This window comes from Lolium perenne, chromosome 2 (genome assembly GCF_019359855.2).
Source record: "Lolium perenne isolate Kyuss_39 chromosome 2, Kyuss_2.0, whole genome shotgun sequence".
In the NCBI taxonomy this organism is placed as follows: Eukaryota; Viridiplantae; Streptophyta; class Magnoliopsida; order Poales; family Poaceae; genus Lolium; species Lolium perenne.
Genome location: NC_067245.2, coordinates 93,884,457 through 93,956,545, shown reverse-complemented (window position 1 = coordinate 93,956,545; position 72,089 = coordinate 93,884,457). Strand labels below are relative to the sequence as shown.

Here is a 72,089-nt window from a genome sequence, read left to right as displayed (position 1 = left end):
CCTGGCTACCGCAGAAACACATCTAATATACGAGTTAGGGTTTCCACTTCTCTCTGCTTGCGCCGCCATCGTAGCCTACTCCATCCCGCGCGCCGACGTGCATCGGCGAACGGGAGAGCAGGTCTCTGGAACCGCTCGTCCTTGCGATCCTGTACGGGAGAGGGCGAATTAGGTTTTTGGGAAGCGCTCTGCGCGACTGCTCAAGCTCTTCATCACGGGTCGCCTTCCGTCCAAGTCGGGCAGTGCTGCCTACCGTCGTCTTCAACGCAGTCTACTTCGACCCGTCGTCCCCGTCGTCAACAACGTTGTCATCAACAACGTTACTGCCGCAACATCATCTGCTACACCTCCACCGCCACCTCCACCAGATCGGTACGTGCGATATATCTCGATCTGTTTAGCGATGGATGCTGTACCGTTTGCGCTGCTGCTACTCATGTTGATTAATGCATCTAGTATGTTTGAGTTTCACATGTTACTAGTTGCTGCCATCATGTTTTATATTCTGGAATTAATCATGAAAATTATGCCTAATTATCCAACAATCCAAAAACCTAATTGTAGGCAATTTCCTGATTTAACAATGGCTGGTTTTGCTGATGCACTGAGGCCGGATAAGTTTACCGGTGTGCACTTTAAGAGGTGGCAGTACAAGGCCATGCTCTGGCTTACTCATCTGAAAGTGTTCGAAGTTACTGATGGTTTACCTGAAGGAACTATATCTGACCAAGATCAGAACAAGTTCAAGGAAAACAATAATCTCTTCGTCGGATGCGTTCTAAGTATTCTTGCTGATCGTCTGTGTGATGTGTACATGCACATAACAGATGGTAAAGAGCTCTGGGATGCACTGAATGCTAAGTTCGGTGCAACCGATGCGAAGCGATGTTGTATATCATGGAGAGCTTCCATGACATCAGGATGGTTAACAACCGTTCTGTAGTCGAACAAGCTCATGAGATACAGTGCATTGCGAAAGAGCTTGAACTCCTTAAGTGTGCCTTACCTGACAAGTTTGTGGCTGGATGGATCATCGCTAAGTTGCCCCCTTCATGGAGGAACTTTGCCACAACTCTCAAACACAAGAGACAGGAGATATCAGTTGAAAATCTGATAGCATCTCTTGATGTTGAGGAGAAAGCTCGGGCTAAGGATAATACTGAGAAAGGAGAGGGTCAGTCTAGCGCCAACATGGTGCAGAAGAAACCCTACAGCAAGAACAAAGGGAATAACAAGCCCTCCTTCAATAAGCATATGAAGACTACAACCTTCAAGAAGAAGAAGATGATAAATAAAGCAGATCTGAGCTGCTTTACATGTGAAGAGACTGGCCACTTTTCTAAGGACTGTCCAGAGAGAGCAGACCGCAAGAAAAAGGCGAGGCAAGTCAACACGGTGACCGCTAGCAATGCTAATGGGTACGGTAATCTCTTTACTGTTCTTTTGGTATTTCAATCTCCATGTTGGTGGATTGATACAGGTGCTAATGTTCATGTGTGTGCTGACATATCCATGTTCACTTCTTACCAGGTCGCCCGGGATTCTTCCGTCTTGATGGGGAATGGGTCACATGCTTCTGTTCGTGGTGTTGGCACGGTAGATCTGAAGTTCACTTCGGGGAAGATCGTGCAGCTGAGGAACGTGCAGCATGTCCCTACTATGAACAAGAATCTCGTTAGCGGCTCCCTTCTATGCAGAGATGGGTTTAAGGTTGTTTTAGAGTCGAATAAAGTAGTTGTTTCCAAGTTTGGACAATTTATTGGTAAAGTCTATGAGTGCGGAGGCTTGTTCCGCTTTTCGCTTTCTGATTTCAGTAATAAGTCTGTGAACCATATATGTGGCAATGTTAGTGATGATACCAGTGTTTGGCATTCTCGTTTATGTCACATTAATTTTGGTTTAATGTCTCGGCTATCCAGTTTAAGTTTAATGCCGAATTTCACTATTGCCAAAGGTTCTAAGTGCCATAGTTGTGTGCAATCGAAGCAACCTCGGAAGCCTCACAAGGCGGCCGAGGAGAGAAACTTGGCACCTCTAGAACTCATACATTCTGATCTATGCGAGATGAATGGTGTGTTGACAAAAGGTGGAAAGAGATATTTCATGACATTGATTGATGATGCGACAAGATTTTGCTATGTTTATTTGTTGCGAACTAAAGATGAAGCTTTAGACTACTTTAAAATTTATAAGGCCGAAGTTGAAAATCAACTAGAGAGAAAGATCAAGCGTCTCAGGTCGGATCGTGGTGGCGAATATTTTCCTAAAATCTTTGATGAATTCTGAGAGGAACATGGCATTATTCATGAGAGGACGCCTCCCTATTCACCCCAATCAAACGGGGTTGCCGAGAGGAAAAACCGCACGCTGACTGACTTGGTGAATTCCATGTTAGCCACTGCTGGTTTATCAAAGGCATGGTGGGGGGAGGCTTTGTTGACTTCATGTCATGTCCTGAATAGAGTTCCTAACAAGAATAAAGATAAAAACCCTTACGAGGAGTGGGCTGGGAGAAAACCATCACTTTCGTATTTGCGCACATGGGGATGTTTGGCGAAAGTCAATATTCCAATTACTAAGAAGCGCAAACTTGGACCAAAGACAGTGGATTGTATCTTTCTAGGTTATGCTCCTCGGAGTGTAGGATATAGATTTTTAGTAGCTCAATCCGAGGTACCTGATATGCATGTTGATACTATTATGGAATCTCGTGATGCAACATTTTTTGAGAATATGTTTCCTATGAAAGATATGCATAGCATTGCTAGAATTTCTACTGAGATAATTCCTGAGTCCAGTACATCTAATGAGTATTTTGAACAATCACATGAGAATGTTACTGAAAAGGATGACAATGAAGCTCCTAAACGGAGCAAGAGACGAAGGATTGAAAAATCCTTTGGTGATGATTTCATTGTGTACCTTGTGGATGATACTCCCACGTCCATTGCAGAGGCATATGCATCTCCAGATGCAGATGACTGGAAAGAAGCTGTCCATAACGAGATGGACTCGATCCTTTCTAATGGAACTTGGGAGCTATCAGAACGACCCCATGGATGCAAGCCTGTGGGCTGCAAATGGGTGTTCAAGAAGAAGCTAAGACCTGATGGTACTATTGAAAAGTACAAGGTGAGGCTTGTAGCGAAAGGCTACACACAGAGAGAAGGCGAAGATTACTTCGACACCTATTCACCCGTCGCTAGACTTACCACCATTCGAGTACTACTATCCATGCCTGCCTCCTATGGTCTTATCGTTCATCAAATGGACGTAAAGACAGCTTTCCTTAATGGAGAGTTGGAAGAGGAAATCTATATGGATCAGCCTGATGGGTTTGTAGTAAAAGGTGAAGAAAGAAAGGTGTGCAAGTTGCTGAAATCTTTATATGGCCTGAAACAAGCACCTAAGCAATGGCATGAGAAGTTTGACAGAACTTTAACTTCTGTAGGCTTTGTTGTCAATGAGGCTGACAAGTGTGTTTACTATCGCTATGGTGGGGGCGAAGGTGTTATACTATGTTTGTATGTGGATGACATTCTGATCTTTGGTACAAACATGAGTGTAATACACGAGGTCAAGTCTTTCTTGTCAAAGAGTTTTGATATGAAAGATCTGGGAGAAGCTGATGTGATTCTGAACATCAAGCTGATTAAGAACGCAAGTGGGATTACTCTAACGCAATCCCATTATGTTGAGAAGATTTTGAGCCGGTTCGGCTATATTGATAGCAAGTCTTCTCCAACACCTTATGATCCCAGTGTGACACTACGCAAGAACCGGAGGATTGCCATAGATCAATTGAGATATTCTCAGATCGTTGGCTCACTCATGTACTTAGCGAGCGCGACTAGGCCCGACATCTCTTTTGCTGTTAGCAAGTTGAGTAGGTTCATGTCAAACCCGGGTACTGATCATTGGCATGCACTTGATAGGGTCATGCGCTACCTATGTGGTACAATGAGTTATGGGATTCACTATTCAGGGCACCCAGCTGTGCTTGAAGGATATAGTGATTCGAATTGGATCTCAGATGTAGCTGATCTGTATGCCACAAGTGGGTATGTATTTACCTTTGGAGGTGGCGCAGTATCATGGAGATCTTGCAAGCAAACCATATTGACGAGGTCAACTATGGAAGCAGAACTTACTGCTTTAGACACAACCACTATTGAATCAGAATGGTTTGCGTGAGCTCTTGATGGACTTGCCTGTGGTTGAAAAACCTGTTCCGGCAATCCTTTTGAATTGTGACAATCAAACTGTAATTGTCAAAGTGAACAATTCTAAGGATAACGCGAAGTCATCAAGACACGTCAAGAGACGTTTGAAGTCTGTCAGGAAATTGCGAAACTCCGGAGTAATAACTGTTACATATATTCAAACAGACAAAAACCTGGCAGATCCCTTTACAAAGGGACTATCACGTAATGTGATAGAAAGTGCATCGAGGGAGATGGGTTTGAGACCCGTTGATGTTACACCATATTGGTAACCCAAACTTTGTGATCGGAGATCCCGTGAATTAGGACCTGGGAAGAACAAACTTGTGGTTTAATTGAGGAGAGTATTATGTAACCCTCTCTATGTGAAGATGCACAACTCTCAATTGCTGTAAGGCAGGTTGGCAACAAGCCTTAATGTGTTTATGTTGGCTATATTAGCAAAGATGCTGTCCTACAGAGCATTCTTGAAATAACACACCTATATGAGTCTGATTGTTAAACGTCGCAATCTATGAGATTTGGGTGATCTCTAGTAAACTCATGAAGAGACCACGAAGTATGACGCATATGCTTCACCCGCGGGGTAGGCTACTGGCAGCCATGTACTGGTCATGACTTTGAGTGAAACCCTGTTCACGCAAAACTTGCAATTCAAGGCTTAGTCCATTGTTCAAGTGTGAATGGATGTAGCTTAAGGTTCTAGGCGGAAGTTCAACTTAATAGTCTCCGCTGAAACACTGGTATATAAACAAGCAGTGAGTATTGGTAAATCTCTAAATGGGGATTTGAGATCTGGTGGGGGATTGTTGAAATATTGGGCCCACTTTTAGTGGCCCAAATTAGATTTCAGTTTTTCCTATAAATCTCAAAGCCCACATAGTGGCAGCCTTGTGAGTTTGAGCCCAAGTTGGTGGCAGCTCACTAGGGAGTGGCAAGAGGTGGGAAGTTTAGTCCCACATGGAAAGTTGGGAGGAAGTTAGACCACCTTATAAGGTGGGTTGTTCCACCACTAGTAAGTGAGTGAGAATAGGAGTGCTACACGCGCGCGCTCCTCCTCCTCCTCGCTCGCTCGTCTCGACTCGACTCGTCACGACGCGCGCGCCGCGCTCGTGGTGAGTGGATTGAGCCTCGAGCCGAGACTTTCCTTACTTTTTGCAGCTCAGGAAAATGAACAGAGTCCTAGACGGACGCGTCGCAGTTAGTCGGTTCGGGTCGCTCCCGGATCGTGGGCTATCTGTAACCGATTCGAAACGTTCGTGCGACGTGGGTGTGGCCCACGTTGCCTAGGGTTTCCCGAGCCTATATAATCTCCTGCCTGGCTACCGCAGAAACACATCTAATATACGAGTTAGGGTTTCCACCTCTCTCTGCTTGCGCCGCCATCGTAGCCTACTCCATCCCGCGCGTCGACGTGCATCGGCGAATGGGAGAGCAGGTCTTCGGAACCGCTCGTCCTTGCGATCCTGTACGGGAGAGGGCGAATTAGGTTTTTGGGAAGCGCTCTGCGCGACTGCTCAAGCTCTTCATCATGGGTCGCCTTCCGTCCAAGTCGGGCGGTGCTGCCTACCGTCGTCTTCAACACAGTCTACTTCGACCCGTCGTCCCCGTCGTCAACAACGTTGTCATCAACAACGTTACTGCCGCGACATCATCTGCTACACCTCCACCGCCACCTCCACCAGATCGGTACGTACGACATATCTCGATCTGTTTAGCGATGGATGCTGTACCGTTTGCGCTGCTGCTACTCATGTTGATTAATGCATCTAGTATGTTTGAGTTTCACATGTTACTAGTTGCTGCCATCATGTTTTATATTCTGGAATTAATCATGGAAATTGTGCCTAATTATCCAACAGCAAGGAGAGGTTACCTGCGAGGTGAGCGACTTGACGGGTCCCTGCGCGCGAGGAGACGGCGGCCCTGTGCGAGGAGGCGGCTGTCGCCGCGGTGGCGGGGCCGAGGCGGCGAGGCGGTGGCGCGGCGGCGGCGCGACGGGGGGCAGGGCGAGTCGGCGGTGGCGGCGGCGCAAGGTGGAGGAGCGCAGCTAGGACGAGTTGGATGCGCGTGCGTGTGTGGATGCGAGCTGGCCAGGCGGATGCGCGTGTGGATAACGCTTCGGCGTCTTTGCCGAGCAAGGGATCTTTGCCGTGCGCCCTTGGCAGTTTGCCGTGCGGGCAGCTCTTTGCCGTGCGCTTCCGCACGGCAAAGATGCCTTCGCCGTCCACCCTTCCTTTGCCGTGCGCTTTACACCCTCTTTGCGGTGCACTTTATCTTTGCCGTGTGCTTTAGGTCCTCTTTGCCGTGCGACGTGCTTTGCCGTGCGTTTTCGTTTTTTTTGCACGGTAACGACTGCTTTGCCGTGCGCGAGCACACGGCAATAGATGGTCGCACGGCAGCGGCTGTTTTTCCTGTAGTGGTGAAACCCTGTTGGATAAGATCTGATATATGATACATTCTGTTTATGTGTTTTATCATTAACTGCGCGTGGAAATTTTGAGGAAGAACATGTATGTCTATCTTATCTGTTTTAGGATTAGTTATAAGTTGCTTTTGTGATACATTCCGCTTATGCTTGTCTAGATAAGATTAGATCTGATACAATCTATATATGTTTTTCACCATCAATTGTGCAGGCAACATTTTAGTAAGCTAGAACGTGTAGTACCAGCTCATATGTTTTAGGATTTGTTAGACAATTTTTTTTGCTGTGGTACATTCCATTTATACTACTGTTAGGATGTTCAAAAAAATCTGTGAAGCGTGGCAGAGAGAGGGAGAGGTGGGAGGTGTGACACCAGCTATGACCACGACGTACCACCAACTGTCATTTAATCCTAATGATGATAGATTGTTAAATAAGAGTTGTTTTAGCTTACTAGTTAAATGCCCGTGTGTTGCTACGGGTTGCAAAAAAAATTAAGTTGAATTTGCTTGTAATTTTTCTTTGTTCGCAAATGAAAGCAACTATGTAAGTCATGCATGTTTGTTGCCTTCCCTCTGACATATGCTCTTATGGTTTCTTTCCTCTTACCAGAGGGTGTCTTTGTCTAATATATCAAGCTTCCTTGATCGGCTGCCTCACCGTCCGCCTGCCTAGTCATTCTCACACCGCTAGTGCCACCTTGTAATTTTTTTTGATATGTGCTTGTGTTGAGAAAAAAGTAGAACTAATCTAATAGTTCTTGCACTTAAAAAAAATACTGGATTAGGTTTACAGTGAAAAACAAATGGCTTTGAATGGGTAAAAATTCGCAAGGTAGGGTAGAAATAAAACAATAGGATAATTCAAGAGTCGGAGTTTAGATATTTCTCATAGGCTATGCCTCTAATGTTACGCTAAACTAATTCAGAGATAAAATTAGACCTCATCTGGGTTAATTTCTGGATCAAAGAACATAGTACTGCAGTTTATGTTACTACAAAATAAAGTACAACAGGTGAAAGAGACAATTAAGAAAATAACAAATGAGTTGTGGCCCAGGAGAGTCCGCATCGATCCTTTATAGTAACCTGGAAAAGATGAACTTGGAATCGCTCTGAATGGTCCATATTACAATTATGACTGTTCAAAAAGCAAATAGCAGCAAAAACTCATGACTATTGCCAGAAAATTGTTCTCCACATATATGCTTCGCTAAATATCTCTACAATCTTGCAGATGAGAGAACGGTGGAGCTTCTAGGTACAAATGAACAATATGATAGATGAAAATCATTTTGCATCCTCTCACTCCAAGTTTGACTCCATATATATAATTGTAATCCTCAATTTCAGCATAATAAAGTTATCTGCTTGTCCATCCCAGATAATCTTGTTGCATCTTCCTACGTAGTTAGGAGATCCAACACAATAAGAGGATAGGAAGTATATTCATGTGTTCATCTTCTACAACCTTGACCTTTTCATGCTTCAGTCTTAAACATCTAGAGAAGCAACATATCACTTTGATAACAATAAAATCAGGGAGACCATTCAAAGAATTGATTGCTAAGCTGATTACAGATAAAGGGGCGTACCTATGCTTCTCAATTGTGAGCTTGAGTTTCTCTTTGACTGCTTGTTAACTTTCACTTTGATTTTCTTGAAAATCAATAAAGAGGAGTCCCTGATTTTCAGTCTTAAACATTACAAATAAAGGGGCGTACCTATGTTTCTCAATGTGAGCTTGAGCTTCTGCATCCAATTTAATAGATGCTCCAGTGCCATTTCTTTTCTCGCATGACTGCTTGGTCCAACCTCCACCTGGGACCTACTTAACTGCATCTATTAGTTCGTTAGTTGTAACTGTAATAAAAGTTACCAATAAAAAGGCACAAAATAGATTAACTTCCATGTATCTCCTTTGTAATCTCTACTACTTAAAAAAGACGACAAGGTTCCGTCGTCAATCGGTCCGTCGTCCACTTCGTCAACATCGGGTGTTTTCCGTTTTGTTATGGCCCATCGGCTTATCAACCCTCAGCCCACTCCCACTCCCACGAGGTCTGGACCGCCGCCACCCCTCGATCCCCATCTCCTCACCTCCCCCTCCGTCCCATCCCCATCTCCCTCGCCTCCCCCTCCATCCTCAACACCACCACAGCCCCTACCCAATGAAACGCACGCGGACCCTATTTCAAGGCCGGAATCGAGTTTCCCTTCTGGGTTTCTTTGGAATCCATCGCGCTGGTCCGGGCACGGGTGGTGTTCTCCGAGTATTGCCGAGGTCATCCTCGGTCTGTGCCCGATGGGCGGTGGGCGACAAGGACGCCGCCGCGGTCTCCTCTGGTTTGCACAGAGTCACCAGGAGGTGTGTTGCCGTGGCCTGGCGGCATCCCAACCTGGAGATGGTCTCCATCCATACCTTGGTCTGCATTCATGTTTATCCCCCTTTCCCCATTGTCTAGCTTGACTGGAGATTGTTACACGAGGTATGTGTTGGAAATTTGTGTTGGCTATAAGTTGAATCTGGATGTTGTTGTGAGGTTTCTTCCGTGCACATTTGATCAACTTTTGGAAACTGCCTCCAGTCCTGTGGACATGTCTTTGTTAAGTTTTCACGGTAAATAGTGACATATAGTAGTGTAGTGGAGATCTCCAATGTTAGCTGTACAAATGTAACATTATCTTGCGATTCTAAAATAGAGCAGTCGTTTTATGTGCTCTGATTGAATATAGATGAATTGGTAAAGGCTTGTCATGCAAATGCAAAAAGGGTATCTCCTGATGCTTAATCAGTTTCAGCAGTAAGTTATATTGACTTTGAATAATAGATAAACAGTCCTTGGTCAAGAATTTTGATAAAGCTAAAGCTGAACTTGAAGAAATAGTTCACTCCCGAGATCCCAAGGTGAACTTTTATCAATTAGCTTCAAACTTCATCTGGAGGTACTTACACTATGTAGTTGTTATTTTGCTACGTGGAACGATTAAAGACTGAATATCATGTCTCATTAGTGTTGCTTTGGGATGATTTTGTGTACTTATCGTGATTCCAGACTGAATATCAGTCTCATTAGTGATTTAATTATTACTTAGCTACGTGGAATGAGTACAGACTGAATAGAGTAAACCATGTAGAAGCTTCTCTGAAATTATATGTACCGGAATTAACAAATTTTATTAAAAAAAAATTGTACATTCTTCTGAGTGTATGCCCTTTAATACCAGATTTTTTTTGCAGAGCTAAAAGCAGCCAAAATAAATTTATCTTTTACATTATCATGGAATCTGTCTTGTTTTTAGTTTTTATGCACATGATACAACTTAATGAACTAAATTTTGCATGCCCTGTGTTTATCACTTTGCAAACCAGTTATTATTTTGAAGAACAAAAGTCGGCCGCTCGTTGTGAAAATATGGAATGATTAGGTCTTACGGGTAGCTACTGTTCGTGATCACATAATTTTATTTATGTATTTTTACTTCTTGTGAACTGCATGGTGCTTGTGAAAATATGGTTTAGGTTGTGGAGGGATGTCTGTATCATATTGGCGTAGCACATGCACATAAGTAAAGCCAAATAAGATAGATATATATCCAGGAAAACTCCTACCTCATAAGTAAAATCAAAAGCTGTTTTAGACAAGACAGAATATGTGGTGTTGATAGAATGCAGAGAGTACATATTCCAAATTCCTAGCAAGAACGTTCATGAAGACCTGTACTTCCAATAGAACATTTAGGTTGCATCTAAAGATTTTTTTTACTTCCTTTAACACTTATTCTAAAGCACTTCCTTGCATAAGATTGAACCTGAAACTTTTAATTATACTGATAATTCTACATAAGATTGAACGATGACAGTGAGAGTCCGTTACATATATGCATGGGGCACTCTTTGCTAAATTCGAAGCTCCAGCGGTATGTGTTTATGATGTACATTTGTATTTATATTGATATGCTGAACTCGTACGCACACAAGTTCAGAACATATGATGTATGCAGGCTCTTTTAAACTAATTTAGGCATACCACTATAAGTCTATAACTCATCTTATCATGTTTGTATATACACTCAATTACTATCTTAATTGATGCGGCCACAAAATGAAAATCCGGTTGATGGAAGAGAGTAGAAACCTCTTATCAAAGAAAAGGTTGGAAGTCCAATATCCTTATAATAGGATTACAAAGGAGATACATGGAAGTTAATCTATTTTGTGCCTTTTTATTGGTTACTTTTATTACAGTTACAACTAACGAACTAATAGATGCAGTTAAGTAGGTCCCAGGTGGAGGTTGGACCAAGCAGTCATGCGAGAAAAGAAATGGCACTGGAGCATCTATTAAATTGGATGCAGAAGCTCAAGCTCACATTGAGAAACATAGGTACGCCCCTTTATTTGTAATGTTTAAGACTGAAAATCAGGGACTCCCCTTTATTGATTTTCAAGAAAATCAAAGTGAAAGTTAACAAGCAGTCAAAGAGAAACTCAAGCTCACAATTGAGAAGCATAGGTACGCCCCTTTATCTGTAATCAGCTTAGCAATCAATTCTTTGAATGGTCTCCCTGATTTTATTGTTATCAAAGTGATATGTTGCTTCTCTAGATGTTTAAGACTGAAGCATGAAAAGGTCAAGGTTGTAGAAGATGAACACATGAATATACTTCCTATCCTCTTATTGTGTTGGATCTCCTAACTACGTAGGAAGATGCAACAAGATTATCTGGGATGGACAAGCAGATAACTTTATTATGCTGAAATTGAGGATTACAATTATATATATGGAGTCAAACTTGGAGTGAGAGGATGCAAAATGATTTTCATCTATCATATTGTTCATTTGTACCTAGAAGCTCCACCGTTCTCTCATCTGCAAGATTGTAGAGAATTTTAGCGAAGCATATATGTGGAGAACAATTTTCTGGCAATAGTCATGAGTTTTTGCTGCTATTTGCTTTTTGAACAGTCATAATTGTAATATGGACCATTCAGAGCGATTCCAAGTTCATCTTTTCCAGGTTACTATAAAGGATCGATGCGGACTCTCCTGGGCCACAACTCATTTGTTATTTTCTTAATTGTCTCTTTCACCTGTTGTACTTTATTTTGTAGTAACATAAACTGCAGTACTATGTTCTTTGATCCAGAAATTAACTTGATGAGGTCTAATTTTATCTCTGAATTAGTTTAGCGTAACATTAGAGGCATAGCCTATGAGAAATATCTAAACTCCGACTCTTGAATTATCCTATTGTTTTATTTCTACCCTACCTTGCGAATTTTTACCCATTCAAAGACATTTGTTTTTCACTGTAAACCTAATCCAGTATTTTTTTTAAGTGCAAGAACTATTAGATTAGTTCTACTTTTTTCTCAACACAAGCACATATCAAAAAAAAAATTACAAGGTGGCACTAGCGGTGTGAGAATGACTAGGCAGGCGGACGGCGAGGCAGCCGATCAAGGAAGCTTGATATATTAGACAAAGACACCCTCTGGTAAGAGGAAAGAAACCATAAGAGCATATGTCAGAGGGAAGGCAACAAACATGCATGACTTACATAGTTGCTTTCATTTGCGAACAAAGAAAAATTACAAGCAAATTCAACTTAATTTTTTTTGCAACCCGTAGCAACGCACGGGCATTTAACTAGTCCTATTATAAGGATATTGGACTTCCAACCTTTTCTTTGATAAGAGGTTTCTACTCTCTTCCATCAACCGGATTTTCATTTTGTGGCCGCATCAATTAAGATAGTAATTGAGTGTATATACAAACATGATAAGATGAGTTATAGACTTATAGTGGTATGCCTAAATTATTTTAAAAGAGCCTGCATACATCATATGTTCTGAACTTGTGTGCGTATGAGTTCAGCATATCAATATAAATACAAATGTACATCATAAACACATACCGCTGGAGCTTCGAATTTAGCAAAGAGTGCCCCATGCATATATGTAACGGACTCTCACTGTCATCGTTCAATCTTATGTAGAATTATCAGTATAATTAAAAGTTTCAGGTTCAATCTTATGCAAGGAAGTGCTTTAGAATAAGTGTTAAAGGAAGTAAAAAAATTCTTTAGATGCAACCTAAATGTTCTATTGGAAGTACAGGTCTTCATGAACGTTCTTGCTAGGAATTTGGAATATGTACTCTCTGCATTCTATCAACACCACATATTCTGTCTTGTCTAAAACAGCTTTTGATTTTACTTATGAGGTAGGAGTTTTCCTGGATATATATCTATCTTATTTGGCTTTACTTATGTGCATGTGCTACGCCAATATGATACAGACATCCCTCCACAACCTAAACCATATTTTCACAAGCACCATGCAGTTCACAAGAAGTAAAAATACATAAATAAAATTATGTGATCACGAACATGAAGGAGATATGCCCTAGAGGCAATAATAAAGTGGTTATTATTTATATCTTTATGTTTATGATAAAAGTTTATATATCATGCTAGAATTGTATTAACCGAAACATTAGTATATGTGTGATATGTAGACAAACAAGAAGTCCCTAGTATGCCTCTTAAACTAGCTTGTTGATTAATGGATGATTAGTTTCATAATCATGAACATTGGATGTTATTAATAACAAGGTTATGTCATTGTATGAATGATGTAATGGACACACCCAATTAAGCGTAGCATAAGATCTCGTCATTAAGTTATTTGCTATAAGCTTTCGATACATAGTTACCTAGTCCTTATGACCATGAGATCATGTAAATCACTTATACCGGAAAGGTACTTTGATTACACCAAACACCACTGCATAAATGGGTGGCTATAAAGGTGGGATTAAGTATCCGGAAAGTATGAGTTGAGGCATATGGATCAACAGTGGGATTTGTCCATCCCGATGACGGATAGATATACTCTGGGCCCTCTCGGTGGAATGTCGTCTAATGTCTTGCAAGCATATGAATGAGTTCATAAGAGACCACATACCACGGTACGAGTAAAGAGTACTTGTCAGGAGACGAGGTTGAACAAGGTATAGAGTGATACCGAAGATCAAACCTCGGACAAGTAAAATATCGCGAGACAAAGGGAATTGGTAATGTATGTGAATGGTTCATTCGATCACTAAAGTCATCGTTGAATATGTGGGAGCCATTATGGATCTCCAGATCCCGCTATTGGTTATTGGTCGGAGTGAGTACTCAAACCATGTCCGCATAGTTCACGAACCGTAGGGTGACACACTTAAAGTTGGATGTTGAAATGGTAGTACTTGAATATGGAATGGAGTTCGAATATTTGTTCGGAATCCCGGATGAGATCCCGGACATCACGAGGAGTTCCAGAATGGTCCGGAGAATAAGATTCATATATAGGATGTCATTTTATGTGAATTAAAATGTCGCGGAAGGTTCTATGGAAGGTTCTAGAAGGTTCTAGAAAAGTCCGGAAGAAACCACCAAGGAAGGTGGAGTCCACATGGGACTCCACCTCCATGGCCGGCCAGCCCTAGGTGGGGAGGAGTCCCAAGTGGACTCCCCCTTAGGGGGCCGGCCACCCCCCACATGGGAGGTGGAAATCCCACCTTTTGGTGGGAGTCCTAGTTGGGCTAGGTTTCCCCCTCTTATGGAAGGTTTTTGGTTCGGGTCTTATTCGAAGACTTGGACACCAACACTTGGGGATCCACCTATATAATGAGGGGCCAAGGGAGGGGGCCGGCCACCCCAAGACCACAAGCTGGCCGCCCCCTTGAGTGGCCGGCCACCCCCTCCCAAACCCTAGCCACCCCCCTCTCCTCCATATCTCCCGCGTAGCTTAGCAAAGCTCCGCCGGACTTCTTCACCGCCACCGACACCACGCCGTCATGCTGTCGGATTCAAGAGGAGCTACTACTTCCGCTGCCCGCTGGAACGGGGAGGTGGACGTCGTCTTCATCAACAACCGAACGTGTGACCGAGTACGGAGGTGCTGCCCGTTCGTGGCGTCGGAACCGATCGTGATCAAGATCTTCTACGCGCTTTTGCAAGCGGCAAGTGATCGTCTACCGCAGCAACAAGAGCCTCATCTTGTAGGCTTTGGAATCTCTTCAAGGGTGAGACTCGATACCCCCTCGTTGCTACCGTCTTCTAGATTGCATCTTGGCTTGGATTGCGTGTTCGCCGTAGGAATTTTTTTGTTTTCTATGCAACGTTATCCTACAGTGGTATCAGAGCCGTGTCTATGCATAGATGGTTGCACGAGTAGAACACAATGGTTTGTGGGCGTTGATGCTCTTGTTATCTTTAGTTTGAGTACTTTGCATCTTTATGGCATAGTGGGATGATGCGGCTCGGACTAACTTTACATGACCGCGTTCATGAGACTTGTTCCTCGTTCGACATGCAACTTGTATTGCATAAGAGGCTTTGCGGGTGTCTGTCTCTCCTACTATAGTAAAGATTCAATTTACTCTTCTATTGAAAACATTAGTATCAACGTTGTGGTTCATGTTCGTAGGTAGATTAGATCTCTCTCGAAAACCCTAAACCACGTAAAATATGCAAACCAAATTAGAGACGTCTAACTTGTTTTTGCAGGGTTTGGTGATGTGATATGGCCATAATGTGATGATGAATATGTATGAGATGATAATTATTGTATTGTGGCAACCGGCAGGAGCCTTATGGTTGTCTTTAAATTTCATGTTGAGTAGTATTTTAAAGTAGTTGTAATAGTTGCTACATGGAGGACAATCATGAAGACGGCGCCATTGACCTTGACGCAACGCCGACGATGATGGAGATCATGCCTGAAGATGATGGAGATCATGTCCGTGCTTTGGAGATGAAGATTAAAGGCGCAAAGACAAAAGGGCCATATCATATCACATATGAACTGCATGTGATGTTAATCCTTTTTATGCATCTTATTTTGCTTAGATCGCGATGGTAGCATTATAAGATGATCCCTCACTAAAATCTCAAGATAATAAAGTGTTCATCCTTAGTAGCACCATTGCCAAGACTTGTCGTTTCGAAGCATCTCGTGATGATCGGGTGTGATAGAATCAACAAGTGTATACAACGGGTGCAAGACAGTTTTGCACATGCAGATACTAAGGTGGCCTTGACGAGCCTAGCATGTACAGACATGGTCTCGAAACACGTGATACCGAAAGGTAGAGCATGAATCATATGGTTGATATGATGAACACTTTGAGTGTTCGCCATTGAAGTCACACCTTTTCTCGTGATGATCGGGTTTAGGTGTGGTGGATTTGGTTCGTGTGATCACTAAAACAATGCGAGGGATATTGTTTTGAGTGGGAGTTCACCTAGATTTTTAATTATGTTGAATTAAAATTTGAACTCAATTTGTCATAAACTTAGTCTAAACTATTGCAAATATATGTTGTAGAGATGGCGTCCCCAATCAATTTTAATCAGTTCCTAGAGAAAGAGAAACTTAAGAGCAACGGTAGCAACTTCACCGACTGGTTCCGTCATGTGAGGATCTTCCTCTCTGGCGGAAATCTGCAATTTGTGCTTGATGCACCGCTAGGTGACCCTCCTGCAGAAGATGAAACCGATGAAGTAAAAGCTGTTTACGCGACTCGGAAAACTCGGTACTCTCAAGTTCAGTGTGCCATCTGTGCGATCTGGAATCCGATCTTCAAAAACGTTTTGAGCACCATGATCCTCATGAGTTGATGAATGAGCTGAAAGCTATATTCGAGACTCATGCGGCCGTGGAATGCTATGAAGCATCGAAACATTTCTTCAGCTGTATGATGGAAGAAGGCAGCTCCGTTAGTGAGCACATGCTCGCCATGACCGGGCATGCGAAGAAACTCAGTGACTTGGGAATAGTGATTCCTAATAGGCGGGATTAATCGTGTCCTTCAATCACTGCCACCAAGTTACAAGAACTTTGTGATGAACTACAATATGCAGAACATGAACAAGGAGTTACCTGAACTCTTTGGCATGCTAAAAGCTGCTGAGATTGAGATCAAGAAAGAGCACCAAGTGTTGATGGTCAACAAGACCACCAGTTTCAAGAAACAGGGCAAGTCTAAGGGAAAATTCAAGAAGGGTGGCAAGAAAGCTGCCACGCCTCCTATGAAACCTAAGAACGGCCCTAAGCATGATGCTGAGTGCTATTACTGCAAGGAGAAGGGACACTGGAAGCGTAATTGCTCCAAGTATCTGGCTGATCTGAAGAGCGGCCTTGTCAAGAAGAAGAAAGAAGGTATATCTGATATACATGTTATAGATGTTTATCTCACTGGTTCTCGTTCTAGTACCTGGGTATTTGATACTGGTTCGGTTGCTCATATCTGTAACTCGAAACAGGAACTAAAGAATAAACGAAGACTACTGAAAGATGAAGTGACGATGCGCGTTGGAAATGGATCCAAAGTCGATGTGATCGCTGTCGGCACACTTCCTCTACATCTACCTTCGGGATTAGTTTTAAGCCTAAATAATTGTTATTTTGTACCCGCGTTGAGCATGAACATTATATCTGGATCTTGTTTAATGCAAGACGGTTATTCATTCAAGTCTGAGAATAATGGTTGTTCTATTTTTATGAATAATATCTTTTATGGTCGAGCACCACAAAAGAATGGCTTATTTCTGTTAGATCTCGATAGTAGTGATACGCATATACATAACATTGATGCTAAGCGAATTAAATTGAATGATAATTCTACTTATATGTGGCACTGTCGTCTTGGTCATATTGGAGTGAAACGCATGAAGAAACTCCATACTAATGGATTACTTGAATCACTTGACTTTGAGTCACTTGATAGATGCGAAGCATGTCTAATGGGAAAAATGACAAAGACTCCATTTTCTGGTATGATGGAGCGAGCTACTGACTTATTGGAAATCATACATACCGATGTATGTGGACCAATGAGCGTAGCATCACGCGGTGGTTATCGTTATGTTCTAACCTTCACAGATGATCTGAGTAGATATGGGTATATCTATTTCATGAAACATAAATCCGAAACTTTTGAGAAGTTTAAGGAATTTCAAAGTGAAGTAGAAAATCAACGTAACAAGAAGATCAAATTTCTACGATCTGATCGTGGAGGTGAATATCTGAGTTATGAGTTTGGCATGCATTTAAAGAAATGCGGAATACTTTCACAATTGACACCGCCGGGAACACCTCAACGAAACGGTGTGTCCGAACGTCGTAATCGAACTCTCTTAGATATGGTTCGTAGTATGATGTCTCTTACTGATTTGCCGTTATCATTTTGGAGTTATGCATTAGAGACAGCCACATTCACTTTAAATAGAGCACCATCAAAATCCGTAGAAACGACACCGTATGAATTATGGTTTAACAAGAAACCTAAGCTGTCGTTCCTGAAAGTTTGGGGTTGCGAAGCCTATGTAAAGAAGTTACAACCGGACAAGCTAGAACCCAAAGCGGAGAAATGCGTCTTCATAGGATACCCTAAGGAAACTATAGGGTACACTTTCTATCACAGATCCGAAGGCAAAATCTTTGTTGCTAAGAACGGAACCTTTCTTGAGAAAGAATTTCTCACTAAAGAAGTGACTGGAAGAAAAGTAGAACTCGATGAGATTGATGAATCTATACTCGTTGATCAGAGTAGCACAGTACCGGAAATTGTACCTGTACCGCCTACACCGGCAACAGAGGAAGCTAATGATAATGATCATGAAACTTCGAACGAGGAAACTACTGAACCTCGCAGATCGACAAGGGAACGTGCCACTCCTGATTGGTATGATCCTTGTCTAAATGTCATGATTGTGGATAACAATGATGAGGACCCTGCGACGTATGAAGAAGCGATGATGAGCCCAGATTCCAACAAATGGCAAGAAGCCATGAAATCCGAAATGGGATCCATGTATGATAACAAAGTATGGACTTTGGTAGACTTACCTGATAGCCGAAAGGCTGTCGAGAATAAATGGATCTTCAAGAGAAAAACAGATGCTGATGGTAATATTACTGTCTATAAAGCTCGACTTGTCGCAAAGGGTTTCCGACAAATTCAAGGAGTTGACTACGATGAGACTTTCTCACCTGTAGCGAAGCTAAAATCTGTGAGGATTTTGTTAGCAATAGCTGCATTTTTCGATTATGAGATTTGGCAGATGGATGTCAAAATGGCGTTCCTTAATGGAGACATTGAGGAAGAGTTGTATATGGTACAACCCAAAGGTTTTGTCGATCCTAAAAATGCTGACAAAGTATGCAAACTTCAGCGTTCAATCTATGGACTGAAGCAAGCATTAAGAAGTTGGAACCGACGCTTTGATAAGGTGATCAAAGACTTCGGATTTATACAGTGTCATGGAGAGGCCTGTATTTACAAGAAAGTGAGTGGGAGCTCTGTAGCATTCCTGATATTATATGTAGATGACATATTATTGATCGGGAATGATATAGAATTATTAAGCAGTGTTAAAGGATATTTGAATAATAGTTTTTCAATGAAAGACCTTGGTGAAGCATCGTATATATTAGGCATCAAGATTTATAGAGATAGATCAAGACGCCTAATAGGGCTATCACAGAGTACATATCTGGACAAGATTCTAAAGAAGTTTAGAATGGACGAAAGTAAGAAAGGGTTCTTACCTATGTTACCAGGCAAGGTATTGAGTAAGACTCAAGGACCGGCTACGGCAGAAGAAAGAGAAAGGATGAGTAATATCCCCTATGCCTCGGCAGTAGGATCTATCATGTATGCCATGCTATGTACTAGACCGGATATAGCACATGCTGTTAGTTTGACTAGCAGATATCAAAGTGATCCAGGAATGGAACACTGGACAGCGGTCAAGAATATCCTGAAGTACTTGAAAAGAACTAAGGATATGTTTCTTTGTTATGGAGGTGACCAAGAGCTTGTTGTAAACGGTTACACCGATGCAAGTTGGAACACTGATCCTGATGACTCTAAGTCACAATCTGGGTACGTGTTTATATTGAATGGTGCTGCGATGGTGGGCAAGCTCGAAGCAGTGCACGGTGGCGAAGTCTTCAACAGAATCAGAGTACATAGCGGCTTCAGAGGCTTCATCAGAAGCGGTATGGATGAAGAGGTTCATTGTAGAGCTCGGTGTGGTTCCTAGTGCATTGGACCCATTAATCATTTACTGTGATAACATGGGTGCCATCGCCAATGCACAAGAGCCAAGGTCACACAAGAGGCTGAAGCATATCAAGCTGCGTTACCACTCGATTCGCGAGTACATCGAAGATGGAGAAGTAAAGATTTGCAAAGTACACACTGATCTGAATGTAGCAGATCCGTTGACTAAAGCTCTCCCTAGGGCAAAGCATGACCAACACCAGAATGCCATGGGTGTTAGGTATATTACAATGTAATCTAGATTATTGACTCTAGTGCAAGTGGGAGACTGAAGGAGATATGCCCTAGAGGCAATAATAAAGTGGTTATTATTTATATCTTTATGTTTATGATAAAAGTTTATATATCATGCTAGAATTGTATTAACCGAAACATTAGTACATATGTGATATGTAGACAAACAAGAAGTCCCTAGTATGCCTCTTAAACTAGCTTGTTGATTAATGGATGATTAGTTTCATAATCATGAACATTGGATGTTATTAATAACAAGGTTATGTCATTGTATGAATGATGTAATGGACACACCCAATTAAGCGTAGCATAAGATCTCGTCATTAAGTTATTTGCTATAAGCTTTCGATACATAGTTACCTAGTCCTTATGACCATGAGATCATGTAAATCACTTATACCGGAAAGGTACTTTGATTACACCAAACACCACTGCGTAAATGGGTGGCTATAAAGGTGGGATTAAGTATCCGGAAAGTATGAGTTGAGGCATATGGATCAACAGTGGGATTTGTCCATCCCGATGACGGATAGATATACTCTGGGCCCTCTCGGTGGAATGTCGTCTAATGTCTTGCAAGCATATGAATGAGTTCATAAGAGACCACATACCACGGTACGAGTAAAGAGTACTTGTCAGGAGACGAGGTTGAACAAGGTATAGAGTGATACCGAAGATCAAACCTCGGACAAGTAAAATATCGCGAGACAAAGGGAATTGGTAATGTATGTGAATGGTTCATTCGATCACTAAAGTCATCGTTGAATATGTGGGAGCCATTATGGATCTCCAGATCCCGCTATTGGTTATTGGTCGGAGTGAGTACTCAAACCATGTCCGCATAGTTCACGAACCGTAGGGTGACACACTTAAAGTTGGATGTTGAAATGGTAGTACTTGAATATGGAATGGAGTTCGAATATTTGTTCGGAATCCCGGATGAGATCCCGGACATCACGAGGAGTTCCGGAATGGTCCGGAGAATAAGATTCATATATAGGATGTCATTTTATGTGAATTAAAATGTCGCGGAAGGTTCTATGGAAGGTTCTAGAAGGTTCTAGAAAAGTCTGGAAGAAACCACCAAGGAAGGTGGAGTCCACATGGGACTCCACCTCCATGGCCGGCCAGCCCTAGGTGGGGAGGAGTCCCAAGTGGACTCCCCCTTAGGGGGCCGGCCACCCCCCACATGGGAGGTGGAAATCCCACCTTTTGGTGGGAGTCCTAGTTGGGCTAGGTTTCCCCTCTTATGGAAGGTTTTTGGTTCGGGTCTTATTCGAAGACTTGGACACCAACACTTGGGGATCCACCTATATAATGAGGGGCCAAGGGAGGGGGCCGGCCACCCCAAGACCACAAGCTGGCCGCCCCCCTTGAGTGGCCGGCCACCCCCTCCCAAACCCTAGCCGCCCCCCTCTCCTCCATATCTCCCGCGTAGCTTAGCGAAGCTCCGCCGGACTTCTTCACCGCCACCGACACCACGCCGTCGTGCTGTCGGATTCAAGAGGAGCTACTACTTCCGCTGCCCGCTGGAACGGGGAGGTGGACGTCGTCTTCATCAACAACCGAACGTGTGACCGAGTACGGAGGTGCTGCCCGTTCGTGGCGTCGGAACCGATCGTGATCAAGATCTTCTACGCGCTTTTGCAAGCGGCAAGTGATCGTCTACCGCAGCAACAAGAGCCTCATCTTGTAGGCTTTGGAATCTCTTCAAGGGTGAGACTCGATACCCCCTCGTTGCTACCGTCTTCTAGATTGCATCTTGGCTTGGATTGCGTGTTCGCCGTAGGAAATTTTTTGTTTTCTATGCAACGTTATCCTACAGAACAGTAGCTACCCGTAAGACCTAATCATTCCATATTTTCACAACGAGCGGCCGACTTTTGTTCTTCAAAATAATAACTGGTTTGCAAAGTGATAAACACAGGGCATGCAAAATTTAGTTCATTAAGTTGTATCATGTGCATAAAAACTAAAAACAAGACAGATTCCATGATAATGTAAAAGTTAAATTTATTTTGGCTGCTTTTAGCTCTGCAAAAAAAATCTGGTATTAAAGGGCATACACTCAGAAGAATGTACAACTTTTTTTTAATAAAATTTGTTAATTCCGGTACATATAATTTCAGAGAAGCTTCTACATGGTTTACTCTATTCAGTCTGTACTCATTCCACGTAGCTAAGTAATAATTAAATCACTAATGAGACTGATATTCAGTCTGGAATCACGATAAGTACACAAAATCATCCCAAAGCAACACTAATGAGACATGATATTCAGTCTTTAATCGTTCCACGTAGCAAAATAACAACTACATAGTGTAAGTACCTCCAGATGAAGTTTGAAGCTAATTGATAAAAGTTCACCTTGGGATCTCGTAGGAGTGAACTATTTCTTCAAGTTCAGCTTTTGCTTTATCAAAATTCTTGACCAAGGACTGTTTATCTATTATTCAAAGTCAATATAACTTACTGCTGAAACTGATTAAGCATCAGGAGATACCCTTTTTGCATTTGCATGACAAGCCTTTACCAATTCATCTATATTCAATCAGAGCACATAAAACGACTGCTCTATTTTAGAATCGCAAGATAATGTTACATTTATACAGCTACCATTGGAGATCTCCACTACACTACTATATGTCACTATTTACCGTGAAAACTTAACAAAGACATGTCCACAGGACTGGAGGCAGTTTCCAAAAGTTGATCAAATGTGCACGGAAGAAACCTCACAACAACATCCAGATTCAACTTATAGCCAACACAAATTTCCAGCACATACCTCGTGTAACAATCTCCAGTCAAGCTAGACAATGGGGAAAGGGGGATAAACATGAATGCAGACCAAGGTATGGATGGAGACCATCTCCAGGTTGGGATGCCGCCAGGCCACGGCAACACACCTCCTGGTGACTCTGTGCAAACCAGAGGAGACCGCGGCGGCGTCCTTGTCGCCCACCGCCCATCGGGCACAGACCGAGGATGACCTCGGCAATACTCGGAGAACACCACCCGTGCCCGGACCAGCGCGATGGATTCCAAAGAAACCCAGCAGGGAAACTCGATTCCGGCCTTGAAATAGGGTCCGCGTGCGTTTCATTGGGTAGGGGCTGTGGTGGTGTTGAGGATGGAGGGGGAGGCGAGGGAGATGGGGATGGGACGGAGGGGGAGGCGAGGAGATGGGGATCGAGGGGTGGCGGCGGTCCAGACCTCGTGGGAGTGGGAGTGGGCTGAGGGTTGATAAGCCGATGGGCCATAACAAAACGGAAAACACCCGATGTTGACGAAGTGGACGACGGACCGATTGACGACGGAACCTTGTCGTCTTTTTTAAGTAGTAGAGATGTGTGCTATCTCTCTCCCCCTCCCTCCCTCTCCTCAAGTCACCACAAGAATACTACATGTGGCATGAGTGAGTATGAGAAAGGTGACCTTTTAGGGTTGTATTTTTCAACTTAACTGAAATTAAATCTTTGAATTTATTTCCTTAAAACTTTATCTTCTCAACATTCATTCATTAACACCTCATTACGTCTAGCAAATCCTTTATTATAACTTCCTCTGTTCCATATTTTTTGTCGTGATTTTAGTTTATATTTGAACTAAAACCACGACAAAAATTATAGAACAGTGTTATAAAAAACATGCAATTAAATTTCTATAACTTTGACTCTTATAGTCTTATAATGTGCTAAAAGTTATCTAGATTAGTTAGTTATGATAGTATCGTCAGGTTCGGCGTATAACTAATATGTTCATAAAAAATTAACGGGTAAAACTATGTGTTGCAGACTCTGTCCTTGTATCAAATGCCATCTACCTACGACCGCACGAAGATTTTTTTTATTCCAAGTAAGTAATTTTATTAGGGGAGATGTGATTGTTTGATCACTAGCTGGTTTGCAAACATTTTCTGCATACTGGATTGCTGGAGTGTCCGATTGGCAACAACTGAAGTAATAATTCTTCTGAAGTTTGTACACCATGACTTGATAGTATTTGGCATTGCAAAAAAGAAAAAGCTGATATTGGACGTGCGTTTTGGTGGTGATCTCTCTTTTCAGATGATACACCGGTAACATTTCAACAAGTACACACAGTAAACAAGGATTGCTTGGTTGATGTACTACAAGGCATTGAGATCTAAAAGTACATAATTTCCTTGTCATGATACAACAGCTCGGGTCTGGATCACCCTGCCTCTGATCCATTCTTTGGCCAATCACCATCATGGCATGATAACGCCGGTCGCACCACTCGTACAGGAGAATTTGGAGATCCATTATAGATCGTGCCCACGAGGGGATCAAACCTTTGCGGTCGCGTCGGACGTCTCGCTCTCCTTGGTTTCCGCCGCTCGGCTCTTGTGCTCCTCAAGCTGCGGCAGAGTGCCGTCCAGTGGACTGGCCACAGCTCGATCCTCCCTGCCCTTGCCCCAGAGCACGGCATAGAGACCGGCGACGAGCAACGCGCCACCGATAATGCTGCACCCAGACGACAGGACATGACATAGATTATAAGATTAGACGTACGTGCAACGCATTTCGCATAGAAGGCGATGGTGTCTCAGTTTGGTTGGCTGTGTCACGACGCTTTACTTTTCGATGCCGTGCATGGGTGAGAAAAGAAGAAATTGGGCCAGGGGCGTATCGGGTGGGAGGAGTAATTAATGCAATCGCGTGTGTTACCTTTACTTTAAGGTTTAAAATAGCAAGCTATTTCACCGATTTTAGCACGACTATTGCGGATTTGAGTTGTCTTTGCCTATGCCAAGTTTAACCAAATATAGTCGCTACAACGCTAAACACGTTATACGTCGCTAAATCACATAGCGTGTGGCGCTGAAATTTTTACCAGAAAAAATGAGAAAGTAAAAAATCACAGGTTATCGCCATCGACCCAAAAGTCCAATATCATCTCCTCACTTCCAACTTAACCTAAACTAAAATGTGGGCTTTCATTTTTTATTATGGTTATGGATTTATGCCTTACATCTGTTTTTAGGATTTGGCTATTGTAAAAAATTGGAGTACCAATTTAAAGAATGTTGTTGTGTATGTATTCTCTTGGACAACGTTTTAGCTACTTCCTCTTACTCATATTACTTGCCACTAGTATGGATGAAGTTTAGAAATATATCTAGATACACCTTTATTAGTGGCAACTAATATGAGTCAGAGGGAGTAGTAGAGATTTGTTTTACTATTTATCTTTTTTAAATGCTATTTTAAATATAACATGCTATATCAGGCTATAATTCGTATTGCGTCTAGAGAAGGGCAAGTTAAATGAAATATCACCCTATTTTAAACCTTGGTTACCTTCCTAGGCTGACGTCTTCCCCCAATAGGAACGAGGCGATCACCATGGTGAAGACGAGGCTCAGCGGCATCGACATGGACAGGAACACCGGGCCTTTCTTCTCGATCACCCAGATCTGCAGGTAGTACGAGATGGCCGCGACAACAATACCCTGAAACTCCAACACACAGCGTAAGCAGAGGGGTTTCTGAGTCGCCGCTGGCAATCCAAGAAATCGCAAAAAATCTCTCCGAGGACAGTGAGACAAGATGCTTACCGTGAAGAGCACCGCGACGAGGCTCATGCCGCCAGCGAGCTTCCATCGCGCCAGGTCCCTCTCCATGACGATGGCGATGACGAACGACTGGACGCTTGCGAAGGTGCACTGGAGCGTGGTGTTGAGAAGCTTGGATGGGTACTCCAGCAACAGGGGGCCCTGGGACAAGGAAAGAACACAATGTTAGTAGAGTTCTGCAAATTCAGAGTTTCAGAGACACACACTTGGACGAAGCACAAGAACAGAATTCACACAGGTTACCTGCTTCACTGTCCAGAGAGACCATATCACGACCGATGCGGTCATGAGGAAGATCCCCAGCGCCCAGTTCTTCTCGGGATGCGCGTGCACGGCCTTGCTGGTGCTGTGCAGGAGAGGGTGGTGGTTGAAGGACTTGAGCTGGGGGCCTTGGTACAGCGCCAGCGCCACCACCCCTCCGACGCAGAGAAGAATCCCCGAGGCTTTGGCCATGCCGTGGACAGTCTTCAGCTTCAGAGTCTCCATCCTGTTCGTCCGATGAACATACTTGTTAATTACTCGTTACTACTGAAGCAGAACATGGTAAATCACCATGGTTCTGGTTTGAATTCCTGACCTGAACATGACTGCCAAGATGAAGGCCACCACTGGCACGATGTTGAAGATAGCCGATGAAGAGGTGGCCGACGCATAGTTCAGACCAATGCTATACAAGTTTATCGTTCCAGCCATCCTGAGAAACACAACACCGAAGTAGTAGTATAAGAAATCTAACAAGTAATCACCAGATTGCAGTTTCAGTGGTGCAGATGCTGCAATCATCGACACCTACCCATAGAAGGCATGGACAAAGATCTTGAATGAGAGCCTAACCGTCAACGGTGGCGTCGGCCGCTTCCTGCAATTAATTAGGCAACGTCAGAACGATGAGTACCGAACAGTTCTAAGAATCCGTGCTTGATGCATGGCTGAACAGACAAAGCCGTCACCGCTACCTGATCTCGAGGAAGAAGGCGAAAGGGGCCAAGAAGATGGCGGCGACGGCGTGCCTGTAGAAGACGAAGACGGTAGTGCTCATGCCCTCCTCGAAGGCCGCCTTGGTAAGTATGTGCATGCCCGCGTATATCAGCCTGATGAGCACGATCGTCGCGTACACCTTGCCGTTGCCCATGGTGCGTAGTAAGCTGATGAACCTATCGACTGATGTATATCACAACCGTTTCCTCTGTCGGTCTGCCTGTCCACGAGCTCCATCCTTATATATACGTGTGATGGCAAAGCGGTTACTAGTTTGTGTGAACTCCCAAGACTGAAGATGCTCTACTGAAGTGACATGCAAGGAGAAAGCTTGCAAGTTCTCGGCATGTTCCTGCGTGCTGGATAGCAACAATTTCAGGTAGCAATCGCTTGTGTGCAGTGCTTATACAGGAAAAGAAAGCCAAGTTTACGTGCAAGGTTCAGGTTATGGCAGGGTATGCTTTTGAGACGACAGGGAGAGGTTTTTAAGAGCAAAAGCTGCATTTTCTAATTTGCGAAATGAAGATTTTAAAGGAAACGATGAGTAGTGCGCGGGCCACATATGAATAAACTGCTACTTGAATCAGCAGCGTTGAGATTTTTTTGGGTAAAGCATGTGTAAGTTGAACTTGTTTAGGGAAAAGCTCTTCAGTTGAGAAGCTTCCTTATCTCCTGATCCTGATTCGTTTTATTCAGAGGAATGATCATCGTGCGGCATTGTGAAATACTTTACAGAAATCGAGATGTCTGATTCAACAAGCGAATGGGGAACCGAATTCACTAATGCTCTCTTCTTTACATAATGAAAGTTTTTCTCAGGATAAAAATAAATCAGTTCGTTGCTAAGGCTGGGTTTCAACCTCCTTTTTTCAAAAAAGTGTTTTTTAAGAACTTTTTTTTGAAAGGGCATAACAGATATTTCTTAATTTCCATACCTACATTTTTTCAAGGTTCAAATCGCATTCAGTTTACTATTCAACGGTCAAAGAGGGCCGGTACATATATCAATTAACAAAAAAGAAACAACAAATAGCACGGCATATGACAGCTATCCAATCTTCACTCAACTAGTAAGCCGCCAACCAACCAGGTTGTAGCTACCATGAGCAACCACAGCCGGTAGCATCTAGTAGACATAGACTCCCGCTAATCCGACGGTAGTAGGAAAGACCATAGCTGAATCTAGTGTGTAGTCAAAAGGATAACTGGAAAAAAAAATTATGCCTCTCATCTTGTTTAAAATAATGTTGTTTTTACATAACCAAATACACCAACATATAGCTATGTGTATTCTAGCCTTAGTCCTCTTATCAATTCTACTTAACCAATTTATGAACATATTAGTAATCTTGGTTGGTGGAGTAATATTCTTAGTCATATACACAATGTGATAGACAATACAAGCAAACGGGCAAGAGAAAACTGGATGCTCTCCCTCACAAGAGAAAAATGGATGCTCTCCCTCACAAACAAAACATTTCTTGCATCTTTGCCGGTTCCTTTTAGCCAAGTTATCATTTGTAATTAACACCTTATGTTTGAGGGGCAACATGAAAATATTAATTTTAGTGGAATTTTCAACTTCCACAAGTATGTAAAAATCTAGTGTGGCCACTCATCATGTACACATACATATATTTGATAGTAAAATGTCCTGTTGTCGCAAGCTTCCACGCAAAATGATCAGGTTAATCATGTTCGATGGATCGCCATTAGTTTCGACATAAGTGTAATCGTCGAGTCCACTTATTGTCAGGTAAACCCCTCCTAAAACCGATCTTTAGAAGCATTTATGACAAAGCATCTGCAATGAACACATCTTTGTGTTGCACAATGTTATATAGCGAATAGACATTGCTGCGCTTGGGCATCTTCCCGAACCAAGTGTCTTCCCAGGCCTTAGTACCTTTTCCATCCCCACTTAAAAAAAGGCATGTGCTAAAGAAATCATCCTTAACATGCATAAAATCTTTTCAAAACAGAGAGTCGGTTGGTTTTGCCTCAACCTGAGCAAGGGTTTTATTCTTTAGGTTTTATTGTGTTGCAGCTCCTGCCACATCCCTTTCTCATTAAGAAGTTTAAAAATCCATGTACTTAACAAACACTTATTTTTATTTCGAGTACTTCAATATCTAAGCCACCCTGAACTTTCAGTCGATGGTTACGTTCTTTGAGTAAGTTAATATTTCTTTTTAGTACTTCCTCCGGTTTAAAATAATTGTCTAAAAATTAATGTATCAAGACATGTTTTAGTGTAGAGATACATCCATTTTTGGCAAATAGTTTGAACCGGAGAAAGTATCATCGTTTTGCCAAACTGTAATCTAAAAAATCAAGTCTCTTCCTTACCCCTTTAGGTTACCTCAGGAAAAGAAAACATAAACATCGGCATGCTGTTTGTCGGCACAAAATTTATCAGAACAAGTCGATCCCTATGTGAGAGTAACTTGCTCTGCCAGCAACTAAGTTTTCCTGCAAACCGGACCTCGACTGGGTTCCATTCAGCGTTGCGTAGTTTTCTGTAAGGAATAGGCATGACAAGATACCAAAACGGTAATGAACCATCTTCATAACTATTGTTTATACTGTTCTTCATCATCGTTTGCTTTTCTGAAACAGAAAATCTCATTTTTATGAAAATTAATCTTAGGATATGATAATTGCTCAAAATTATACAATATCAGCGTCGTGTTAGTGGCTTTCTGAAAATCATGTTCCATGACATCGTGTCATTAGTGCATTGAAGAATGGACACGTACCCAGCTTCAAGAAGATGCCAACTTGACCATTCTCATCTGCCCACGCAATTAGGATTGCCGATATATCATCAATTGTAATTATCCCACCGGTTCATATTAATGGACTCTACTTTGTCTAAATTCGTATGAATCTAGTTAAATTTTTAGAATAAATGCATGCGTATTTAGACAAAGGTCAGTTATTTAATATGAACTGAAGAGAGTAAAAAGAATAGGGAATAGCAGGTCACCGTGACGTAACACCTTTCATGTTTGAAAATAATATCCAATATTATCATTGACCCTTATTTCCACGCTAACCCCTTTCTCAAGATCCATGATCCATTTGCACCATTTAAGATCAAAACCTTTCGTACATATCACTTGTTTCATAAAAGGCCATTTTACTTTATCATAAGTCTTCCCGAAGTCAATTTTGAAAGAAAAAAAACTCATCAATCTTATTTCTATGAAGTTCATGGATTGTTTCGTGTAGGACAACCGCCCCCTCCAAGATATGTCGTCCAGGCATGACTGCAAACTGAGACGGACTAACCACATTATTGGCCATACCCGCATGCAATTAGTTCCAACCTTTGTAAAAAAAGAAATGTAGAAGACAAATAGGTATATATTGCTGAATCTGAACTGCAGCCACTCTCAAGTGAGGACTGTTGAGGAATATCCTGATTATTATCCTCAATTAAAGAGAAACAATTAGGATCTGCATGATCATGCAACATCAGGATCATAAACGCTTTTCCCACCCCCCGCGTTGCTTCGCTCTGGGGCGACTCAGGCAGGGACAAAACCCTAGGCACCGAGACCCTTCTCCCCCGCCTTCCTACCCCTTGCCGCCTCCATAGGAGACCGCCGGAAAGACGGCGCGAGCTACCAAGGACGGTGGCGGCAAGGATCTCGTGGCTCTGCTTCTCTGGTGGAGCGCTTCAGCACCCGGGGCGGACGGGAGGCGCTCGCCGGTGCTGCTGGCCGTCCACCTTGGTCGCGCGGGCGGCGAGGGGATGGTGGACGGTGGTTGCAGCATGGGGGTCACCCCGTCTGACCTCCGCCAGATCTGAAGACATCGACCTGCACCACGCGGGATCCCACTCCCTGGGATTTGATTCCTCTGGATCTGGAACCCTCTCGGGATGGTGGGGCGGGGGCTCTGTCAGAGGGCCCCGGCCGGTGGCGGCATGGCGTTGGCGACGTCTATGACGCCGCTTTCCTCCTTGGGGGCTATGTCGAGGCACATCCCTTTCCCCTCCTTCCCTTACCCGGGTGAAAACCCCAAGTCCTACGGATTGGGCAGCAGCACTGCTATGGCATCGTTCTCCTCCTTGGAGGCGCCACCTTGGGTCGGTGGAAGGTGGTCGGTGATGTGTGCGGTCTGGTCTGCATGTGGCGGCAGCTACGGAGGAGCTGCAGAGGCGTGGATCTTCTTGCCTTGTCTTCGGTGTTGACTTGGTCCAAAAGCTTGTGTCTTGCCAGTTGGTTCGCGTGGTGACTGGCGAAGCCGTTAGTGGGCAGCTCGCGTGCAGAGGTGGTCATGCTCAAGGCTTTCTTCCCCGGCGACTTGGCCTATGTTGTGCATCCGTGCTCTCGGCTGAGTTGTTCTACTTCTTGACGGTATGGCGCCCTACGAGCCAGGGCGAGAAGGCAGGGGCCTTCTTCGGAGGTGGAAACGGATTTCGCATTGGCGGTGTCGCGCTGGAAGGTGACGAAGGCAGGATCTTTCTCCGGCGGTGTGCTTGTCTTCACGGCGTAGTCTCCACCCTCAGTTCATCTCGGCGGTCATTGACCTTGAAACCTAAGTTGTACTCTCTGTTTATTCTTTGCTTGCTTGTGATTTCGAAACTTGTAAGCTGTTCGTTCAACACCATGTACTTGCCGTTACGTTCTGGTGTTATTAATTTAACGCATGGCTATGGCTTAATGTTTATATCATGCAACATCCGTCGTGGTATCACTTGGTACGTGCAATAGAAATGCACATTAGTGATTGCTCTGCGACAAGGTCAGGATCTTGATCTGTAGCTTTTAGAATTTGATGCAGAAGGATTCCGTTCACAGATGCAGCGTCAGCTGCTTTCTGAGCTTCTCTTTCTCTTTACAGAAAGAGGCCTGAGACCACCTTTGCTTGTCCAAAGCTGCAAAGCTTTTTTCCTACACACGTAATTTACCACTTCTGCTCCGGTGCTCCTCCCCTGGAAAAATTCTGGGCGCGTTAAACACAATAACATGGTAGATTTTTCTATACTTGTTTGTAAACGGGGACACGATCGTAATTTTAGTGTAGGTCCATCGTCCGTACAGTTTTGTACAGGCTCGTATGGCCTGTGTTGTGTTGTACCTCGTTTTTATACATATCTATGGTCACGTGCGTGTGTCGAAATAAAAAGGTCATATAAAGATATTGCTTATGTGACCTCCTTTTTTCTTACGCGACGTACACGTATTGTATCAATATAGACAGGTATACATATGGGTTTCGGCGGACCTAACACAGAACAAAAAAACAAATATAACCCTTCAGCTTTGTTTAGGGGGGAGCACCGGAGCATCCCTCGTAATTTACACCCCCGCGCGGACGTCTCTCTCGAAAGACAAGAATTCCACATTTCATTGCAGGAAAACAGACCTGACTAGCTAGCTAGTTAGTTGAGAAACCCGTCAACCGTGCTCTTTTAACCTCATGGAATTATGTACGTGGGCAAACGCGCGCAGAACAAATATTTTCCTTGTGGGATTGTTAGTTGGCTACAGAAGTACCGAGTCTAAAAGAGAACAACATTTAGGAGTTGAAACTTGCTCCGATGTAAACTTTCTACGTAGTAAAGCGCTTTGTACAAAGCTTAATCTTGACTTTGAGTAGACTTCAGTCAACCCAGCTGTCTCTTACACAGATGACACCAAACTGGGTCCATATAAAGTGTAGTTTCACACTATATTTGGTATAAAGAAAAGGAAAGACCCTTAAAGCATTCATGAAAAATGAGAGGGGAAAGTTACTTTCGATCCACCCTAACCGACAAGGCACGTTCAAAGACTATTCAGGTACGGGAGAACAAGGAGAAAAAAACTCTCTTTTGTTTATCTGAACAAAACAAAGTGTTTTCTGGTTAGAAGTGTTGGCATGTGGAAAGTACCAACTCATGTATTTTACTTTTAAGAAGCATATATAAATACAACATAGACATGCACACACTCATGCAATAAATACAGAATACTCAATCCACAAATCTTTAGGGCAGTCCCAATGCTACACGTTGGACCGTATCTAAAGTCTGCCACATAGGCACACAACTGATGTGGAAGCCTAATTAAAGAAGAGAGAGGGTCATCGTATCCTCACGACGATACGACTCTTGCCACATAGGCACACAACTGATGTGGAAGCCTAATTAAAGAAGAGAGAGAGGGTCATCGTATCCTCACGACGATATGACTCTTATCGCTGTAACCGAGGGTAATCAATCCGCCCAGCGATCCCCTGTGCTCGCGCCTGATGCCTCCTTCCCCAGCGCGCGCCTCCTTATCTCCGCCTCTAGTACTGTATCTCTTGCAGCCTGCAGCCCGCCGTCTTCTTCGATCTCATTAGCCGCCCCAAACACTGCCGCCTACTTCCCCTCCTTGATGCACGCCAGTCGTCTCCAAATCTTCTCGGTCCACACCGCTGTCCCTGCCTCTGTTGGCCCAGACCCGGCAGTACTCTCGCCGATCTGATACCAAACACAGCCCCTACCGTCGAGTACTTTCCGACGACTGACGATGAAGTGATTTCCGACGAGACGTCACGCACGTACGATAGCCAGTACTTCCGCCGTGAGGTACGACCCAGCTAGCCAAGCTCCTGCTTGATCGATCTTGTGATCTGCTAGCTAGTACTACTCACGCGCACAACACAAAAGCGATTAGCCACAGGTGCATATCGCACCTTGGTGTTTTTCCTTGTATTGATTCAACTCACGGTGTTGTTACAAGCCTAGCTATTACATAGATTATATAATACCTAGACTAGCTAACCGACTCGGTGCACAACTCCTAGAGCCATACACATACGTATACTACTCGTACACGTGAGCACACCGTGTTGTCTTCATATCGGAGTGCTTATTCCTAACAATCACCCCCTAAGCACGACGTGCGCTTCACCTTGACCTGGGTCCCAAATGCGCCAGCTGCTTCTCGCAGGCGCCTTCCTCGGCATTACTTTCGCCGCTTCTCGTGGAACCCATGCCACCGACTTTACCTTCGCCGGCTTCTTAATGGCTTGACGCCGACCTTCCTTGTCTGCATCTTCCGTCTTCACCGGTTCCTTGATGAACAAACATTTCTTTTTGCGTTTCATCTTCACCGGATTATTCACCGTCCGAATTTCCTTCTTCGGATAGTAGTCCAACACGCGTCGTATGCGTGCTCGCGTCGGTCGTAGTCGTCTTGTCTCCAGTGCAGTCGGAGAAGGCATGACGACGTACTCTTCTGCGCCCGACGTCGCACTTGTTTCTTCTCTTGCGGATCCTTCATTTGCTGGCTGAGGACCCACGTCGCTTCTTCGCGACTCACTTTTGTAATCTCCTCGAAGTACTTCCTCCCCGAGATTCACAGGAACATGGACACCTAGCTCCTTGCCTGATGGATGCGATTCTAGCCGATGCTTTTGGCTATAATGTACCCCCATACAAGCTAGCTTATGCACAGCTAGTTCCATCAGCTCTAGACACATGTAACGTGTCTGCCTATTTCTTGCTAGGATGTGAACTTCCATCCCGTCTGGTGCAGCCTGAGATAGGCTCCTCTTTTCTTCTGGCCCGGTCAAAACAGCAACACGGCTGCCCTCATCCGGCCTTGTTTCTGGGCTAGTGAGCCCTTCTTCACTTCCTAGACCTCCAGACGAATCCCTATCGTCTGTCGCAGAATCTGGGATGTGCTCCCCTAAACCTTTCTCTAGTTCGTACGTGGAACCTCCATCCGGCCTTGTTACTTGGTCGGGCAAGTGGACACCAAGAAATAAGCCTCCTGGTTCCCAACGTGAACACCATGCTGCTGAGCTTCCACGCCTGCTTGCTGGGGAGAACACAGCGCCAGGAAACCCCGCGCCTGGGCCTTTTTCTCCCGCGCTGGAGCCACCAGGTCCATCTGGCCGGCCTCCCCTCGCTAGGCTTCCTGACATGCCACCTCCAGATGGGCCGCTAGATGAGCTCCCGTGTGCGGCTCCTTCTGGCCGAGGCCTCCTACTACTCCCGCTTCCTGGCCAAGCGTTGGACGCGCTCCTGTCCGCGCGTGGACTGGCCGCTGGCCACTTGGCGCCTGTACTTGGCGCCGTCGTAGGAGTCGATGAAGCTTCTGAACCTGTAGCGTTTCCTTCCGTACAAGTTCCTGTAGCTCGATCATCTGCATGCTCAGAATTACTGTTACAGACAACAGTAAAAATATCGCCATGTACCGGTTCCGTAGAGTCCCAAATCCATGATAAGTCTTCCTCGAAGACTACGTTGCTTGTGACAACCATCTTGTTCGTCGAGGGATTGCACAAACGGTACGCTTTCGAGCCTTTTTCATAGCCAGTCATGATCATTGGAGTACTCCGATCCGCCAAGTTTCTCTTATGGCCGGACACCGTCTTGACATGCGCCACACACCCGAAAGTGCGAAGATGATCAACTGAGGGCTTGCGTCCATACCATGCTTCGTACGGAGTCCCACCAACCATACTCCTAGTTGGCGCCCTGTTTAGCATGTAGACAGCCGTGTTGACTGCCTCACCCCAGAACTTTCCTGGCAAGCCTTTGATCTCCATCATGCTCCGTGCCATGGCCACAACCTTATGCTTCAATTCACCACCCCGATCTATGCGTAGGGACTTATTCGCCCTCGCCTTGACCTCTCCAGCTTCCTTGATCTTCTTGAATGCTTGTAGACCTTGATCTTTACTTTTCAGCAACACAATCCACATGTATTGGCTGTGATCATCCACCACAAGCATGAAGTACTCATTACCGGACGGGGTTGCGGGTGAAATTGGACCGCATATATCGCCATGAACGAGCTCCAAAGCTTCACTTGCCTCAAACGTGGTTTCACGTGGGTTCCATTGCTTCTCGACGACACCTTCGTCGCATAGCTTTCCCACGTGATCCACACACGGTAGACCGTGATCCGTCACAATCTCCGTAGCCGGTGATGGAGGAGGTAGCTCCTCCTCGTCCTTCTGCTCGCATACTTCGAGCATCAGCATCATCGGTCCATCATCTCCTTCCTGGGCAATGAGAGCCCTTCCCTTCGGCTTTGGTGGTTTCCGGCAATCAACCTTGAAGTGACCGAGCTCGCCGCAGTTATGACATCTTACTTTCTTTATGTCAAACTTCCTCCTTGGCGGAGCGTCGTCCTCGTCCTCCCCTGCGATGTACTTTTTCGCTGGGCGAGAAACTTCTTCATCACTTCCCCTGCTTGATGCCTTGTCGCCTTTCTTCTCTTTAGCGACCACCGCCTGCCACTGGGCACGGGTAAGCATAACATGCTCTTCCGGTACCACATCACCATAGGTGATCTTCATCCGCTCATCATGAGCCTTGAACCGTCCAACTAGATCATCCATCGTGAGAGTCTTGAGATCAACGCACTGCTCGATCGCCGAAACAACGGGCAAGTAACGCGGCAGCGCCGCGCGTAGGAAACGCCTTACGATCGAGATCTCCTCGAGCTTCTCGTCGAGCGCACGAATCCCATTGACCAATGTAGCGACCCTCGAAGCGAAGGCGTCCAACGTCTCATCTTCTCCCATCTCCAGATTCTCGTACTTCTTCTGCAAGGTTTGTAGGGCCGCCTCGCGGACGCGCTCGTGACCAAGATTTAGCGTCTTGATCGTCTCCCACGCCTCCTTTGCAGATTTCTTCGAGATCAGGTGCTGCTTCACGTCCATCGGCATCACCGAGCAGATGGCCGTGAGTGCCTGTCGGTCCTTGCGGTACTTCGGCGCGCCCTTCATGAACTCGTCGCCGCCGGGATCGACAGCCTCCCAGACTTCGTTGGACTCAAGCGCCCACATCATCGTGGTCGCCCACACCGTGTAGTTGTCGCGGATGTACTGCGGGTACTGCGTCGACACCGGCACCGCGGCGCCGGAAGACTCGCCCACTTCCTTCGTCATGACCTCCCGTCACTAGGAGATCCTCCACGAGGCTCTGATACCAATTGTTGGCCCAGACCCGGCAGTACTCTCGCCGATCTGATACCAAACACAGCCCCTACCGTCGAGTACTTTCCGACGACTGACGATGAAGTGATTTCCGACGAGACGTCACGCACGTACGATAGCCAGTACTTCCGCCGTGAGGTACGACCCAGCTAGCCAAGCTCCTGCTTGATCGATCTTGTGATCTGCTAGCTAGTACTACTCACGCGCACAACACAAAAGCGATTAGCCACAGGTGCATATCGCACCTTGGTGTTTTTCCTTGTATTGATTCAACTCACGGTGTTGTTACAAGCCTAGCTATTACATAGATTATATAATACCTAGACTAGCTAACCGACTCGGTGCACAACTCCTAGAGCCATACACATACGTATACTACTCGTACACGTGAGCACACCGTGTTGTCTTCATATCGGAGTGCTTATTCCTAACAGCCTCATGTATCGGCCGGAGAGACGACAGGGGAAGTGGCGGATGGTTCAGTGCTAGTGGCGCTGCCTCCTCGCCCCATGCCGATGCTACTTGCTGCCATGCCGGGCTGCTTGTGACTCCACCGTCAACTCATCACTGAATCTTTGTTAAGAGATCGATCTGATAATTTGGGGCTTGATGCTTGTACGTACTCCATATAGCAGACTTCAAATTTGGAACACGTCTCCACATCTCCCTTTTCTAGTCTCTTCCACCGCCCTGCCGGGCCGGACTGGAGCCGCTCCCGCCGGCGAGGCTGGTTGGAGTTGGCAAAGGGATGGCGCCGATTATAGTTTTAGGCTTAGTTTTGCTGTAGGTTTTCCCTTAGTGGAGTTTGAGAGTAGGCCTCTGGATCCCATCGGCCGGATCTGGAGCATCCTCTGCTTCATCTTCCTCACAGCCTTGCTCTGGTGGCGGGAGCTCTGGCTTGGGAGGAAGTTGGAGATTGGCATCTCTCGCAATAAGGCCGTCTTTCTCGTCTTTTGGAGGCTGGACGTTTTGGTGCTTCTCCGCCGCACCGGACGGTCGTCGATGATGCTCTGCGTCAAGCTTTCGAGGTGGAGGCTGGGCGTGTTTTACAGGGTCGGCGAGGCCTTCTTCAATAAGCGGTTCGGCTGTCTTCTCTGCACCTGGAGGTTGCTGTCGTGGTTTCCCCTTCTGGCCGGCCGTGGAGGCGAGGAGAAGGGCAAGCTCGACGACGAGTTCTGCTGTGATGGAGAAGGCAGGGGAGTGAGTGGTACTGCTAGTTCTTGGAGTTCATCCTCGGTGGCCCATGTCTGGCTGCCGACCATTGATGCTGGCAGGCAGCAACTCCAGAACTTGGCGCCGGTAATGCGTCAAGTTATCTGCAACCTCCTTCGGAGGCCCTGTGTTTGTCTTGCGGCGGAGCTCATCCTCTCCACTGCACCAAGTGGCCTAGTCCCCGGTGCTGGTGGCGGCGGCCGTTGCGCGAGGCAGAAGATCCACGATGCGGGTGGACCCGATTGCGTTTTCTCCTATCTTTTTAGGGTCTGCAATGTAAAATGTAGGGACCTAGCTAGATTAGTTCTGTTCAACAAGGTCCTTTTTGTAATTTATTCCGCACCGTTCTTGGTTTAATGCAGTATCCAGGCCCTTCGGGGCCTATCCCTGTTCAAAAAAAAAAAATCTGGAACACGGTATCGATTCCATTCTAGTAGTACCTGGCTTTGTGTTTCAAGCATGCGCCACAGATAGGCCACAAGGCTCTGGTGATATTGTTGATCAAGAATTTCATTTAAAGGGATGTTGTTTAGATACAATAACAAGATACAATGCACTGGAAACCTGTATCTAACGAAGCATTAATTACACTAAGATACAGTTTAAGATACGATGCATTGTGGGCGCCCTTAGGATTCAATAAATCACCACATGCACCTCGTGATCTACCAGAACGTTGAATAATGTGTCTAGTCAAAAATGTCAAGGGAGTTTTTTTTTTGAACGAGGGCAAAAGCTTTGCCCATTCATTGATTAAGAAGGAGTTTACAGGAAAGTAAAAAGGTTCAAAAAATATTACAATTACTCTCGCGGCATCAAAAGACTCAAAAACTTAGCACCGGCTAAAACCCAAAGCTTTGCCTCTTTAGTGATCCTCTCAAAGATGATTTGCGATGTGGCCCGCTTGTTCTTGAAGACCCTATCATTTCTCTCATTCCAAATCTCCCAAATAATGAGCATGGCAAGCGAAGTTGTCCCCTTTCGGTTTTGGCCCGAAGATATCAAAGTCCACCATTCCGTGAAGGTTAGATCCGCCCAAGCGCTTGTATTGATAGAGGGAATATCAAATCTCTCTTTGGCCTTGTCCCAAAGGCGTAGAGAGACGCGGCAATGAACAAGAAGATGGTCGACGGATTCAAGGCATTGGTTGCAAAGAGGGCAAGCCCCACAATTAGGCCAACCCCGCTTGGCCAAACGATCGGCGGTCCAAATTCTATTTTGGTAGACAAGCCAAATGAACAACTTGATCTTTGGAGGTGCCCACATCTTCCACATAGACTTGTATAAACTTGAATAGGTGAGGCCCAAGAATTGTAAGTTGTAGGCGGACTTGGTGGTGTAGTGTCCACTCTCGGTGAGCTTCCAAGAGATGTCGTCATCAACATTTTCATTGAGGTTGAAATTTTGTATGAGGGTCCAAAGCTCAACGAATTGAGTAAGATGCTCCAAAGAGAAGTCTTCCCCAATAGCAATTTTGTTCACCCAAGCATTGTCAAGAAGAGCTTGTGCCACCTTCCAATTTTTCCTTTTTGAAGAGGCGAAGATAAGCGGTGCGACCTCAATTGGCTTTTTTCCTTCAAGCCAAGGGGCGAACCAAAACGGTGTTTTGGATCCATTCCCAACCGTGATTGTGGTGGCGGCGTAGAAGAGCTCCATATCTTGGTCGGAGCATGGGTTACCGGAGCCAATCCAAATTTTGGTTGGGTCTTTCCATTCCAACCAAGGCCACCGAAGACGTAGAGCCGTAGCAAATTTTCCGGTATGGAGGATGTCAAGGCCACCAAACTTTTTAGGGCGACAAACGATCTCCCAATTAACTTTGCATTTTGCACCCGTAGTGTGCTCTTTGGCCGACCATAGGAAGGCCCTTTCAATCTTATTGATGAAGGAGATAGTTTCCTTCGGGATGGATAGAGGTGTTAAGTGGTAGATGGCTTGGGAGGCGATGACGGACTTGATCAAAGCGGAACGACCGGCCATGGAAATGTACTTTCCATTCCAAGTAGGTAATTTGCCGGCGCACTTATCCTCGAGGTGTTGGATATCCTTTCTCCTAAGGCATTTTACCGTAAGAGGCAACCCAAGGTATCTCAAGGGGAAGGACTCTCTCTTGGCCGGAATGTCAAGAAGGATGTCATCAAGGTTGAGATCACCACAACGTATAGGAACAACGGAGCTTTTGTGGAAGTTTGTACAAAGACCGGTGACCTTCCCGAAGTCGTAGAGGATGTGGGCAAGATTTTGGACATCTTCTTTTAAAGGCGCAACAAAGATGGCCGCATCATCCGCATATAGTGAAGTGCGAAGGATTTGGCCTCTACCCCTTAGTTTGTGAAGAATGTCATGGGTAGTAGCTTTCTCCAAAATTTGGGCTAAGGTGTCGATGGCGAGAACAAAAAGAAGTGGCGAGAGGGGGTCGCCTTGCCTAAGCCCGCGGCCAAGCCTAAAAGGAGGGCCGGCCACCCCATTAAGAAGAACTCTAGAGGTGGCGGTGTTGAGAAGAGCAACAACCCAATTCCGGAAGCGAACCGGGAAGCCCCTTTTAGCAAGAAGATCAATAAGGTACCCCCACCGGATGGAGTCAAAAGCTTTCCGAATGTCGAGCTTGAAGAGGAGGGCCGGGGTCTTGTTTTTGTGGAGCTTTGTGGCGAGGTTTTTGACATAGAGAAAGTTGTCATGGATGCTTCTTTTCTTGATGAAGGCACTTTGAGCATTGGAAACAAGCTCATCCATCAAAGGTCCCAAACGGTTTGCCATGACTTTGGAGATGATTTTAGCAATGGCATGGATCAAGCTAATGGGTCGATAGTCGGTAATCTCCTCGGCTCCCTCTTTCTTCGGAAGTAGAGCTATGTTTGCGGAGTTTAGCCAATGAAAATTTTGGGCGTGTAAGTTCCCAAAAAGATGAATGACGTTCATCACATCCACACGAATGGTGCTCCAACATCTCTTGAAGAAGTTGGCGGTGAAGCCATCCGGCCCCGGGGCCTTGTCACCGGGCATTTGCTTGATGGCCTCCTTGACCTCCTCCTCGGTGAAATTTTCCCCAATAGAGTGAAGATCCGGAGAGGTGAAGTTAAGCTCATCCCAATTGAAGTCATGGGTGCTCGGTTCCCCCCTACCCGCGATGGACTTGAAATGATCGTAGACAACTTTTTCCTTGTTGGCGTGCTCCGTCACCCACCCATTGTTTATCTTGAGTCGGTGTATGTGGTTTTTCCTTCTTCTAGCATTGACCCGTAAATGAAAAAACTTGGTGTTGGCGTCTCCCTCTTTAATGTTTGCCACGCGAGCACATTGCTTTTTTCTAGCCCTTTCGACGGTGGCAAGCGCAATGACCTTCCTTTTCAACTTGGCGCGAAGATCAATCTCTTCCGGAAAGAGTTGTCGATGATCTTGGGCCATATCAAGTTGGAGAATGACAAGAAGAGCCGCATGCAACATGACCTTTGTGTTAGAATAAAGCCTCTTCCCCCACTTGTGGAGACATTTTCCGGTTTCTTTCAACTTGTGAAAAAGGATTTGACACGGTTCGGTGTGAGTTGTTGTTCTCGTCCAAGCTTCTTTAACAATGTCATCGAATCCCGGAAGCTTGAGCCAAAAATTCTCAAAACGAAAAGACTTTGTCCTTTTCGGTCCACTAGCATCCGCAAGGAGTAGTGGGCAATGGTCCGGGAGCGAGGAGGAAAGCGCATAGAGGACGTGAGTCCCGAAGCGAAGGTCCCATTCCGCGTTACAATAGAAAGCATCGAGTTTACATAGCGTGGGGCTCGCTCTTTCATTTGACCAAGTGAAGCGTCGGTTTTGAAGATGGACCTCCGTAAGCTCACAAGTTTGGAGCGCGTCACGAAAACGCACCAAACGGCTCCTATCGACATTCCCTTTGTTCTTGTCACGAGCTCTTCTAATTTGGTTGAAGTCCCCAAGGACTAGCCAACGGACCCCGGGGGTAGGCTTGAGAGCGACGAGCTCGGCGAAGAATTGGTCCTTAAGTGCACGAGCCGTCGGTCCATAGACGGTGGTGAGCTTGAAGGAACCATTTTGCGAGGCATTAATCAAAGAGACATCCGCGGACAAGGAGAACTCGGAGATGACGACATTTTTTATCTCAATCAAAGAGTCATCCCAAAGGAGAAGGATTCCCCCTCTAGTACCATCCGCCGGCTTGAAGGCGAAACTTTTTAGCCGGTAGCCGCCAATGTAAGTGGCGTCGAAAGCCGAGATGGAGTGCAGCTTCGTTTCTTGCAAGCATGCAATGTGGCAAGAAGAGTTGGCGATGGTCTCATGCACAGTATCTTTGCGGTCTTGGTCATTGAGCCCTCGGGTGTTCCAACCCAGAATATTGCAGCATTGTTCTAACATGGGGAATGAGGTGACCCAGGAAGATACAAAGGAGGGAGAAGCGCACTGCAGCGGTCGAGAACACACAGCGTGAGACTTGCAGGAACAGTACATCCATTACATATGCCCATACAACCATTACAAATGCCCCTAAGAGAAAACTGAGATGGACGGCAGGGCAATGAAATTGCCCCAAACAAGCAGCCGATCCCAGGCGTTGTACAGCAGCAGCTAAACCGAAACCGAAAAAAGACAGACGAGCTTAACATGGGAACTTAGAAGCCCTACAGCAACAAACGAACAGCATCATGCTTCAGGCGCAGCTGAAACATCGACCTGCCTGTCGAGGTCCAGGGCGTTCGCTCCGCCATGAGCGATGAGGGCGTCGTCGTTGGCCAGATCTTCGTCCGTGCCCACCTTGAAGAGCGCAAGCATGGCGCTGAGGACGTCTTCATGGATTCTGCCCTGAAAACGGCTAGCGAATTGAGCCAACGCCCACTCCGTGACCTCCTCGCCATCCTTGATTATCCCCAGGCCCTTACAGACCATGGCCTGGGCCCTCTTTTCCACCGGGGCAGCCATCTTGTTGCGATTGTTTGTTGCGCCCTTCTTTCTCAGGGAGAAGCCTACCGATCTGGTGATGTCGGTGCCAGCGAGCGTCATCCTGCGCGGCACCGGGCGCACAGGTGGCGAGGACATGGGCGGCGACAGAATTGGGGCCTGGGCAGGCGCAAACAGGGGCGCCAGAGGAGCCCTGACATCGGAGATGTCCAGCACTGCCGCCTGCAGACTTGGCGCCCTGGTGACCGCCTCCGGTGTGCGCGCCGGTGAGCCATCGACGATGAGTGGCGGCGTGCGAGGTTCAGGAGAGGCCTCGAAGCCTGGCGGCCTTGACGCGGGTGAAGCATCCATCAGCGAGCTCGGCGCCAGCAGGGCCAAAGCGGAGCTGTCGACGTCCGTGTTCGCCAGACGCGGCGAGAGGAGGATGACCTGCTGTCCCGGCTGAGCAGAAGGCAGCAGCAGCGTGTGCTCGCAGCTGCCAGTTGTTGGGGAAGAGGGGAGGACCGAGGTTGGTGAAGCAGGTGGGTCCGGCGAGGTCGGTGGAGTGAGAGCTGCCCTGGACCTGCGCCTAACCGCGCGTGGTGAGGTCGACCGCCGCCAGGCCCTACCGATCCTTCGAGGCCCAGAGCCAAGAACGGTGTCAAGCACGTCCCCAGAGGTGTTACCGTAGCCCCAATCCCTGGGCAACCCAAGCTCAGGCGAGGCAGGTGTAGGGCTGCTCCGGTCTTCAGTAGGGAGGGAGGGCGTGGTGGTCACCACGGCAAGGGCGAGGCTAGGCGCGGCGACCAGGCTCTGCTGGCAGGCACCAGCGAGCAGACCTGAAGCATCGGCAGCAGCTTGGGAGGCCTCAGCAGCGCACCTGCGCCTCCCCTCGTCGCGGTGGTGCGATCGATCACGGTGGCGCTGACCCTCCTGATCAGCGTCCCGCGCCCTGGAGCCAGCGCCGCGCGAGAGGCTGCGCCTGATCGCCTGCCCCCAGCCACGAGGGGCATCCCGACCGCGCCTGCCTTGAGTGTCGTCGTCGTCGTCGCGGCGGCCACGCCCATTGGAGTCATTCCCTTCGAGGAGCCGCTCGCTCCTGTCGCGCATGCTGCGCTCACCATCCACAACTCCCCAGCGCCATGAGAACTTCCCTGGCATGGGCGTCTCTTCCGTGGTCAGGTCCTCGACGATGTCCAGGTGGACGATACAGCGCCGCTGCAGCCCACGTCGTCCTCTCTCCGGCGTGCCGCTGGTCGGCCCCGGCAGCGTGACCCAGCGCACCCGCGGCACCAGGCCCGGGTGACCAACCCAAGCCCACAGGCAAAGAGCCTTGGTGTAGGCCTTGGTCTTGCAGGCGTCCTCCACGTAGTCGAGGGAGCAGGCCCTCCCAATGGCCTGCTGAACCGCGACGGCGTCGTTCCACAGATACATCGGCACGTTCTCGACGCAGAGCCGGACATGCTGGCGGAGCTCCACTTGGTCAGCATTGTCCTCCAGCCTCCAAGGCCTGATCTGGATGGTGTGGCCTTCGAAGGGGAAGGAGTGGCGGGCGACGGCAGCAGCACGGTGGTGCGGGAAGATGAAGCGAACGAGGTACGGCTCGGGGAAGTGCTCGGTGATGATGACGGCCTCATCCAGCGCGGCGAAGGTGGAGCAGATGGCGCGCTTGAGGATGGCCTTGGCGTCGCGTGCCGGCTCGCGGTTGAACCGCGCATAGGCCGCAGTGGAGAGCAGCAGCGCCGCCTCCGCGTTCATCTCCGGCGACGCGTGGATGACCACGAAATCCTCGGCCGGCCTAGCGATGTCGTCGACGCGCGGCATGGTCGCAGCAGGGGCTTGAGTCGATGTAGAAGCCCGGTCGTTGTCCCTGACTTGGCGCGCCTGAGCCAGGCCACGCGGAACAGAGGCTTGCCCACCCACGGCAGGGCGAGCGAGCAGGGAGTTGGAGGCGCGTCGAGCTGGTGCGGGAGAGGCGGTGGTCGGAGGAGGTGTGGGTTCCCAGGGGTGGCGACAGCCAAGGGCGCGGTGACCAGAGCGGAAGCAGCGCCGGCACTTGACTGGTTCTCTGCACTCGCTTGCTCGGTGGCCAAGGCGCCCCTTGTATAGGCAGTGGAAGCACCTGCCAAGAAGCCAGGCAGGTGGAGGAGGTCGCTGGCCGGCCATGAATGCCCCTCCCCTTGAATGCAAAGCCGGCCGGCGCGGCGGATTTGACATCCCCCCATCATCTTGACGATGGCGTGCGCGGCCGCGGCCCTCGAGCCCTGCGCGCAATGAAGAGGAGCCAAGACCTGCAGGAACAGATGCGGAGTTAATGGCGGCCCTGAGCGCCGGCCACCCACCAGCTTGAATGAAGCGAGTAGTTGCGGGGCCCGCCTGGCCCCGCGAGCCTTCCCGACGGAGCAGCTCAGGAGGAGTCTCCGGCACGAACTCTCCATCCTCCACGTCCGCCGCGTGAAGCGCCGGCGGCGTAGGGCCAAGCAGATCGAGATCTGCAGAAGCCGGATCTGCGGCTGCGGGGAAAAGCAACGGTTGAAAACCGCGCGGCAGATGCGCAGGTGGTGGGGGAAGCCCACCGGAGCGTGGGAGGGTAAGCTGGGGCTGTGCGGTGGTGGGATTGGTGGTCAACGCGACCGGCGGAGCGGGCGGCGGCAGGGTCGCGGGAGCGTGGGAGGAGAGGTTCCAGTTATCCATGCTTATAATATTAACATGGGAAAATGTCAAGGGAGTAGTTTTGATAAGGTGGAGACAGAATTACAAGGTGGGAAGCTTTGTGTGTGTTAGAGTTCGTGTGGACTACCAAGGTTTGGCACATCTCTCGTGGAGGACAAAGAGAATTCTACAAAATTCTGTTTGAGAAATTTTAACAAACATGCATGCACATTCATTTTATTAATTGGGTAGTAATTAAGCCTGTTGCCATTTATTATTCACATATACGAGTCGTTATTCAAATACTAACGTCCCTTACCAAAACCTTGGTGGAGCCTTTTTGGAGTTTGCTTAGCCATGCTTAGATGGGTTCAGTTTACCGTGTCTAATCAACTTCAGGTTTAATTTAATTTTTGTTTGTTCATTTACCAGACTTCCAATCTGGGGGATGGTCTAGTTCTCTTTTAATCAACTTCGGAAAGTACAGTGGGTCGTATCACTTCTCCAGTTCATTAAATTTGTTAAACCAGACACGGACGGAAGTAGTCAAGTGGAAAGAGAAAAGAACTCACTTGGTCTACATTTTAATTATGATACATGCATGTTTATATTACGATAACAGTAGCATCTAAGGAAGTACTATTGGCATACTCCGCAAGCCGTAATATCCTTTTTGGGTTAGTCAGATAGAGATAATCAGATGGATAGATAGAAGCAACCAAAAGAAGCTTCCTTCCGTTGGACTAAAATGATTGGTGAAGCCTAGCTCATGGTCGTCACTAGGAACTGTTAGTGTTGTAACTTGTTTGAGCGTCAATGTGCAAACTCGAGAGTCACAACTTGATGTGATCACTAGAATAACTTCTGTAGAGTTTATAAACTAACCAATTAGTCGTGTTCGTGGTCATGAATGACTCAAGCTTTAATTGTGATCTTTTCTTATATACAAAAAATCATATCATTGTTTAACTGTTCGAATGTTATAGTTTTACTGTTACTTTCTATTCATGTGGTTTGGGTTTACTGTCATATTTGGGTTACGAAAGTTGTCACGTTGTTGTAATTTTCTTATATACTAGCGAAAGTGCCCGTGCGTTGCACCGGGATAAAGTGAAATTCAAATGTTCTATATAACTAATTACTTCTCCTCAATGCCACCCTGTATGAAGGTGGTTATATTTTTTCTATTCGTGATGAGTATTGTTTTCTCCTCAATACCAACCTGTACGAAGGTGGTCGTATTTTTTTTCTATTCTTGATGAGTATTGTTAATCTCAAGAAGATGAGCTTACGGGCCCCTCGCTTCCCCCACTTGTGGCACCGCACACTTTTATTTATTCTGGAGTTTGTACACCACCTTTATGTAACTTAAAATTGTTTCATGCTCCATCTCTACATTGTATCTCTGCCGACTTGTCGCTCAACACCCTTTTTAAAATCCAGGTCACTATTTATTTTTTTGCTTAAAATTGATTGACCTTTGTAACCCTGGTCTTATGCTGAATATTATTTTTTTGCTTTTAAATCAACTACTTCTAAATATATTTTAAATTTGCTATTCCTTTATTAATGAGTACATGATGAATCTATTTCTGTCAGTTCTTCCTCTTTCGCAGACATAGCATTTGGGAAACCACCTGTGCATGCTAATCTGCTCCATTATCTCTTCCAGTAACTCGCACACCATTAAAATAGATAGAGATTAGAGAAAATCAGGGAAATTCACGATGCGGACCAATCACGACAATTAGTGCATATGTGCAAGGAAATTCACGATACTCCAACGAAAAAAGAGAGCTCGGGACGCATGCTAGTTTGGCGGCGCCTGGGAAGCGCATTTGTGGCTTGTGGCGCATCGAACGGGGCTGCAGCAATGATTATTTATGGGCGACCATGGGGGACGGGGGCACGCCAGGGTCTCAGGCGGAGCCGGGCCCATTCTATTCCTCGGCAGAGGGAGCTGGATGGGGTATAGGGGCGGGGCCGCGTGCCGGACCTCGCCTGCGCCCCTCTCATGGGTTTGGCCCTCGTCCCCGTCTCTCTTCTTTCAGAGATGCCGTCCCACACTTATTGCATGCTCTAACTACTCTCCTTTCAATTACACCCTGTATGCGTTTAATTTCTTCACAAGTCCATTAATTAGGCAAACCAACCACCGTATATAATTTAGAGTCCAGCATCAGCATATGCAATGCTTCCTGATCATCATTCATCAGAACTTTTCTACCTTGCTGATAATCCAGTTGGTTTGCGAGTATATGAAGCAGCCAAAGCCCCTATAGGAGAGCGAGGTGGAACTATTCTAGCAATTATAATAAGCTCATCATCTTTGTTTTATCGTGTTGTTAAATTTAGAGTACAGCACCTAGCCTGCAAAAGGAGATGGGCCGGACCAACTCCTATTATATGGGAAGCCCAAATTAGTTAGGCAGATTACCAATTGCACACACAAAAAAAATGTTTGATCAGCCGATTACAGATGAAGACAGCTCTGATGTGCTCGTGTGCTCGCGGAATGAATTCAGAAAAAGAGCCAGTACAATCACGCAACTTTATCAGCTGGGAACTGACAAAAAGGATCTATGGAGTATAATTCAAGCCGAACACGACCAGCTCGGTAGTCACTTCTTCCGAAATAACTGCAATCGGCACAGCCTCAACACTTGCCGCGGACATGCAAGAGGACAATAATATCAGAAAAATTAACTGGTGAGGCAAATCGGCTCCTGCTCGAGCTTCACCGGTCGGAGAAGGCAGTACCTGTTGTACCCATCTCGCGACGTGATGTATGTCTTCATCAACAAACAACGCGGAGCCTACCCGACGACGCTCCTGCCGCCTAGCCTGTCGCCACGGCCAGATCGAGATCTCGCACCTGCCGCACCGACCGCATAGTGGGGCCTGGGATCGGCTTGGAGGACGCGGAGAAACAACTATTTGGTCTCCGACGGTGGCTCAGTCGTATCTGGCCTAGTGGAGAGCTGCCCCTGCTAGTCTCGGCGCGGCGTGAGCTCTGTGGTCCTGCGCAGCTTCAGCGTTGGTGGTGGAGCGATGGAGCCATTCGTTCGGCCAGGGTGGGAGAAGAAAAATAACAAACTGTGAGAAAAAGAATAAACGAACCGGTATGGCATGGCAGGTGTTGTATTATGTGGATTGGTGGGAGGGCAAAACGGTCCCAAAAAAAAGCGTTGACGAAACTTTTTGGCAGAAACCTTAGCTCCTTTATTATTAGGTATAGATTGCAACTACTTGTTCGCTTTATGCAAATTGGACCTTACAAGTCTTTCACTTGATACATTTCATCCCTACCTATTCTTGGGTAACTGCAGAGTTCGTCATGTGCTCTGCTATAATTAATTAATTACAGTGATTGTGCGTGCTTGGTCAGCAACCTGTGCGGCTAATGAAGGCCAATCTATTGGAGTTTATCCAAGTTTTTTCCTGCCAATCTGAAGAGTTCGTAAATCTTTGTCATAAGGCAAATGCTACTCTATTTTTATCAACTTGTAGTTCCACTGATTCTTCTATTACACGTATAAGATCCGTGCACTAGTAAAATCTGAGGTAGTGCGTACTCAACACAGGGGATTCTGAATGGTTGTATCTGGGGACCTTACAACACTTCTCCTATGTGGAGTCTCATCGTTGGCAAGGCCTCAGCGGCGGCGGTTCGGGCGAGGCATATCTAGGGATCCCATGTCCATTTTTAATGTATGCAGTGGTGCATAAGGCTATTTAGCACGTGTGCGCCGTGCATTAGGGATATTGCGCATGTGTGTCCTAGGCATAGCAAGGAGACCCAAGCAACAGTGGTTTTGCCCCTGGTTGGATTGGCAGTAGTCATGAGATGAGGTGGTCGTGCGGTCTTTGGCTGCAAGTGACAGATACATGATTTGGAAGGATCTACAAGACCATTTCCCTTGGAAGCTTGACGGCAAGGAGATGCTCCGATAAAGCATTGTCCTGACTTCGGTTATGGATAGCGATGGTAGCTGATGTTGTGCAGAGCACGCAGTTGGGAAACCCCAAGAGAAAGGTACGATGAGCACAACATCAGTTTTCCCTCACTAAGAAACCAAGATTTAATCGACCAGTAGGAAAAACAAATCACTTCTGAAGGTGTTGCTGGCTGACTTTGGCAGGGCGCACTACCTGTGTCGGCAACAACGTGGAACCTACACACAACACAACCAAAATATTTTGCCCCAACTTATAGCGAGATTGTCAATCTCAATGGTTTTACTGAAAATAAAGGATTAAACGTACAGTGTGGAAAGAGATGCTTGTTTGCAGTGAAATAAAGAGAACAGTGCTTGCAGTTACCGTGGGAGTTGGCAACAAAGAGAACATGTATTTGCACTGTAAAAGAAATGATCGGGCTTCACAGTTCACTAGAGGTATATCTCTCCATAATAACATGCTGGGAAAATAAATTACAGCTGGGCAATTGACAGAATAAAGAATATACATGACAAGATGATTACTATGAGATTCATTTGGGTATTACAACAAGATTAATAGACCATAATCCAACTGTATCTATGACTAATAATCTACCTTCAGGTTAGCATCCGCACCCCTTCCAGTATTAAGTTGTAAGCAACAGATTATTGTATTAAGTAAAGTGTGTAAAGTAAACAATAAAATTATTCTTGGATAAAACATTGTTGTTTTCTCCCTAGTAGCAACAACACATCTACAACCTTATAAGTTATTGTCACTCTCCCAGATTACTAGAGGCATAAACCCACTATCGAGCATAAATACTTCCTCTTGGAGTCACAAGCACATACTTGGCCAAAACATCTACTAGCAACGGAGAGCACGCAAGATCACAGATAACATATAAACAAGTATATAATCAACTCAATCATAGTATTCAATATTCATCGGATCCCAGAAAAGACAACATGTAGCATTACATAAATATAATCTTGATCATGATAAGCAGCTCACAAGATCTAAACATGAAGCATAATGAGGAGAAGACAATCATCTAGCTACTGCTATGGACCCGTAGTCCAGAGATGAACTACTTACGCATCACTTCAGAGGCGGGTATGGCGATGTAGAGGCCTCCGATGATGATCCCCCTCTCTGGCAGGGTGCCGAGAAGAACTTCAGAACCCTCCCGAGCTAGGGTCGACGATGGCGGTAGCGACTGAACTTTTCGTGGATGGAGGCTTGGGTATTTAGGAGTCGTTTGGAAGCCAGGCTTTCATTTGATTTGTAGCATTTTGAAATGAATACATGTATTCATTTCATTTACATTGTAATTTCAGAAATGGATAATTGTTTGGTTGCCACAGGGATTGCAAATGACAGCATAATTCAATATTAAATTTGTAAATAGCTTCCATAGGGAAATGCAAATGACAGGTCTCAGCTCAGAATCGTGTTTACCCATGGTGTCATTTTGCTGGATTTCCTAAATGAAATGACGGCCCAATTATGTGATAACCAAACAGCCCACCTATGGAATTCCAAAATGAATTCCAGGATTCCAGGCCCAAATGATAGATACCAAACGACTTCTTAGGGTTTTCCCGAACAGATGAATATATAGGCGGAAGGGCGAGGTCGGTGGGCGCCCGAGGAGCCCACACCATACCTAGGCACGACGAGGGGGTGCGTCGCGCCTAGGGTTGGTGTGGCCACCTCCTAGCTCTTCTCTGTCTGCCCTCTGGACTCCGTCTTCGTGACAGTAAAATAGGAAATTCGGCTTTCGTTTCGTCCAATTCCGAGAATATTTCATGTACAACTTTTCGGAAATACAAAAACAGCAGAAAATAGGAACTCACACTGTGGCATCTTGTTAATAAGTTAGTTCCAGAAAATACATAAAAATATCACTAAGTGTAAACAAAACATATAGAAATTGATGTAAAACAAGCATGGATCATCAAAAATTATAGATACGTTTGCAACGTATGATCAACATCCCCAAGCTTAACTCCTGCTCGTCCTCGAGTAGGTAAGTGATAACAAAAGTAATTTTCGAGGTGACATGCAGCCAACACAATCTTGATCAAGGTATTGTAAAAGCATTGTGAGCTGAGATTAAATTACTCTAAACATAGACATGATATATATAATTCTAACAATAGAACTTAGCAACTATGCTACAACATGAGAAGTAACTCAAACAAAAGATCATGAATAATAGTGCACTGAAAGCAACTATTTTTTTTTAGAATAGAGAAAACATAGCAAAGTGGTATTCAGCTTGTCCTTCATGGAATAGCAAAACATAAATGTATAGGACACCTTTAAAGTTCAAAGGGTGACTACATACAAATAATTTGAGAACAAGAGTTAACATAATCATGAATCAATCAATAATAGTTTTTGGGACTATGCACATTATACTCATAATGACAACTATGCTCTCTTAATTGGTGCATAAAGTTAGAAGATGAAGACTCAACATAAAAGTAAAAGAAAGACCCTACGCAGAGGGAAGCAGGATTACTCATGTGCTAGAGCTTTTATTTTGATAAAATAGAGGTGTTGAAAATGTATTTTGAGAGGTATGTATGTCTATATCAACGAATGGCATCAAATGATCTATCATGCTTTCATGTTTAATGGCTTCAAGAGCGGCTTCCATAGAGGGAGAATAATAAAGTTCATCTTCTCCTTTATTTGAACAAGCTAAGTTCATGATTTATCAAGCCCATAGTGTTAGGAGATTTATTGATTATTGGTTCATTTTATATTTTAGTGGGTTGGGCACCCACTTGCTTGCTGATACGTCTCCAACATATCCATAATTTCTGACGTTCCATGCTTGTTTTATGACAATACTTACATGTTTTGCTTGCACTTTATGATGATTTCATGCATTTTTCGAAACTAACCTATTAACAAGATGCCACAGTGCCAGTTCCTGTTTTCTGCTGTTTTTGGTTCCAGAAAGGCCGTTCGGGCAATATTCTCGGAATTGGACGAAATCAATGCCAAACATCTTATTTTTCCCGGAAGCATCCAGAACACCGAAGGAGAGTCGGAGAGGGGCCAGGGGGCCACCACACAACATGGCGGCGCGGCCCCAGGCCTGGCCACGCCGGCCTACTGTGAGGGGGGCCCAGGCACCCCCCGACTCCGTCTCTTCGCCTATATAAGCCCTTTCGACCTAAAAACGCGATACCTTTTGACGAAACTCCAGAAAGACTCCAGGGGCGCCGCCGCCATCGCGAAACTCCAATTTGGGTGACAGAAGTCTCTGTTTCGGCACCCTGCCGGGACGGGGAAGTGCCCCCAGAAGCCATCTCCGTCGACGCCACCGCCTCCATCATGCTCCGTGAGTAGTTCCCCCATGGACTACGGGTTCTAGCAGTAGCTAGTTGGTATTCTCTCCTCCATGTACTTCAATACAATCATCTCATGAGCTGCCTTACATGATTGAGATTCATCTGATGTAATCGGTGTTGTGTTTGTTGGGATCCGATGGATAATACATTATGATTAGTCTATCTATAAAGTTTGTGAAGTTATTGTTGCTGCAATCTTGTTGTGCTTAATGCTTGTCACTAGGGCCCGAGTGGCATGATCTTAGATTTAAGCTCTATAATTACTGCTTAGATTGTATCTACAAGTTGTATGCACATGTCTATGTCCGGAACCAAAGGCCCCAAAGTGACAGAAATTGGGACAACTGGAGGGAAAGGCGTAGGTATGAGGATCACATGTTTTCACGGAGTGTTAATGCTTTGCTCCGGTACTCTATTAAAAGGAGTACCTTAATATCTAGTAGATTCCCTAGAGGCCCGGTTGCCACCGGCTGGTAGAACAAAAGATGTTGTACAAGTTTCTCATTGCGAGCACGTATGACTATATATGGAAAACATGCCTACATGATTAATAATCTTGATGTTCTATATTAATGCTTTGAATCCTATCAATTGCCCAACTGTAATTTGTTCACCCAACACTTGTCACTTGTTATTGGAGAGTTACCACTAGTGTAGATCGCTGGGAACCCCGGTCCATCTCTCATCATCATATACTCGTTCTATATGTCATTGGAAGTAGTATCAACTATTTTCTGGTGCCATTGCCTCTGTGTTCTTTATTCTGCTCTTTGTATTCTTGTTACTATTGCTCTCATATTACTGCTGCTTTCACATCACCCCTATTACTAGTGCTTTTCCAGGTGCAGCTGAATTGACAACTCAGTTGTTAAGGCTTATAAGTATTCTTTACCTCTCCTTGTGTCGAATCAATAAATTTGGGTTTTACTTCCCTTGAAGACTGCCGCGATCCCCTATACTTGTGGGTTATCAAGACTGTTTTCTGGCGCCGTTGCCAGGGAGGCATAGCTCTACTCATAAGTTCTCCTGGGGAGTACACTCTACCTCTCTCTCTATTTTTATTTTATTTTGTTTTGTTTTGCTTAGATTACTATTGTCTAGTTTATTTGTGCTTAGTTTATTTCTGTCTATTATTACTTTGCTTAGTTTCTTTTTGTCTTGATTTATTTTTCTCATATACCCAAAAATCCATAAAAATTTGAAAAACCTAAAATTAAAAACTGCTGTTATGGGAGAACCCATAACCTACTTGGAGCTTATAGAATATTATAATAATTATAGAGAATCAAGAACGGGGAAAGTAATGAGTGCTATGATAGAAAAATTGAATACAATTGCTAAAATTTTGCTTAAACGCCATGATATAAATTGTTGCTCTAAAGAGGATACTAAACATCTTAAATTTCAATGTGGCTTTAGTGAAGAAGTTTTAATTAAGAACTATAATTGGAATACCTATATTCATCTTGGGTTCGAAGAGGTAGAACAATTTGTCTTATTTATGGGAGCCTCTGAGATAGAATCCTTCATGGCTAAAAATTATGAAACTTGTGTTGTTTGTAAGGACCTTAAAGATTATGTCTCTTCTATCCTTAATTTTTGCAATGAAAGTTACACTGATAATCCTTATATCATTGATTATAAAGAGAGACTCATTAATGCACAAGAATGCACTCACAATTTGTAGGAACCTGTGGAAGAAGAAATTGATGAACCTGAAAGCTCATTGAATGAAAAAGAGGAGGAGATTGATGAACCTGAAAGCTCATTGGATGAAAAAGAAGAGGAGAGTGATGAACAAAAGGAGGAAGAATGGATTAGCTACCCATGCCAACCTTCTAATGAGAGTAACTCTTTATCTCTTACACTATTTGATTGTCCTCCATGCTTACCGAAAGAGGTTGAATGTTATGTTCCTGTGGATTCTCTTGAAATAGTACCTATGAGTAATACTTGTGAGAATAATTATGCTGCTGTTATTTATGATAATCCATGCTACTTTGATAAATCTTATGATAATGCTTTGTTTGTGCCTGATGTCGAAGTGCATGGTACTAAAGAATGTTTATGATAAAGCTCTTGATGATGGTCCTATGTTACTTGATAATATTAATTGTACTACTAATGAAAATGGGATTGGAGAGTTCTTGACTTTATCTAGGAGTCCCATATCTCTGGAGAATGATCAATCACCTTGTTATATTATTGATAAAAGTGAGTTTGAAAGTTTTAATCTCATTATTTTTGAGATTGATAAAAATTATGTGTCTATGGATCATGAAAAGAATGCTTTATGTGATATTTATATTTTTGATTTTATTCATGAAGCTACGAGGAAAATATGGTTGTAGAAATTTGCATGGTACTAAAACACCTCTCTACATGCTGAAAATTTTGAAGTTACTCTTATTTTATCTTCCTATGCTTGTCACTTTGTTCTTCATGAATTTATTTGTGTACAAGATTCCTATGCATAGGAAGTGGGTTAGACTTAAATGTGTTTTGAATTTGTTTTTTGATGCTCTCTTTTGCTTCAACTCTTATTTCTTGCGAGTGCATCATTAAAATTGCTGAGCCCATCTTAATGGCTATAAAGAAAGAACTTCTTGGGAGATAACCCACGTGTTTATTTTGCTACTGTTTTGTTGTGTTTTGGAAGTTGTTACTACTGTAGCAACCTCTCCTTATCTTTATTTTATTGCATTGTTGTGCCAAGTGAAGCCTCTAATCGAAGGTTGATACTAGATTTGGATTTCTGCGCAGAAACAGATTTCTATCTGTCACGAATCTGGGCTATTTTCTCTGTAGGTAACTCAGAAAAATCTTCCAGTTTACGTGCTTGTTCCTCAGATACGTACGCAACTTTCATTAGTTTTGAGTTTTCTGATTTGAGCAACGGAAGTTCCTCTTTAAAATTCGTCTTTACTGGCTGTTCTGTTTTGGCAGATTCTGTCTCTGTTTTTTGCATTGTCTCTTGTGGACTTTAAGCAAGGCTTTCTAGACGCGGAGAGCTGTAGCTAATGTTTTATTGAGTTCTTGCAATGTGTCACTACAAGACCAAGGTGGATTCAAGTTTTTTGAGTACTAACCCCTCTAATGAAGTTTATGAGAAGTTTGGTGTGAAGGAAGTTTTCAAGGGTCAAGAGAGGAGGATGATATATGATCAAGAAGAGTGAAAAGTCAAAGCTTGGGGATGCCCCTGTGGTTCATCCCTGCATATTTCAAGAAGACTCAAGCGTCTAAGCTTGGGGATGCCCAAGGCATCCCCTTCTTCATCAACTTATCAGGTTTCTTCTATTGAAACTATATTTTTATTCGGTCACATCTTATGTGCTTTAATTGGTGCGTCTGTGTGTTTATTTTCGTTTTGTTTTTGTTTGAATAAATTCGGATCCTAGCAATCCTTGTGTGGGAGAGAGACATGATCCGCTTTTTCATATGAACACTTGTTCTTCGTTTTACTTTTAATAATCAATGACAAAAGTTGGAAGCTACAACACTTATTGTTATTTGGTTGGAAACAGAAAATGTCTCATATTGTCTTGGATAATTTGACACTTGGCAATTGTTTTGAGCTCTCAAGTAGATCATGATTAAGTTCTTGCATCATGTAGTTTGAACCTATTAGTGGAGAACTACTGTAGAGCTTGTTAAAATTGGTTTGCATGATTGGTCTCTCTTAAGGTCTAGATATTTTCTGGTAAAAGTGTTTGAGCAACAAGGAAGACAGTGTAGAGTATTATAATGCTTGCAATATGTTCTTATGTAAGTTTTGCTGTACCGGTTGATACTTGTGTTTGCTTCAAACAACCTTGCTAGCCTAAGCCTTGTACTGAGAGGGAATGCTTCTCGTGCATCCAAAACCTTGAGCCAAAAACTATGCCATTTGTGTCCACCATACCTACCTACTACATGGTATTTCTCCGCCATTCCAAAGTAAATTGCTTGAGTGCTACCTTTAAACAATTCAAAATTTATCACCTCTGATTTGTGTCAATGTTTTATAGCTCATGAGGAAGTATGTGGTGTTTATCTTTCAATCTTGTTGGGCAACTTTCACCAATGGTCTAGTGGCTTCATCCGCTTATCCAATAATTTTGCAAAAAGAGCTGGCAATGGGATTCCCAGTCCCAAATTAATTAACCTAAATAGACACTCCTCCATGGTATGTGATTGTTGGACGGCACCCGAGGATTCGGTTAGCCATGGCTTGAGAAAGCAAAGGTGGGGAGGAGTGTCATCATAATAAAACTAAAATAAAAAGGCACTCCTTCATGGTATGAGATTGTTGGCAGGCACCCGAGGATTCGGTTAGCCATGGTTTGTGAAAGAAAGGTTGGAAGGAGTGCCATCCAAAAATAAAAATAATTCATGGGAGCCGCTCTTCGAAGGTTTGTCTGGCGAGGGGGTTAGAGTGCCCACTACCATTCGTTGACAACAACAAGCACCTCTCAAAATTTTACTTTTTATGCTCTCTTTATGTTTTCAAAACCAAAGCTCTAGCACAAATATAGCAATCAATGCTTCCCTCTGCGAAGGGCCATTCTTTTACTTTATGTTGAGTCAGTTTACCTACTTCCTTCCATCTTGGAAGCAAACACTTGTGTTAACTGTGCATTGATTCTTACATACTTGCTTATTTGCATTCATCATATTACTTTATGTTGACAATTATCCATGAGATATGCATGTTGAAAGTTGAAAGCAATCACTGAAACTTATATCTTCCTTTGTGTTGCTTAGATGCCTTTACTTTGAATTTATTGCTTTATGAGTTAACTCTTATGCAAGACTTTTTATACTTGTCTTGAAAGTACTCTTCATGAAAAGTTTTGCTATATGTTATCTATTTGTTAGCAACTATAGATCATTGCCTTGAGTCACTTCATTCATTTCATATGCTTTGTAATAGTATGATCAAGGTTATGTAAGTAGCATGTCACTACAGAAATTATTCTTTTTATCGTTTACCTACTCGAGGACGAGTAGGAACTAAGCTTGGGGATGCTGATACGTCTCCAACGTATCCATAATTTCTGACGTTCCATGCTTGTTTTATGACAATACTTACATGTTTTGCTTGCACTTTATGATGATTTTATGCATTTTTCAGAACTAACCTATTAACAAGATGCCACAGTGCCAGTTCCTGTTTTCTGCTGTTTTTGGTTCCAAAAAGGCTGTTCGGGCAATATTCTCGGAATTGGACGAAATCAACGCCAAACATCTTATTTTTCCCGGAAGCATCCAGAACACCGAAGGAGAGTCGGAGAGGGGCCAGGGGGCCACCACACAACATGGCGGCGCGGCCCCAGGCCTGGCCGCGCCGGCCTACTGTGAGGGGGGCCCAGGCACCCCCCGACTCCGTCTCTTCACCTATATAAGCCCTTTCGACCTAAAAACGCGATACCTTTTGACGAAACTCCAGAAAGACTCCAGGGGCGCCGCCGCCATCGCGAAACTCCAATTCAGGGGACAGAAGTCTCTGTTCTGGCACCCTGCCGGGACGGGGAAGTGCCCCCGGAAGCCATCTCCATCGACGCCACCGCCTCCATCATGCTCCGTGAGTAGTTCCCCCATGGACTACGGGTTCTAGCAGTTGCTAATTGGTATTCTCTCCTCCATGTACTTCAATACAATGATCTGATGAGCTGCCTTACATGATTGAGATTCATCTGATGTAATCGGTGTTGTGTTTGTTGGGATCCGATGGATGATACATTATGATTAGTCTATCTATAAAGTTTGTGAAGTTATTGTTGCTGCAATCTTGTTGTGCTTAATGCTTGTCACTAGGGCCCGAGTGGCATGATCTTAGATTTAAGCTCTATAATTACTGCTTAGATTGTATCTACAAGTTGTATGCACATGTCTATATCCGGAACCAAAGGCCCCAAAGTGATAGAAATTGGGACAACTGGAGGGAAAGGCGTAGGTATGAGGATCACATGTTTTCACGGAGTGTTAATGCTTTGCTCCGGTACTCTATTAAAAGGAGTACCTTAATATCCAGTAGATTCCCTAGAGGCCCGGCTGCCACCGGCTGGTAGGACAAAAGATGTTGTACAAGTTTCTCATTGCGAGCACATATGACTATATATGGAAAACATGCCTACATGATTAATAATCTTGATGTTCTATCTTAATGCTTTGAATCCTATGAATTGCCCAACTGTAATTTGTTCACCCAACACTTGTCACTTGTTATTGGAGAGTTACCACTAGTGTAGATCGCTGGGAACCCCGGTCCATCTCTCATCATCATATACTCGTTCTATATGTCATTGGAAGTAGTATCAACTATTTTCTGGTGCCATTGCCTACGTATTCTTTATTCTGCTGTGTTATTCTTGTTACTATTGCTCTCATATTACTGCTGCTTTCACATCACCCCTGTTACTAGTGCTTTTCCAGGTGCAGCTGAATTGACAACTCAGTTGTTAAGGCTTATAAGTATTCTTTACCTCCCCTTGGGTCGAATCAATAAATTTGGGTTTTACTTCCCTCGAAGACTGCCGCGATCCCCTATACTTGTGGGTTATCACTTGCTCTTTTTGCAATATTAGGGACTAGCACATTATGCATGCTAGTAAGGTGTGGAGCCAAAATAAACATGAAAGAGACAATAAAGCATTCAAAACTTCCTCATGAGCTAAAACAGGAACACAAAACATGTAATAATTTTTGAAGGTTTAAAGGTAGCACACAAGCAATTTACTTTGGAGTGGCGGTTAAATACCACATATAGGTAGGTATGGTGGACACAATTGGCAAACTTTAGTTTTTGGGAGTTGGATGCACGAGTAGAGCTCATACTCAGTACAGGCGAAGGCTAGCAAAAGACTGGGAGCGACCAACTAAGAGAGTAATAATAGCCATAATCATGCATAGCGACAAAACATTATTTCAAAGCTTAAAGTGATATTACAAGTGACAAGGGATTAACTTATCAATGCCTACAGGTTGTAGACTAGGATTTTAGTCGAAAGTAGAGGGCAAGTAGATCTCGAAGGTTTCAGCCGAAAAGTGCTCGACGATATGAAAACTAGGGTTTGTGAGACAATGAATCGATGCTTTCTTTGTCCCTCGACTCCCCCTTATATAGGAGGTGGAGCCGAGGGATTCGTAATACATAAGTTACAGAGTCCGGGAGGGTTTCCAACTCATCCCGCAAGATTACAAGTATTATCTCCTAATACAACTCTAGCTTTCCTTAATAGTAATTTGGGCTTCCGATTCTTCTTATCCTTCGAGTCGTGGGCCTTCAGTAAACCCCGGGTATCATCTTCGGCAGGCCCATTGGGGATGCCTATGTCAGTAGCCCCCGAGATTTTGCTTGAATCGCAGAATCAGGGAAAATCTCCAACTTTATATTTATTCAATAACTTTGCCGAATTTTATCACATATCTTTGGATACGTAATTATATATTGTACAGGAATAATGGTAGTTGGGGCTAGTTCATCTGACGGATCAGGTACTAGTTAACTACTCTAGTGGCAATCCGCAAAAACCTACTTCAAGATCACGTCCCTGGACATGATCTCAGGATACTGGTGTAAACTTCGACAGGTGCCGCTTAAGGTCTTACCATTCTGTCGAGTCCCAGTCATATTTTATCGGGTACCTAATGCGTCCGTTAGGATTTTTCTTCGTATCTGTTGATACGGAAAAAAGTAGCAAACCGTCGTCAGAGACGGCACCACGCCACGCAGAACGGATCTGGGGTCTTACCTTCGCAAAGTTTTGCGGCATTCAGAAATTGTTAGCAACTTTGGCGTTCTGAGAATATATTGTCGAGTACTTTTTCGGCTATTGGAATAGCACATTTTATCGAGTCAACGGATGACTTATATTGTCCTCCCGATGGGAGTATACGTAGAGTTATTTATATAACTCAAAATATGCTCACTTTTTCTTCTTCTTTTTCTCTCTTTTTTATAATTTCATCGGGCACGCGAACAGCGTTCCCGATGGGAGTAGCCCCCGAGGCTAGAGCCAAGGACTTGTGCTTGGGTGTAGGCTCAACGCCTTACGTTGCTATATTTTCCTTCTTTCTCGAAGTTTTCAGATCTATCGGGTGCGCGACCAGCGCTCCCGATGGGAGTAGCCCCCGAGGCTATGAGCAAATGCTTGGATTTGATCATAGGCTCTCGCCATTTCTATTTTGTCATTCTTGAGTTTTTCATTGTTCCAAAGTTGTCCCCGAGCATTTGATCAAAAACTTGTATTTGACCAAAGGCTCTCGAAATAATCAACAATCTTCTGCTGTCGCCATTCTTATGAAGCTTCATAGCCGAATTTTTCTTTTGTTAAGGTGACATCACTGCTGTCGATAGCCACGATAACTGTATCGGGAAAACGCGAGAACTGCGCTCTCTCTGCCTTGCGGGCCCAAATTGCTCGTCAAGTTGACACGTCGTGCAAGTGGGGGACACACGTCCTCCACTTTTCCTGGCGCACGTACTGTAGCGCCTGTTCTTTCTCTTCTTAATGAAATTACTTTTTACCCCTTGTCCACGTGTACACCATCTATCCCACAATCTCTTCATCCAACGGTGCGTCGATTCACCGCACCTCTATTTAAGGTCATCGTCTTCCTCCGTCTTCACTTCCGCTCGTGCCGCTCCTCTGCTTTTCCTCTGCAAAAAATCCTCCATTGCGCCCATTGCCTCCTGCGCTCAACCATGCTCACACCTTTCTCCTCCACTCTCATTGATGCCACCACGCGCGCGGCTCACCAGGCATAGCACTCCTGAGTCCAAGATGGCCACTGAAGATCTGGAGTGGGAGAGATCCAAGATCTCCAATCAGGATATGAACTTGCTGAAGAAGCTTGGGTTCAACAAGAAGGAGAACGCGATGCGCTTCCCCAAGGAGGAAAGCTATCCATTGCCTCCAATCGAATACCGGGTTAGTTTCGTTGACCATCTCATCCGCGGTCTTTCTCCCCCTATCCACGAGTTTCTTCGAGGTCTTCTCTTTGTCTATGGGCTTCAGCTGCATCAGCTGACGCCCAACTCCATCCTTCACGTGTCGATTTTTATCACACTTTGTGAATGCTTCCTCGGAGTCCAACCTAATTGGGCTCTGTGGAAGCGTATCTTCTGCCTCCGCCGTAATGGCTCTCCCAACGTCGCCTATAACATCGGCGGCGTTGTCATCTGTGTTCGTTCTGACGTCGAATACTTCGACGTCAAATTCCCCGACTCCGTCCAAGGGTGGCGCAAGAGATGGCTCTATGTGCACGAAGAGAGCTCCGACTCGGTGGAGAACAATATCGCTCCTTTCGACGGAGGAGCCAAGATTCTTCGCCGCCGTTCCTGGGATGCTGAAGCAACCGAAGATGAGAAATTAGCGACAGAGGCGCTGATGACTCGCATTCATGAGCTCCAGAACACCCGTGGCAAGGAACTGTCGGGTATCCAGATGACAGCCTATTTCCGTAGGATTAGAGTGCAGCCTCTCCAGGCTCGCAAAAATCCCCTTTGGATGTACGATGGCGAAGAAGACGTCAACAGACTCTCCAAAGACCTTCCTGTGAAGGATTTGGAGAAACTGATCCGAAGAATCTCGTCGCTTAGCAAGAAGGATACTATTCCATCCTCTTGCCGCATTACGCCATATAGTGGCGCCAATCCCCTTCCCGAGGTAATTTTTCCTCTTGACTACTATATTGCCTTCTCGAGTTTTTAGTATTTGTCGACTACTATTTTGCTAGCGTCTTTTGGATAATTTTTTGTCGACACTCCTTGTTTTTCGCAGAACCATCCTGTTCTATCTTCTCTTCCTCCTCTTCCTGAGGGTGGAGAGGTCGAAGAACGTACCGTTGTCGCTGATGACAACCAGGGTACTTCTCGCCCTGAGAGTGAAGTCGCGGGTTCTCAAAAATCCGCGGCTTCCTCTGAAAAAGAAGCCGAGTCTGAGGCCACTGCCTCGACACACTCCCTTCCTTCCGCTGTTTCCCCAAGCAACAAGAGGAAAAGGGATGAAGTCGCCGATTCCGGCGCCTCTAAAGCCGAAGAAGCTGGGCCTTCTGAAAGGAAGACAGCTTTCAATCCTTACGAGGATGCTCTTGTCAGCTGATACGTCCAAAACGTATCTACTTTCCCGAACACTTTTGCTATTGTTTGCCTCTAATTTGTGTATTTTGGATACAACTAACACGGACTAACGCTGTTTTCAGTAGAATTGCCCTGGTGTCTCGTTTTTGTGCAGAAATTCAATTTTCAGGAAAATTCCCGGAATTTATGTCGAAGGGCTTATTTTTCCAGAAGATTCACGGAGCCAGAAGGGCAGGCCTAGGGGAGGCCCAGGGCCCCCAGACACCAGGCCGGCGCGACCTGTAGGGTGGCGCGCCGCCCTATCGTCTGGCCGCCTCGGCCAGCCTCTGACGCCCCCTCTGGACTATTTAAGGGTTTCGATCTAAAAACGCGAGGGGGGGAGTCGAAGTCGCGAGAAACCATCCAGTATGCCGCCACCATCGCGAAACTCCGTCTCGGGACCAGAAACTCCGTTCTGGCACTCCGCCGGGACGGGGAATTGGAGGAGATCATCGCCATCATCACCACCGACGCCTCTCCATCGACCAGCCATGTTTCCCCATCCATGTGTGAGTAATTCCCCCGCTGTAGGCTGAAGGGGATGGTAGGGATTGGATGAGATTGGTCATGTAATAGCATAAGATTGTTAGGGCATAGTGCCTAGTGTCCGTAATTGGTACTTTGATGATATTGTTGCAACTTGTTATGCTTAATGCTTGTCACTAGGGCCCGAGTGCCATGATCTCAGATCTGAACATGTTATTGTTTCATGATGATATTCATTGTTTTATGATCTTACCTGCAAGTTGTATACACATGTCGATGTCCGAAACCCGAGGCCCCAAAGTGACAGAAATTGGGACAACCGGAGGGGAAAGCGGTGATGTGAGGATCACATGTGTTCACGGAGTGTTAATGCTTTGCTCCGGTACTTTATTAAAAGGAGTACCTTAATTTCTAGTAGATTCCCTAGAGGCCCGGTGACATGGGCATACCCTTCGGGTAACCATTATTAGTATACCTGGCTCGGCCCAATATGGAGAAGACCAAATATGGAGAAGGCCCAACAAGGCAACCCGAAGAAGTAGTCGACTAGGACTCTTGTAAAACCCTAGGCTGGTTGCATATATAAAGCTAGCCAGGGCACCCGAAATAAGGAGGTCAACAGATAGACATAGAGATAGACAACATATCTCCGCCTACGGTGACACCATGTAAACATATTGTGATCATATAGTGGATTGCTAGCAGCACGTAGGGATCCTCCACCGAGGGAACCCGAAGCTGGGTACGTCGTGTGCCTAATCTCGTCCCCGGAATCTCCATCGTCGCTCTCTCCCGAAACCCTAGTCTAGAATACGTAGGCATTAACGAGGTGATCCCTCGTCAATTGGCGCCGTCCGTGGGGATCGCGGCGACTGGATTTTGTCATCCAGGCGAGATCTTGATCATCAGCGACGCGCAGATCAACAAAGTCAAGATGTGCAGCCACGAAATTTGGTGGGATCCTGATCTACAATGCAAAAGCCTTGACGCACGCCCGACCGCCCGACCGACCCGACGATTCAATCCGAAGAAAATCCACTTCTTCTCGTTGTAAGGAATCAAGAATCAAGGACCGACCAATCAATTCGGTTACGAGCTGTCAGAGGCGTGGCCTTCACAAGTTTCAAGAGCCATCGGTTGCCTCCTTCAAAAAATAGAAAGATAAGTAATTCTGTCCAATACGTAGCGGAGTTAGATCTTCTAGTTTGTTTTGTTGCTATTTTATTTTGCATAGATCGGTTTGCTAACCAGCATGTCAGCAAGCACCATAAGAATAAAAATCAGGCCTGAGTTAATCTTACGGACTCACTGCCGTGGATTCATCATCATGGACTCATTGTCGTGGACTCCATGACGCACCGTCATATTCGGAAGAGCGATGGCATGTTTGCGTCGCAAGGAACACAAGAATTATCAGGTGCTATATCTCCAATTAATTACTGTTAGCAAATTTATTTTGGCCAAATATTTTTTCGGCTTGCGCTGTTATTTGTGCGCAGATTTCTGCGCTTCAATACAACTTCAGATCGGAACAAGCTCCGATTACTTCGCTGCGCGCAGTCGCATGCTCGGAGGCTCGTCCACCGAAAATCGACAACGCGCACACGCCTCGCTCGGGGGCTCGCCCGCCGCGAACTCGAAGATTCACTCCTCTAGGCTGATTACTTCGGCTGAATGCAGCACGGTTCCACTTCATTGACTGCGTCCGCTTCATTGACTCCGTCAGTCGGAGGACCTGCTCTCATGTCGGCTCCGCCGTACCCGATAAAAAAGCTAAATGTTCCTCTTTCAAAGGTCGATTATTATTTACTTTCGTCACGTCGGAATAATCGGGGGTTGCGCCATTACTTCGTTACCACAAATATACTTGGTTACTTGGTGAATTTCTTTTCTCCGGCTCTGGATATATCTTCCCCATCTTAGTGAAATTATCTTCTTCGGCTTAGTGGATTCATCTTCTTCAGCTTATTGGATTTTGTCTTCGTCGGATTCATCTTATAAGGTTATAATTGGTTTTCTCTAATACAATAATACCCGACGCAGTTTCGGGTCAGTGGATTTATAAATATTACTGAGTTTATTTTCTTCGGGTCAATGGATTCATCTTATATGGTCATCTTGGATTCATCTTCTATGGTTATTATTGGAACTATTTTCTTCGGGTCAATGGATTCATCTTATATGGTCATCTTGGATTCATCTTCTACGGTTATGACTGGATTTACTTTCTTCGGGTCAATGGATTCATCCTTTATGATATCAGCAGATTCATCTTCAATATATGCTTCATGGTTAATGGCGTAATCTTCAACGCGAATTCATCTCAAAATACTTCATCTCGGATTTCATCTTCAGTATTTCATCCTTAATGGCCTTCTTTCGGCGACACGGATAATACTCGGGGGCTCGACAACAACTTCGCCCCGAATAACAACTGTGACACGGCGTCTAAGCAACAATCATGACATCACCCCAGCAGTGCTCGGGGGCTCGGCTATCTCTTCATCAACAATTTGGTGGTATCCATTTTCGCTAATTCGGTGGTTTCTACTTCGGCTCAACTTTTTCGCTGCACTCGAAGACCTCATCGCGCATCGACTCCATCGTGCCCAATAAGCTAAGTGTTCCTTTATTTCACATAAAGTTGATTATCATTTACTTTCGTCGCACCCGACGCTCGGGGGCTGCGCGGCATATATTCACTTTACATATCATCGAATCGGAGCATCTGACACCGCATGCGAAAAAGAGAGTCAAGGAAAAGATAGAAAAAGTTTGTTTATTTGTGCAGGAGATAGCAAATTTCAAAGTGTATAAGAGAGAACTCGAAAAATTATCCTCATGGAGGACCCAAAGAGTTATCTTCAAGGAGGACTCGAAGAATTATCTTCAAAGAGGACCCGAAGAATTGTCCTCAGGGAGGACCCGAAGAATTGTCCTCAAGGAGGACCCGAAGAAATTTTCCTGAGGGAGGAACTCGACGAAATTATCATCAAGGAGAAACCAAAAAAAAAAGGAGGAGAAAAAAAAAGAGGATGGACAAATCTTCGGGTCCATTGACTCGTCATTTGTTCTGAGCAAGAGCATCGGCGATGTGCCTGACGACAATATAGAAGAACCCAATATATTCGGCTGTCTCATCACGCCCGAGAAAAATATAGAAGAACCCGCAAAATGGGACATTGCATTAGCCGAACAAGGCACTCGACAATATATTCTCAGAACGCCAAAGTTGCGAACAATTTCTGAATGCCGCAAAACTTTGCGAAGGTAAGACCCCAGATCCGTTCTGAGTGGCGTGGCACCGTCTCTGACGTCGGTTTGCTACTTTTATCCGTATCAACAGATACGAAGAAAAATCCTAACGGACGCGTTAGGTACTCGATAAAATATGACTGGGACTCGACAGAATGGTAAGACCTTAAGCGGCACCTGTCGAGTTAACACCAGTATCCCGAGATCATGTCCAGGGACGTGATCTTGAAGTAGGTTTTTGCGGATTGCCACTAGAGCAGTTAACTAGTACCTGATCCGTCAGATGAACTAGCCCCAATTACCATTATCCCTGTACAATATAGATATGGATGTCAAATAAAAATAGCAACGGCCTGGAGTCGATAAAAAGGGGGGCTGCGCCAAGTTGATTATCGAGTAGTACAACTTGAGCCTATGCCTAGGTGCAAGCACCTGCTCATAGGCTCGGGGGCTACTCTTATCGAGAGTATTGTTCACCCTCCCGATAAGAAAGAGGAAAAATTGTGGAGTCAATTACAAGCAAGTTGAGCCTACACCCAAGTGCAAACACTTGGCTGTAGCCTCGGGGGCTACTCCCATCGGGAGCGCTGGTCGCGCACCCGATAGAAAAATAACTTCGACAACATTTACGACAATCAAGGTTTGTAGACTCAACTCGATTCTACGACTCGAGTGGAGCCTACTCCCATCGGGAGCACATGGATTTCATCAAATCTTTCAGAAATATAGTCAAGTTCTTCATCGAGTAGTACAACTTGAGTCTATGCCTAAGTGCAAGCACTTGTCCATAGACTCGGGGGCTACTCCCATCGGGAGCGCTGCCGCGCACCCGATAATTTCAAGAATCGTCGACATCATCTACGCTACACATGATCTACGACATGGACCTCACCTTGTATTTTCTTCGACTCCGGAGATGTTTATGCTTGGAGTTTCTACGCAAGTCTTCGACTTCCCTATAAACTCGGGGGCTACTGACATGGGCATACCCTTCGGGTAACCATTATTAGTATACCTGGCTCGGCCCAATATGGAGAAGACCAAATATGGAGAAGGCCCAACAAGGCAACCCGAAGAAGTAGTCGACTAGGACTCTTGTAAAACCCTAGGCTGGTTGCATATATAAAGCTAGCCAGGGCACCCGAAATAAGGAGGTCAACAGATAGACATAGAGATAGACAACATATCTCCGCCTACGGTGACACCATGTAAACATATTGTGATCATATAGTGGATTGCTAGCAGCACGTAGGGATCCTCCACCGAGGGGACCCGAAGCTGGGTACGTCGTGTGCCTAATCTCGTCCCCGGAATCTCCATCGTCGCTCTCTCCCGAAACCCTAGTCTAGAATACGTAGGCATTGCCGAGGTGATCCCTCGTCACCCGGCTGCCACCGGCTGGTAGGACAAAAGATGTTGTGGAAGTTTCTCATTGCGAGCACGTACGACTATATACAGAACACATGCCTATGGATTGCTTAGTACTTGGATACCGTTTTATTACTATCTGCAAATGCCCTGCTTTGATTATTACATGAGTTTCTCTCATCCATGCAACGCCTGTTCATCCATTCCTGTGCCTACAGTATTTTAATCATGTTGTTTACTACAATCACTACCGCTGTCTTTGGTACACTGCTGCTATTATTTCACTACTGCTACTGCTATAAACTGTTACTACTGATAAACTCTTGCGAGCAAGTATGTTTCCAGGTGCATCTGAATTGACAACTCCGCTATTAAGGCTTTCACGTATTCTTTGTCTCCCCTTGTGTCGAATCAATAAATTGGGTTTTACTTCCCGCGAAGACTGTTGCGATCCCCTATACTTGTGGGTCATCAAGACTATTTTCTGGCGCCGTTGTCGGGGAGCATAGCTTTATTTGGAAGTTCACTTGGATTGATATTGTTCGCTGCAAATTCTCCATCATGGGTAAATCTCGCGATCCTAAAGTCGCCATATTACCATCCACTACAAGAAAAGGTACAACTCTGAGTACCTCTGCTGCTCTTGATTCACCATGTGTGATAAGTCAACTTGTTTCACCACCGCAAGCTTCACTTGCTGGTACTTCTGCTGAATCTGAAAACTCTTATAATATTGATAATGTTTCTGCTGTGCTTGATGATAGTGGTTCATTGGGATCTTTTCTAGATGCTACAATTGCTAGGTCTAGACAAATTGAAAATACTGAAACTCCTAATGAAAATGCTGCTACACCTGTTAATTCACCTGAGTCTGTTGAATATTCTAGTGATGATCCTGATGAGGATTATGTGGAACTTGATGATGATTTTATTGATAAATGCAATGCTACTACTGATGCAAGAAAAATTAAAAAGTTGCTTGCACAACATACTGTTAGATATAAGCTATCTCCTGATCCTAAATTTGCCACATCTCCTATAAGCATTAAGGATAAAGATTATGATTTTTCTCTTGATCTATCTCATATAGCTATTGTTGAGAAAACACCCTTTTGTTGTACTAAAAAAGAAAGTGTTGTAGAACACATGAATGAACTTTCTACTTTGAGTAGCTTGTTTTCTGATGATGTCAAGATGCGTACTTATTTTGTTGCTAAAATTTTTCCTTTCTCATTAAAGGATGATGCTAAAACTTGGTATAATAGTTTGCCTCCTTGTTCTATTGATAGTCCAAGTTGTTTGCTTGATGTTTTCTTTCGGAAATACTTTCCTGCTAGTGCTCAACATATTGCTTTGCAGAAAATTAGCTTTGACCAGGAAGATGGAGAGAAATTGCCTGAAGCTTGGGCAAGATTTTGCTCTCTTATCAGAGCTCGACCTGGACATGATCTGGAAAAGCATGATTTCCTTGATATATTTTATAGTGGACTAACCGTTGAGTCTAGAGCATACTTGGATAGTTGTGTTGGTTGTGTTTTCAGGAAAAGAACTCCAGACGAAGCTGAAGAGTTATTGGCTAAAATAGGCCGGAATCATGATGATTGGACTACACCTGAACCAGCTCCGACGCCAATATTCAAGAAGAGGGGTTTAATTAAATTAAATGATGAAGATATGAGGGAAGCCAAGAAATCTCTTAAGGAGAAAGGTATTAAATCTGAAGATGTGAAGAATTTACCTCCCATAGAAGATTTATGTAAGATAATTCCCCCTTCATCCATGATTGAGGTAAACTCTCTTCAACGCTTTACTAGGGAAGATATTCCATATTCAATACCTCCTGCTCAATGCTTAGATGAGTTTGATAATTATATTGTTAAGCAAGAAAATTTTAATATGAGAGTAGAGAATCATTTAATGGAAAATTCTCAAGCTATTAGTAATTTGCATGATATTGTGGAGAGAACCTCCAATGATGTTAAGATGCTTGTTAAACATTTTCATATGGTTCAAACTCAAATTGATCAACTCACTAAAGTGCGAAATGACTTGTTAAAAAATAGTTCTAAAGAGAAACATGCTTATGAAGTAACAACTAGAGGCGGTGTTTCCACTCAGGATCCTCTATATCCTGAGGGGCATCCAAAAAGAGTTGAACAAGATTCTCAACGAATTGAACCTAGTGCTCCTTCTAAGAAAAAGAAGAAGGAACATAAAACTGTTGTAGAATCCTCTGAACATGTTAATGATCCTAATAGTATTTCTATTTCTGATGCTGAAACTGAAAGTGGTAATGAACATGATAATGATAATGATAAGAATGATGCTTCTGACAAAGAAGAAGTTGAAAATGAACCTGAAAAGCATGCTGAAAAAATAAAAAGTATACTAGAGAAGAATTTATTTCTAAGAAACATGGTAATGAAAGAGAACCTTGGGTTCAAAAGCAAATGCCCTTTCCAGCTAAGAAACTAAAATCAAAGGAAGAAGAACATTATAATAAATTTTGCGATTGGATGAAACCTTTATTCTTGCAAATCCCTTTGACTGATGCTATTAAATTGCCTCCTTATTCAAAGTATATGAAAGATATTGTCTCTAATAAAAGGAAAATTCCTAATGATGAGATTTCCACTATGCTTGCTAATTACTCTTTCAATGGCAAAGTTCCAAAGAAGTTGGGCGACCCAGGTATACCGACCATTCCTTGTTCTATCAAGAATAATTATGTTAGAACTGCTCTATGTGATTTGGGAGCGGGTGTTAGTGTTATGCCTTTTTCTCTTTATAAGAGACTTTATTTAGATAAGTTTATACCAACTGATATATCTTTGCAAATGGCTGATAAATCTACTGCTATTCCTGTTGGTATATGTGAGGATGTTCCTGTTCAAGTTACTAATAACTGCTTGATATTAACTAATTTTGTTGTGTTGGAAATGCCTGAAGATGATAATATGTCTATTATTCTTGGGAGACCTTTTATTAACACCGCAGGGGCTGTTATTGATTGAAATAAAGGAAAAGTTACTTTCAATGTTGATAACAAGGAGCATACCGTTTATTTCCCCAAGAGGATTCATAAAGTATGTGGAGTTAATACAATTTCTAATGTGAGAACTATCAAAGTGGGAACTATTGATTGTCCTATATATGAGCCTAAAGAAGGATATCAAAATATTATGATTGGATCCATATCAATACAATTCAAGGTAACATGATTGATTTGAGGTTTATTTCTTCTTATGCTATGTAAAATTTATTTGGTGGCAAGACTTGATCAACCTTGTTAACAAATAATTTTTATATGCATAGAGGAGCTAAACAACATTTCTTTCTTTCTACACTTGTTCTACTTACTATAGCACTTTTGTTTTGCAAAGTTTTTTTAGTCAATTAGAGATTTCAAAATCGTTTTCTGCCCAGTAATAATAAATTTAATACCCAGAAATGTGCATTTTTCAAAATTTTCAAAAATTCACAAAAATTATACCGTTGGTCTTTTTTTTCGAAGAGGCACCTGGGAGCACCTGGGGATGACTAGTGGGGCACCCCAGGGTGGCACCCCACCAGTCGGCGCGGCCAGCAAGGGGGGCACGCCACCCTGTTGTGTGGGGCCCTCCTTGCCCCACTACTTCATCTCTTCCTCACATTCTCTTCTCTCTCCCAAAAAACTCGCACCAGCTTTCTCTCACTCGCGTTTCTGCTCAAGAGCTCAAGATTTCTCGATCTCTTTGCTCAGCCCAGATTTCTGTCTGAAATTTGGCACATTTGCTCTCCGGTATGTGACTCCTCCGATTATCCAAGTAGAATTTTGTTTGGTTGAGTATATATTGAATATTTTGCTGCTGTAGGTAAAATGTTTAGTGAGCTTGCATGCTTGTTCTAAGTTGTAAGAATTAGTTTTGATGCATGTTTAGTACTCTAGCAAGTTCCTATAGTAGTTTCCCTCAATTATATGTCACCAAATCAAATTTTATAATGTTTGTTGAAAAATTTCAGAAAAGGAAGATGGATAATTATAACTTTGGAGAAGTGTTTGAGAGAGAGACGACAAGCACGGGAAGGCCCTCTAGGACCGCCACCCGATTCAGGCGATCCTATAATGAGGACGTCAACGCGCCGAGCTTCACGCCGAAGAGGACAATGGAGTCCCTAACGCTTCATCTTTTCCATGTTTTAACTTTTTGAGTAATGCAGGTTTGCTGGATGATTTCTTGGTCCTCGTCGGTAATGCGGGCTTAACCGCCTATATGGAAGATGAGAAGGAGCAATACCACATGTTAACCAAAATC

At 44.7% G+C, this 72,089-nt stretch overlaps 2 protein-coding genes and 1 long non-coding RNA gene across 3 annotated transcripts; all 3 read right to left on the bottom strand.

Moving 5' to 3' along the window:
* Positions 1-23,989: 23,989 nt before the first annotated feature.
* LOC127333282 (WAT1-related protein At5g64700) lies at positions 23,990-26,821 on the bottom strand. The gene is made up of 7 exons (XM_051359661.2): positions 26,568-26,821; positions 26,405-26,470; positions 26,189-26,305; positions 25,855-26,098; positions 25,594-25,752; positions 25,337-25,488; positions 23,990-24,499 (listed from the first exon to the last, which is right to left on the bottom strand). The coding sequence occupies exons 1-7, from the start codon at positions 26,741-26,743 to the stop codon at positions 24,322-24,324; spliced, it is 1,092 nt and encodes a 363-aa protein (XP_051215621.1). The 5' UTR covers positions 26,744-26,821; the 3' UTR covers positions 23,990-24,321.
* Positions 26,822-34,564: 7,743 nt separating this feature from the next.
* Positions 34,565-36,477, bottom strand: LOC139835544 (uncharacterized). Its single transcript, XM_071825401.1, has 2 exons — positions 35,012-36,477; positions 34,565-34,706 (listed from the first exon to the last, which is right to left on the bottom strand). Exons 1-2 carry the CDS (start codon positions 36,475-36,477, stop codon positions 34,565-34,567), a joined length of 1,608 nt encoding a protein of 535 aa, XP_071681502.1.
* Positions 36,478-47,690: 11,213 nt separating this feature from the next.
* On the bottom strand, positions 47,691-48,357 carry LOC127330137 (uncharacterized). Its single transcript, XR_007869138.1, has 2 exons — positions 48,031-48,357; positions 47,691-47,932 (listed from the first exon to the last, which is right to left on the bottom strand). It is a non-coding gene; the product is annotated as an uncharacterized lncRNA (long non-coding RNA).
* Positions 48,358-72,089: the final 23,732 nt, after the last annotated feature.

Excerpts from the sequence above, each read along its gene's own strand:
- LOC127333282 (XM_051359661.2), bottom strand. The coding sequence starts at position 26,743 with ATGGGCAACGGCAAGGTGTACGCGACGATCGTGCTCATCAGGCTGATA. Across the intron at positions 26,471-26,567 it reads GCCTTCTTCCTCGAGATCAG|GAAGCGGCCGACGCCACCGT; the intron begins GTAGCGGTGACG and ends AATTAATTGCAG. Across the intron at positions 25,489-25,593 it reads TCGTCGCGGTGCTCTTCACG|GGTATTGTTGTCGCGGCCAT; the intron begins GTAAGCATCTTG and ends TTGGAGTTTCAG.
- LOC139835544 (XM_071825401.1), bottom strand. The coding sequence starts at position 36,477 with ATGACGAAGGAAGTGGGCGAGTCTTCCGGCGCCGCGGTGCCGGTGTCG. Across the intron at positions 34,707-35,011 it reads GGGACTCCGTACGAAGCATG|GAACTTGTACGGAAGGAAAC; the intron begins GTATGGACGCAA and ends ATCGAGCTACAG.